Raw genomic sequence first — 72,089 nt, 5'->3', positions numbered from 1 at the left:
AAATATTACAGCCATGTCCCGTGTCTGGTTTATAGTTTGTTTATTGGATTACATTCAAAGTGGCAGAAACAAGAAAACCACCTGCACCACCTGTCGGCAGTAGTGGTGGTCGGATCGATCTAAAATATCGATACCAACGTTGCTATCAATGCTTCCGTGATGAGATCGATACTTAAGTTTCTCTTCTCTACGTTCAGTACACAACTCCCATTAAATCATTGTGCTTGTGCATGTGCAAACACCGCTCCTCTCACTTACTTTGCTCATTCTCACTCTGCCCCCCTCTCCTTTTTTTTTTCAAAGAATTTATCGGAATCGGTAATACTGGCCCTGTATTTACTTGGTATCGGATCGATGCCAAATTTTGCAGTATCGCCCACTCCTAGTCGGCAGCACCGGGAAACGCCGTAACTTCAGTTCAGCCACAGCACTGGGGAACGGCAAACTGTTGCTGCCGATACACAGGTCCACAAGCCCGCTGTGACTGCTGGTGCTGGTGCTTGTTCTCTCTGGGCTCAAGTCTCTTCAACCACTGACGGAGGCGGATGGCGAGTGCTGGCTCGGTCTATTTCTATTCCCCCGGCGAGCAGCTCTCCTGGCTGCGCCGACACTGGGAAGATGCTACGAATATGCGGGTCGTTTTCTAGTTTCTGCCACCTTAGATTTAGTCCAATAAACAATGTAACGGGACATTACATGGACTACATAGGGTAGCTTATACCACACACACACACACACACACACACACACACACACACACACACACACACACACACACACACACACACACACTTACAGCTCACCTCCCCTCAGCTGAGACTCCAGCATCTGTGCAGAGTGACGGACATTTAATTGTGTTCTTTCCATCTCTGTGGAGGAATGCATTAAGCTGCTGAAGTGTGAATGGAGATGTCTTAAAGGGAAAAAATTAAGTGTTCCCGCTGCGCCTGCACACGCTTGTTTGCATAACTCCCACTCCATCATTGTTCCCTCTGCAGTGTACAACATTTATGCTCCACAGTATTGATTCTCTGAGTTTCTGAGAACAGTTTAGTACTCATACTGCTGAGTTGATTCTGAAAATTCACACCAATCTACTCAATCCCTCATTTATTTGAAATTTGTTAATTACAAAATAATTTCTGGTTATAAGTTATAATGATGTGTCTTCCCATCGCAGCAATTATAATATGGTTTTGGGTTATGATGTGGCAGCACCCCCTACTGGTATCCTGCAGACATAAATACACTGTATGGCCAAAATGATGTGGACATACCTGTACTTATTTCATGGTTAAGATCACTTATAAACCATGGGAATAATAATAAATATTAATACAACAGCATACAATAATATTAACAATAGTGTTATCCCAACTGTGTACCAACACAACAAGTGTGAGTTTGGCTCTATCCTGTCTCAACAAAATCAGTTCCATTAAGAAATGGTATTCCCAGTTTTTCTGGGATAGAATAACTTGACTACAGAGTGATGGCCTCATTCCCATCCAAAATCTTTGGGGTAAACTGAAACACAGATTGACAGCCAACATCAGTGTTTGACATCACTAATGCTCTTGTGTTTGAATGGGAGCAAAACCCTGCAGAAGGTTCAACCCTGACACTAGAAGAGTTAGGGCTGTTATAGCAGCAGATTAATGTCCAAGGTTTTGGAATATCTCATTCTTATTCAGCTATCGAATAAACTGAGAGGCCTCATGTACTATTACTAGATTGGATCGAACAATTAATGTGATTCTTCCCCTCTTTTTTCTACATCATCAAAGCTGTCAAATATATTGAATATAAATGGAGAACTGAAGAGGTATTTAAGGAAAAAGGTTGGTGTTGGGTGGTTTATTTGTATGAATCTTGGCTGATTTACAGGCAATAATATAACATTTAGAGTTCATGTTGCATCCATTTCTTACACAGCCAAAACATTTACATCAATTCATGTGTTTAATGGCAGTACACCATCATCAACAATGACAGGTTAATGCATGGCCTCTGCTTAGTTATCATCAAGGCAAAAACCATTTTCAATAAAGATAAGTTACAGTTTCAGAAGCTTTTTTGTTATTTTGTTATCTCGTCCGACGGCACAGGCCTCATATATACATTTCTTACAATGATGTATACTATAAATGAACATTTAGGTTAAAACATGATTAGTTCCATTTTACAGATAAAGGATAAGTAGCCGGCAGAGATGTTCCAATATGGATTCGGTCAACGTATTCCTCACCTGGGCCCTGTTCTTCCAATATTGCTTAATCAATTTAGGCTAACAATCATGTTTATTCTCATCCAGCTAAAGTGGTAATTTTCACAGTTTTAGGATTGATTTGTTAATGCTGGGTGAAGTTATTTCCAGTAACAGTGCGCTCTTATTTTGAAATACAGGCAGAATTAGTGGAGAGTTGGAACCATGTGCAGCGTTCATATGATTGGCTGAGTGCTGATCATGTGATTACAGTTCACAAGGATACAAAGATAATTTAGACTGTGTTCCAAATCATATAATCTTCGTTTGTTTATTTTTAGTATGTACTGCAGTGGCCCTTACAAAGCTCTTACTGTTGCATGCAGTATGCATATAATTGGTACATACTACTTCTTCATAACATTGCATCTTGAACTTTGACCTTCTTGCTCATATATCCTCTGCACAAAGAATTGTGGGTCAGAATAGCCAAGAAGGAAGCAGCTGCCCTGTATATTGATGATACGGCAGCGGATACTTCTGTATCTCTTGCCAGATGGCAGCAGGGTGAACTGGCTGTGGCTGGGGTGGATATTGTCATTTAATATCCGTTGGGCTCTATGTAGACACCTCTTTTCGCCAATATATTTGAGGCTCGGAAGATGGGTAGCCTAACAATAATGTACTGGACAGTTTTAATCACCCGCTGCAGAGCCCTGTGTCCTGGGCCGTGCACATCCCATGTTAGTTTGTAATGTTTCCAGTAAGGATGCTTTCTATTGCTCCTCTGTTAAAGTTAAGAATAACTTGGCAGGGGAATTATGCCCTCTTAATGTGCTGTAACGAGTTATAAGTCTAGAGAGGGCTCTACCCAATTTTATTAAAAACCTAACACCAACAACCCCTGGGGCTTTCACCCAAAGTGAACTTTTCAAAAAGTTTTGAAATACATCTCGTTTAATACGAATAATTAAAAACATATATCTAAGGTTATTGCGTTGCAAGCGGCCTGCAAACTTTGTAAACAAAAACACGAGTAAGAGTGACATTGGGCTATTGGCTAAACCACACACTAAGGGGCGTACGCTTATAACCAGCCGGTTACATTAAGTTTCCTTAAGAAATACAGCCGTTTTTTTAATCCTTTTTCACCAGGATTAAGATTTAATTACCAGGAACTTAAAACGGTTTACTTGCTCCAGCTCAGCTCCATTTATGTAGACAGGGATGTATGTCTTTACCTACTTTTTTCTTAAATAAACAATCAGCTGCTTGGTTTTCCTGACGTTGAGCAGTTTGGTTCTCTGTGTACCACTCTGCAAGATTGTTGATTTCCTTTGAAGTCTCAGCGTTTTTTGTAATCCGGCCGAGGATGTTAGTATCATCCTCAAACTTCACAACACAGTTCTCTTTGTCTTGAGGGCTACAGTACATGGGTGTAAGAGCATGAACAGGGGGGGGGGGGAACTAAGCACACAGCCCTTGGGGGCTCCGGTGTTCAACACTAGAGTGAAGGAGGTGTGACCATCAATCCGTACTGCCTGGGGTCTGATTGTAAAGGAAGTCCAATATCCAGTTGCAGAATGTGGTATTCAAGCCCAGGGTGCCCCATCAGTTTCATGGGGGGAGATTGTGTTCAATGAGCTGAAATAACAGCATTCTGATGTAGGTGCTGTTATTTTACAGATGTGGATCTGTTGTTCTCTGTATGCAAACTGTTGAGGTTCCATGCTTCTTTTTTTTTGCTGGAAAACCAGTTCCTCAAAGCACTTCATCAAATGGGGTGCCACAGGGCAGTAATAATTTATTTTTCATTTATCATTATTTTTTACATCTGTTTGGCTCATTTCGTCCTGACCAAGGGAAAAAAAGATAAATTGTTGCATTTTAGTTCTGGTCCGGTTCGTGTTTTACAAAATAACCAAGAACAATGTGAAATATGAAGTTAACTGTTCATGTTAAGCATCGATAAATATAAATATATATTATTGGCTATATATACGGATACATTATAAGTTTGCTTCCATTAGTAGTTTAGCTTTTGAAATCACTCTAAAATCTGCCCCAGCAGACCACTCCATAAAAAATAGCAGATGCCATCACAGAGTCAAAGAAGGTCTTAAGGAGCCCCCTGCACTCCAAAAGACCTCAGTCTCCTTAGCAGATAAAGCCTGCTCTGTCCCTTCTTGAACAGAGCAGCAGAGTTATCTAGTTTATTGTTCAGATGAACGCCCAGGTACTTGTAAGATTTTACAATCTCAATGTCTGTACCCAGGACGTTCACTGGTGTTGGGGGGGAATGATGGTGCCTCCTGAAGTCTACCACCAGCTCCCTAGTCTTCCCTGCGTTGAGCAGGAGGTGGTTCTTCTGTCACCAGAGGGCAAAGTCCTGTGTCAGTTCTCTGTACTCCTTGTCATCCCCATCAGAGATAAGGCCGACAATAGCAGAGTCGTCAGAGAACTTCTGCAGGTGACACTTTGCTGTGTTATGGGTGAAGTCTGCAGTGTAGAGGGTGAAGAGAAACGGTGCCAGAACCGTTCCTTGGGGTCCCCGTGCTGCATACAATCGTGTCAGAGTGACACTCCCGGGTCTTCACGTACTGATGTTGACATTAAACATATTATTTTCGCCCCACAACTCATGGATATTTGACCTACACAAAACTGAAGCCAGGGTTAAAATTGATCTAATTGAAGTTTCTGTTTTCAACTTAACTTAAAAAATAATGAATTCATTAAAGTTGAACATGAGAGTAGAAAAAGCCCTCCCAGTTTAATTTAAATAAAATAAACAAACTCAGCCCGTGTCTGTCCAAACTGCCAGCCAAGCACTTCACAGCTGATGGAGATGATAGCAGACATATTGTGTATCATAAAGGACGGAAAGCGTAGCCTCTCCAACAAACTAATATTTTCTCAGAGACCTCCTTTCCCAAGAGCAAAACAGAGACAAGGAAAGAAGTGGAAAAAAGAAGAGAAGAAGAGAAGCTCTTTCTCCATAGTAGAAACAGATTGAATGAGATTGCGCTGATCACAGAACATGATTGCTCTTAGTGAGTGCGCTGCTGGCTCACAGTACAGTATAAACAGAGTGATTAGCCTCATTAAGCTGTATTCATAAGAACGCACATATTTATCGTCATAAGATGCACACAACTGGATGGTTTTTAAATAATGTGACCTTGGATGAGCAGCTGAATAAATAGCTCTTTCTTTAGTTTCCACGGTAACCATTCAGGGAAGATCAGAGAAAGCACAAGAGTGATTTTGTATAGCTTTTAGCTGTGCTAATCTAATTATTTTATTCTAATAGAAACTGTCAGGCCAGTGGGAGGCTGCTGCTGCTGCTGGACCTCGAAACCAGACCAGAATGACTAAGTACTTTTTTCAAATATGGAGGAGAGAGATGTCATCGTTCAGATGAGACAGCTTCATTCACTCACAGTGTCACTCTGCTGGTCTCTCCAGCACTGAAGCAGGAGATGAACTGATTGCAAAGGTTTCATTCACAGTATGACTCCAATGACAAACTGCTACAGTGATAAAACACACTTATAACTGCCTTAAATTATGAGAAATCTGGAAATGATTTAACATCAAATTGAGCATCTTCTTTGAAAAAAACAAGGGCTTCATGTTAGGCCCTCTCTTATTAACAAAGACCTGATCTAGGACAGGAATAAACTTCAACTTAGACTCAGTCTAACTGGATCAGGGTAGTCACCTGTTCTTTTGTTGCAGGTCCCAGGTCTGTGCGACAATAGAAACAAAATATGACAAAGTGCAATAGAAACATTATTAGAGAATAAATTATGATGTACAGGAAGGATGTGACATGTGACATCACTGAAACTCTGCTCCACTGAAGTGACTAAAAAATGCAGCAGACTAAAAAACATCAGTTCTTTGTGGAGCGATGAGGAGGACGTAACCCTCCTCACAGTAATATATGGAACAAACTTAAATGTTTTATTTCCATCATGTTTTCCACATGGTTTTTCCATCGTTTGAGCTTTGAGCTCTATTAATAACGTCATCGTTTTTGTGACCTCTTCTTCTGCCATGGCACAATTCAATTATGAAAAAATTGAAAATTAGCGCCACCATTTGATGTACCTATGTACCAACTCCTCAAATTCACATAACCGTAGTCGATGTAAACACAGAATGTTTTGTTGTTGCTGATTTGGTAAACATTGGTGCTACATTTAGATGTTTATCTTTGGCACAGTGTCACTTTTTGTCTACAAGAGCAAACTAAATAAATGCAAAGCAATGATTGTGCAATAATCCACCAATTGCATGATCCCCTGGCGGACATAAAAAAAACCATGAAAAATAATAACAGTGGGAAAAATAATTAAAGCATGTTTTGGCCTGATGATGTACACGTCTCTGATTTCCAATTTCCTGATTTTGGACGATGGGTTTTGTTTTGGATCAATTGCACAATGATGGACCTGTGAGTCTGCTTTTTCATTTAAAGTCCCATTCAAAGTTATGAAAGTGTTACAAATCATCTTTGGGAAAATATGCTGCTGGATTAACAAGTATAGTTAGCTAGCCAGCGTGAAATTAATTTCAGCAGTAAATATATATGGAAATCAGCTCATGTGTTTAGTAGCTTAAAGTGCCAATCACATCTCATTTGTGTCGGTGTTCTGAACCAACCAAAATATGTGTTAATTACCAACTCTAGAGCTAGCATCTACTGGGCGTCCAGATGGCAGATTCAACTCCTTCCTCACAGTCTCTAGACAGTCATCATTTAAGCTACATTACATTAAATTATGCACATAATCAATTTGCTTGGTCCCCCTAAATCCTTGTCCTGGGAGTCCATCATTAATTGCTTTTCCAAGCTCTTAATAGATAACAGACACAGATGGTTCAGAGCAGAGGCAACACAGTCTCACAGTAATGACCCTCTTCAACGCAAACACAGTCACAAAGCCTATGCTCCACCCAAGACCAGTGTAACATTTTCCCTAGTGTTTCCGAAGCTGCTAGTTCTCCCACACCAGCCAAAGCAATTTAAAGGCTGGCAGAGCTGCCTTGGTAGACTGATGGTAGATATACCTGTCAGTCTGCTGGAGGAACAGCCAATTTATCCTAAACCTAAAATAAACTATAACTCTTTTGAAAGCCTTGTTCTTACGCTCTCAAACCCAACATGGAAAATAATAAAGCCAATTGTATTTGTTACTGCGTACCGCCCTCCTGGGTCCGTATCTGAATTTCTATCTGAATTCTCCGAATTTATATCAAGTTTAGTTCTTAAAACAGATAAAGTGATTATTGTAGGTGACTTTAATATTCATGTGGATGTTGATAGTGACAGCCTTAATAATACATTTATCTCATTATTAGATTCAATTGGGTTCGGTCAGAATGTACATGAACCAACTCACTGTTTAAACCACACTCTGGACCTTGTTCTGGGATATGGTGTTGAAATTGAAAGTTTATCAGTGTGTCTACATAATCCTCTTTTGTCAGACCATTTTTTAATAACTTTTGAAATCCTGTTACTGGACAACAAGCCAGTAGGCAAAAATATCCTACGCCCGATGTCTATCTGAAAGTGCTGTGACTAAATTTAAGGAAATGATTCCATCAGCACTTAATTCAATACCAGGACTCAATATCAATATAACGGAGGACTCCAATGCTAACTTTAGTCCCTCCCAAATTAATCATCTTGTTGATAGTGCTGCAGCCTCACTGTGAATAACAGGCTCCCGCATATCTTAAAGATCACATAGTACCTTATAAACCAACTAGAGCATTGCAGGGTTACTTGGGTTACTAGAGCACAATGGGAGCCAGAGCCTTCAGCTATCAAGCTCCTCTCCAGTGGAGCCAGCTTCCAGTTTGTGTTCGGGAGGCAGACACCCTCTCCACATTTAAGAGCAGGCCTTTTTGATAAAGCTTATAGTTAGGGCTGGCTCAGACTTGCCTTGGATCAGCCCCTAGTTATGCTGCTATAGGTTTAGACTGCCGGGGGACACCTCCCTGCTCTCCTCCTTCTCTCCCTCTCCCCTCTATGTGTATACATTTATGTACATTTATGTTACTAACTCAGCATCATCTCCGGAGTTTCTGTGTCTCATGTGGCAGGTTGCCACTGATAAAGTTTACGTCAGGATCAGGAATCGTGGCTGCGCCTGCTGCCCTGGTCCTGCTGGACACAGGGAAGCCTTTTTGACATTATTCTGGAGTCATCCAAACTTTCTCTTTTTTGATCACAACATAATTTCTGTCAAATGGATGTTGTATTTGTACTATGTTGTTTATCCTGTACACACAACATCTATTGGACGTCTATCCGTCCTGGGAGAGGGATCCCTCCTCAGTTGCTCTCCTGAGGTTTCTTCCATTTTTCCCCCTTTAATTGAGGGGGTTTCTTTTAGGAAGTTTTTCCTTGTGCGATGCGAGGGTCTAAGGACAGAGGGTGTAGTATCCTGTACAGTCTGTAAAGCACACTGAGACAAATGTGTAATTTGTGATATTGGGCTATATAAATTTGATTTGATTTGATTCCCAAAACACACCCATGCCATGGTGCTGTAATAGGGGCATGGCTGGGATGCACACTAGGAAGTTTTCCCTAAGCAGCTGATATATGTTACTGGCAGATCAACGTAATTCAAATGGCATTTAAGGAACTTTAAGGAAAAAAATCTAAAACCACAAATTACCATCTTGCGGTTGTGTGCCTGTGCCAACCAATTGCAGTTTACATCCATGTCCGTCAAAAATATAATTACTTCCTCCTTTTATCTGATTAGACATTTGTGTGAAATTGTTATAATAATATAAATTGTTGAGTCATGGCTTGTGAGGTCAGAGTGACCTTCACCTTTGACCACCAACAGTTCATCCTTTAGTCCAAGTGGATGTTTGTGCAAATTTGAAGAAAAAGTATGCTTTTTATTTATTTTTTAAGTGTGCAAATATACAATATTTATAATAGTGTTAGTGTCATGTTAGCCTACTGAAAACACTCACATTTGACACTGCTTTCATGTGATAAAGGCAAAACATTTGATCAAATCTCCATGAAATCAGTCAGTAATTCTTATTAAATTAAGTTAATCATTTGCCTCGTCTGATTTTATGAAATTTCTGCATTCAAAAAGGGGTACAAATTTTTTAAAAGTTGTCCTTAATACTTGAATACATTTTAAAGTAGAAACTTAATTACTTTTGCTCAATTGCACCTCCACAGATTATGTTGCTGGGATCCAATCTAGATTAGTAGTTTTAAAGGGTGGTCTGACCAAAAAGGTTTGAGAATCACTGCTTTAATTTAAGTCTAATTTCTGGATACTTTGTACTCCCCTGTTGATTTATTTCCTGTAATGCAGAGTCACTTTGCATTGAGGATGGTACTGTCAAACTTTTGCCAAGCACAGGAAAATAACACAAATGCTGCAGCTGAGCTCCTGTCAAGACAATAAAGCTAATTAAAAAAATAATAATTAGGAAATAGGCTAATGCCAAAGTGAGTTTCTGCACATGTGCATATGGCTGTATGATGATCAAAGTCTGCACTTCAACCTAATGGTTATTCTTTAATTTAAAATCCAATGTATAAAACATTCTTACATTTTTAAAACATAAAATGTAGAACTATAAATTCTCTTTAATGCGTTCAGGAAATAATTATGTTATTGGTGCTACTTAAATCCTCACTGACTAATGTTATACCACTTTATGTGGACTTGTTTTTGATAGTCTGAGTTTGTGATGTTGAAAGTGTGTTCCGTGCAGAATGAGGTGAAAGTAGAGGAAAGAGTACATCTAGCGTTGGTTTTGTGTCTGCTAAACTTGGAGCTAATTTTTCACTGGTATCAGCAGAGACAGATCTGCAGCGAAAGTCTACAGCTGATAGAGACGTCGGCTATCTGCATTTAATTAGATTAAGATTCACTGCGCTTCTCCTTTTCACCTCTCTTAACCAGCTGTCTGCAGAAGACAGCATATAAATGGCTAGCGGCTGAAAAATGACTGGAACAGTCCCGCTCAGAAAAAGAAGCATAATGCTCTCTGTCTGTTCGCTTGATCTATGAGCTCTCTGCTTCAGCTCTGCCCAGACAGAACAGAGATCTCTGCTGAATACCAGCCATTTCGAAGATCAATACAGCCTTGGACAGTGAATAGGGAAAGTTCATTAAGCATGCAAAGACATGTCACGATGAAGACATCTGAGAACAAATGCCTGTATTGATTTCTGAGGGGGAGAGACGGGGATTTGAGGGCTGCCTTTGGCTTTCTTCAGCAGCTGGAACTTAAACTGTTGAAGTGAGTGTCGTCTGATAAATTAAGACGGCAGCCTACACTGATTGCAATATTCGAACTCAGGGAAATATTTTTCAAAAGATTATTGCTGCATCACTATAGCAAATAAAATATTCTAGATGTCCGTGCATTATTTTGTACATATGTTCACTAAATTCAGCCGGAGATGTCTGTTATCTTTGAGAACTTTTGGATCTCAATCAGAATTTTTAAAAGTTGTGTTGGTTTGAACAATGATTGAATGCACAGTATGCATTTGGACGAAGACACAGGGTCCAAACAATCTAACCGTTTAATCTCTTAAGGGGTGGGGGAATTTACCCGAAAAAACCTACAAACGACATACCCAAAGTAAATTGAAAGCTGCTCTTCAACCATTTGCACCAGCTGCATGATTTTGGTCTCATTCAAAATATAACTCTCTTATTGTTCTTGCACAACATTGAAGAAGTGATTCAAGTGAATGAATGAATTTACTGAATTTGAAGAAAACACACTCCGCCTGAAGTTTGTTGTTGAAAAAGATGCCTGAAAATGGGTATAGCTGGTAGGTATGGACTGGAAAATACAATAGAAACATAGCACCAAGTGTTACCAAGTTCAGGTTAAAATTTCAGATAAAAGGGATAAAAACTTAACTTATTAGACATTCTCTGACATTCTCAGAGTAACACCAGGCATTCACAAGCTGTGCATTTGGAGATATATTTATTGATAAAAAGGCCATAAATAACTATTGGCCTTTACTATAAATAACTATTATATACCCAATATTCCCTGTCAGTAGTAATGACAAAAAGTAAGTGAAGTATAAACAATTTTTCTTTAAATATTTTTGTATTTATTTTGTATTTTGTAATTGATAAATACAATTATGAAAAAATAATAACAATTGTAAAAATAAAACCAAGTTTGTAACATGTCTAACCGGGAGACTGGGCTTCTGCTGGTTCCATTTGTAAGCAAAAGAACAGGGCTGGCACTTCCTTATCAATGCTGTAGATAACGCATGGAAGCTCCAATTGGCTCAAATGAAGTGTCAATCGAAAGGTCAGAGTTTGGCATCCTGCAAGCAAGCATCAAAATAGCTCTAATAACTTGCTACATGCCGTTTTTAGCGAGTATCATCGTGGAAATAATCACAACGATCAGCTGATTTCAAAGATTGCAACAGCTGTTCATGGGCTTTTATCAATGTGATGATGTTCAAGATGGATATATTTTTTACTGGAAACGATCTGTAGGACCTCTGCAATGACACAGGAAGTGTTTATTTTGGATTATTACCGATTACAGAATTATGATGAGACTTCATAGTTGAGTTGGCTCAAAGTTATGGGTTTGATTGTGAGTGTACTTGCTTGTGTGAGATGCCTACTGTACTTGCTGTTGTGATTTTGATCTCAAAACTGTTTTTCTCGCTAAAAAGACGCAACTCTTAGCTTTCGAACGACATGTGGTATTGCGTAACAACTCCATCAGGACTGACTGCAGGGAACACAGGGCAAGATACAGCCTCTCTGAAAATGGATGAAAACGGGCCGCCGGGTTAAAGCTACTAATCACTATTTATTTATGATCAATGGATCAGATAACTAATGTGAAAGTGTGACTTTCATTCATCATGCGGAAAAACACATGCTTCCATTACTTGCTAATGTTGCTCTGTGTCTGCTGGATTTGTCAATAGGAAAACTGTTTCTCAACACATAAACTACTTCTTAAACTGTGATAATATGTCAGATGTGTTGTTTGTGTTTGTTCTGCTGCCCCCAAGTGGCCAAAAATGTTATGCAGCTTTAAGGCTTACACAATAAAAAGTAAACAAGCTCTACCTCTCTCAATGTTGAAGAAATTAGTGTTATGAAAACTACACATGATTATAGAAAAGTCTGGAAGCTTTAGTTTGGATTGTAAATGATCATACCCTGATTGCGGATCCTGTAATTTATTTTTTGGAAGTTCAATTTAAAAACATTTTTTTTAATGACAGGGATATTTTTGGCAGTGCACTGTAGAGCAGTTGTTTTCTGGTCAGGGTCCTGCAAAAGTATTGGAATGTTTTGTTTTGCTATTTTTAATGTAGCAAACATTGTCCACGTGTGCAGAATTTGTTACTTTATGTCCATAGAAAGAAGAAGCTTGTTAAAAATAGAGTGTGCAGTTAGCTCTACTCAGCTCCCTGAAGCTTGTCTTCTTTGAGGTTTACTAGATAAAGTGAGCATATATTGAGTGAAACATGTGAATGCAAGATAAGCTGAAAATAAATCCTGAATGCCCAATGATATGCAACCAGGAATTATGAAACAACTGAAAACTTGTGTTCTGTAAAGCTGCAGGGAGCTGATAGTGCCTTATTATATTTGCCTTTCTTTTGTGGCTGCCATTTTTTGAAAGAAATCATATTTGCAGGAGCAGAGAGCTTTGGAGATAATGCTTTTATGAACTCTAGATACAATTAAAAAAAAACAGCTGCGGCACATAGCTGACGGTCTTCAAAAGCCTGCAAATTCCCAAAATTGAGCATATCACATCAAACAAACAACAATCATTAGCTCTGTCACTGTTAGGTTTCAAATCATTGTTGCAGTTATCATACCGTTGTATAATTCATTAGTCTTCAGTAGCCATTTTCAAATCACAGATAATACCAGCTATCAGGGATGATGTTCCCAACAAAACCAACAGATTGGATCACCATAAAGGCCCTGTGTGACGCGAGATAGAAACTGATGTATAAATTATCTACAATGCATATCAACTGTAAAACAAGCTTTTATAAGTGGCACTTCAGTCCAAGCGGGCGTACAATACAGGCCGTTATTTGTCATCAGAATAGATCAAGCTGAGAGGCATTTGGAAGGCATTTTTTTCATAGGTTATAAGGATAAAGAGGACATGTTTTACATCATCTATTTTGAGAATCCCTACAAATACTGTATCATGCAATCACATTCAAGATTTACTTCATGCGTGGCTGCTGTCATTTCTCTCTCTCTCTCTCTCTCTCCCCAGCAGGATCAGTGTTAACACCTGTATAAGTCCTGGTTTAAAGCAGGATCTCAACCAGCAGCCTCCTCTGAATGAAAAGTAGAGAACTGAGATTAACAGGCTGCTCAGCTCCGCAGTACTGCTACTGCATCAATAAAATGAGATTGAAGAAAGAAAGGTTGCTTTTTTTCTTAGAAATGTACAAAAATATATTTGATCTTTCCTTAGTCAAAATAAAGAATCATTATTTTTTTCTGAAGTTTGGTATAAACTATGCAAAGCAATGAACATTTCCCTTTTTTTGTAAAAAAGAAACTGAAAATATATTTAACATTTTTACATTTATTGTCCATTTGATGGCACAGTAGAGCAAATGAAGCACCATGAAGCTTCAGCCCATTAGTGAACCAATTGGATGGAAAGCTTCAATGCTTCATGAAGCTTCATCTCGCCATCACTAGGATATACAAACTTATCTGGAAAAACACACTTCTTGGAACACTGGTACGTGCACATGATATGACAAGACAAACTGTCACAAGACAAGGGGAGACAGGACAATTTATACAAGAGGTGAGTGGGAACAGGTGAAAACAATCAGGGGCGGGGCATACGCTGACGATGGCGGGAAATCACACAAAGACAGGAAGTAAAGGGATCTGGATTGAGAAACAAGAGGTAGGTACAAAATAAAACAGGAAGTGACAAGACAACATGAAAAACTCAACATCCTGAACATCTAAATCTTTTCTTTTGTGATTAGGAGTGAATTTATATATAATATTGTCACATTTTGGTCAACAAACTGAATATTCCTATTTATGCAAATAATAATAATACAAAAAAAACACAAATCAGATGTATATTCATACATTAATATTATGGCTGTCAAGTAATTAAAAAAAATCTAATTAATTACAAGCTTTGTGATTAATTAATCTAAATGAATCGCATATATCAATATTTGCTGTGAGAAGCATTTTTTTAAATATTTAAATGGATTTTGGAAGATGAGTGGTATTCTCCAGTTTCTCAATATAATTTTCTTTCCCACCATTATACTGGTTTGAACATCTGGACCTTAAGCATACCCGTCAACCCTCCTGTTTTTCCTGGGATTATCCCGTATTTTTCTTTCTTTCCCTGTCCTCCCGTTTAAATATTTTCCCGTAATTATCACGTATTTTTAACCTTTCAAAAATAAAAATAGGTCTAATTTAAAAAAGTGTACAGTGGTAAAGTGGACTCCGGTAAAGCAGGTGGCAGTATTATGTTTAATATTAGCTGAAAAACGTTATCCTCCAATAAACACACAGAAGAAGAAAACAGGAACAATAACACAGAAGGAGAATCTTATAAACATGTCTGTACAGGTAATACATACTTTTATACATTATATGGGTAGGGGCTGGGTGGCTGAGAGCTGTGAAGGTATGGGCGGAGTCCACCAGAAGATGTCCCTTATTTTGAAATTCCAATGTTGACAAGTATGACCTTAAGTTATCAGAGAAACAAGCCAAGGAAACGTTTGTGGTTAGCACCTTGTCCGTTTGTTTTTCTCCTGGTTAAAACCTGAACGATGAACAATGAAGCTATGTCTTTGCACCATGATACAGCTAGTGATGCGAGTGACGTACGACATCAAACATGCAAAGTCAAAGGTAGATAGCTACCTGCTGTTCAAAAAGAGTATTGCCATTGATTTTTCTTCTCACTGATTTTGAATCGTCACATATCAGTGATGGTATGTTTGTACTCACCAAGGTCATTCCCAAATCGGGGAAACTAAATACGTCTGACGGAAAAAGAAAAACAAGCAGTCAGATAATCCCACAGGTTGTAAATAAATACTGACAGAAACTGTTTCAGTTTATCGTTATCGTGAGACCATCAGAGACTTTTACCATTTAACTATTTACTGTAAAGTTTAAAGTTAGATTAAAGTATGTCTTGATATTCAACAGTACACCTTATGATTCAGTCACCTCAACCTCATATTGTTTGTAAAGTAACACCTTTATGAAAGTCTACTTATAAATTAGTGTAGACTAGGGGTTCTCAACAGGGGCGGCTGACTGTTTTTGCTGGCCAAGGTCAGTGTCCTTGAACACAACACGAGCGGAAAATGTCATCTCGTGGTCACGTCATGTCAGAAAACTGAAATATTAAATGAGACTATCATTGACATCAGCAAACACAGCATGGCGAGTGTAAAAAAGACAAAGGTGGATGCGGAATGTCGTACTTTCCAGGAGAGATGGACGAACGATTATTTCTTTGTGGAAGTATAAGGCAAGTGTGCCTAGTTTGTGCGGACGAGCTTGCAGTGATGAAAAAGGCTCTCGAGCGTCATTACAGCATGAAACATGCCAAACTGGACGAGCTGAAAGGACGAGTGCATTTGGATAAAGTTAACGCTCTTTGGCGGAGTTTGGCCCAACAAGCAGCTCTCTCCAGAGCGTAACATAAAAACATGGAAAGATAAAACTGAAAGATACATGGATGAAAAAATTTTGTTTTTTCTGCACAGCATGAAAGAAAGGTGAAATGAATGGGCTGTGTCTTACATTTTTTAGCAGAGCCTAACCCTAACCCTAGCATGATAATAATTAGTATGGCCCTCGAAGGATGTTGTAAAAATTGAAATGGCCCTTGATAGGAAAAAGGTTCCCCACCCATGTTTTATAGGCTCTGCTATGTTTTTAAATCAAAAATTTGAAAAAAAGAGCGAGGCAAATCCTTGTATGTATACATTTATTTGGCAATAAACCAACTAATAAAACCAATAAAGGCAACTTTGTGTGTTTTTAGACTTATTTTTATTTTGCTGAGCGATAAAGTGTTTTTTACTTTTTTGCACGTTGTAGTTCTCTCCTCTCCTTTCCTCCGCTTTGTCTCTGACTGGAGGTGTTTGCAAAACAGAGAAGGAGGAGAGAATGTGAAACGTGCAAAGCAATGCAGTCAGCAATGCAGTCAGCAATGCAGTCAGCAAGGCAGCGCCTCAGACTTGTTCCTTCGTTGGCTGCTCGTTTATGGATGGAACACTTAAGAGTGCAAATTGTTTCGCATTTCTGAGGCTGTTGTGTGCACCAATTAAAGTTTGAATGTCTTACCCTTTTCTGATTGGCTGCAGTCTATGACACAGATTCAAGTTTGAATCTCAAACTTCTTATGGTTGCACATGTTTAACACTCCTGAATAAAATGGCTTTGTTTTCTCCCTGGGTACATGACGTATTAGGGCAATTGAAGGAAAAAACAACTAAAATATTTTTACAATATTTATTATTATTTAGAAATGTTATTATGTAACTTCAATCTCAGAGAATTTGAGTTTTTATAATACCATAATATAGTAGCCTAATAATAAGAAAAATATTATAAGAATTGAAATACAAAATTAATATAATCAATATGTATTATAAATAATAAATACTAAGAAGAAGAATCATAATAATACAAACAGAATAATAATCAGCATTAAAATTCGGGGGAGACAATTAGCCTACATTATATATGATGTGGGGCGGTAAGGGACCTGGATAATGGATAGGGGGGTGCTGGCCCAAAAAAGGTTGAGAACCACTGGTCTAGACATTACTGGCTTGCAACATAGCTATTTTGGCAGGTAGCTAGCTAACTTCTGCCAAAGAAACATAAGCGAACTAAATTGGCTAACTTGATCATTTTCAGCTACATGACCATGGCCAATTTATCTACAAAATATAACTATATTATATATGATAGGCTACCATCGAAAACTACATCAAGCACACCTGAGCTTGCATACTACACATCCAAATACAGTATGCACACACAAATACAAATAAAATGTTTATCTTTAAAGCAATATTTGAATAGATAGGTGTTAAGAAGGATTGTTAATCTAGCAGTAATGTCAGTATAATCTATTGGTAGTGTAATTAAAAAAGGAAGAGTGGAGAAAGCCACTGTTGATTGGGCTTATTTTAAGCAAGATTAATGCTGTTCGGAGTTGTGGTCATGATTGTTTTCAATTATTGTAAGAAAAAACCGTCAGATAAATGAACTGTAATGTAATGTAATGGGAGCAGGGGGAAACAGCTTGCCTTGCTCTCTCAGAAGTTAAATAAGCCTACTAGCTTCCTAAAGCTCACCTATTTCTCATGGGTTGTGTACAATAATTACTTTTGTGATAAACAAGATTAAGAAAGATTAAGATTTAGAGGTGTTGGTAGTTGGAATGTTGTGTTGTTGGGTTGCATTGTTGATTGTGTTTGGTTGAAGTAACTTGTCATGTGTTTTTGTTGAAATGTTTGTTAGACATGTTATGTAAAATTACATTTCTGCCAAGTTTCATTATATGGCTGAAAAGGAAATACATTGAAGAACATTAAGATACGTAATTATGCTTATGGCATCATCTGTCTACTGTCTGTAATTGTAAACCCTCATATCATTGGTTTCACAACATCCTGCCAAAGGACAGCAATTGAATATTAGCCAGCTGGCTAACACTGGCACGTTTACAGAATTGTGTTGTCCTTATAAATAAATGAACTGAAACAGGACTTACACTCTGCTTAATTTATATACCCCTCTGAGTGATTGGCAGTCAATTATGTGCAGCATATTGGATATAACTCTTTCAGCGATTCTCAGCGGTGTGGCTTCAGGGATGGCAATGCATTCAGTCAGTCAGTCCATCACTTTGATCCAGACTGAAATACTTCAACTTCTCTTAGATTGATTGCCATGAAATATGGTTTAAACATACAGTACGTGATGCCAAGAGGATGATGATGAATGTGTGATCCTCTGGCTTTTCCTCTAGGGCAGGGGTGTCAAACTCATTTTCACCCGTGGCCACATCAGCATTATGGTTGGCCTCAAAGGGCCGGTTGTAACTGTAAGACTGTATAAATATAACTAATCCTCAACATATTGTTAAATAACTGTCTCTGCATGTGATTATTATTTATTGAAATGTACAAATATTGTACGTGCAGTAACATAAATGTATAAATATATGTAAGCACATTGCTCTGTGTTATTATTACATAAATCCGTAATAAATCAGTAAACATTTGGCTGCATGAACACATACACCTGTAAACACACTGAATACATTTCTACACATACAAAGTAGTTTATGTAATGAACTCAAAATAACAATATGAGTTGTCTCAGTTCACAACTATACTGGTCAAGTTTTGGGTAAAGCTGATGAGGTGATGCTGCTCGGCCTTGAACACACCAAGTGGATCCGTCGGACACCATATCACACACCATCCTCATCCATTGATCATGTTCTGAAAATAACAACAAAACACAGAACAAAATGCAAGCACAATTATTAAATTGCACACATATTACACTGTGCTGTTTCATGTTTGAAATACATTTTATTATATTTTTAATTCAGGTTTTAAAAAATGCTTACCTATTTGTTTTCTGGCCGGATGTCTGACACCGTTTTACTTTGGTCAGTCCGTCAATGTCTGGCTTTAGGTCTTGTGCTGTAGCAATCCGTAAAACAGCGTGGAGGTTGTCATCGGTGATGCGTGATCTGTGCTTGGTCTTGTTTAGATTCGTTATTGAAAACATCTGTTCGCACAGGTATGTGCTTCCAAACATGGACAGAACACGGGCAGCATGAAGTCGGAGCTGTGGCATCAAAACGGGGGGTAGTTGACGGTAAGATTCCTCGATTGCAGCATCCTGGAACTTTTCTCTCAGGCCACCATTGCTTTGAAGCTCTATTAACTCCATCTGAAGAAGATGGGGTGAACTGTTGACGTCGGTGGTGAAAGGATTGTCAAAGATGGAAAAGCCTGAGTGCTGTGTTCTAAAGTCAGAGAAGCGCCAGTCAAATTCATTAAATTAACCAGGTCACTTTGGTAGCCAAACGAGCGCATGAAAAAGCCCCAGAAACTGAGGCTGAGATGGTCTGACAGACAGGAAAGTGGGCAAGATTGTCTTGTGTGCAGGTGCAGTTTACACTGGAAAGCTGTGATCATGTCGGACATCTGCGTGATGACTTGTTTGCGGCCCTGCAGCCTCTGATTTAGTTGGGCGAGATGCTCCGCTATGTCACACAACATACCAAAATCGCACAGCCAGTTTGGATCTGACAGTTCAGGCAAGGGTTTTCCTTTAATTTGCATGAAAAGAGCAATTTCTTCCCTAAACTCAAAAAATCGTTTGAGGGCCGCGCTCCTACTCAGCCACCTTACTTCTGTATGGTACGGCACCTCTCCTTCAAAAACAGTTGGAACTCCTTCTCCTTCACTAGTCCAACCAAGCCTATTTTTTCCCCACACATAGCAGGTGCGCATCGGTAGTTAGCCCCGCCAACTTTTCCCAGGGTAATTTAGTTTTACGTACGGACTTCTCAACCGTATCAAAGATGTCCCTCCCCGTCGTCGTCCCATGCATTGCAGCTACATCCAAGAGCTCCTCAGTGACAGTGAAGTCTGCCTTCACGCCTCTTATGAAAATGGATAGCTGCGCTGTATCCGTGCTGTCTGTGCTTTCATCAACAGCTAATGAAAAAGCCAGGTAACTGCATGTCTCTTCGGCCAGCTGTGTTGTCAGATTGCCTGCTAGTTCCTTAACTCGGTGTGTCTCAGTGTGTCTGTGTCAGTATGCGTCTGTCAGTGTCTGTGTCAGTCTGTACCTGTGTCATTCTGTGTCTTTGTCAGCCTGTGTCTGTGTGTCTGTGTGTCTGTGTCAGTGTTAGTGTCTTTGTAAGTGTGCGTGTCTGTCAGCCTGTGTCAGTGTGTTTGTGTTTCTGTGTCAGTGTGTGTCTGTCTGTCAGTCTGTGTCAGTGTGTGTTTGTAAGTGTGTGTCTGTGTGTGTCTTTGTCAGTGTCAGCCTGTGTCTGTCTGTGTCTGTCTGTGTCAGTGTCAGTCTGTGACAGTGTCCATCTGTGACAGTGTCCGTCTTTGTATGTGTCCGTCTGTGTCAGTCAGTGTTTGTGTCAGTATCTGTCAGTGTCTTTCTGTGTCAGTGTGTGTCTGTTTCAGTGTGTGAGTCGGTGTGTGTCTGTGTTGGTGTGATTGTCTGTGTCCGTGTTTGTCAGTGTCAGTGTGTGTATGTTTCAGTGTGTGAGTCGGTGTGTGTCTGTGTTGGTGTGATTGTTTGTGTCCGTGTTTGTCAGTGTCTGTATGTGTCAGTGTGTGTCTGTGTCAGTGTGTCTGTGTTAATGAGTCTGTGTCTGTGTGTGTCGGTGTCAGTGTGTGTCTGTGTCAGTGTGTGTGTATGTCTGTGTCAGTCAGTGTGTTTCTGTGTCAGTCAGTGTTTGTCTATTTCAGTTTGTATCTGCGTCAGTGTGTGTCTGTGTCAATCTGTGTCTGTGTCACTGTGTCTGTATCAGTGTGTGTCTATGTCAGTCAGTGTGTTTCTGTTTCAGTGTGTGTGTCTGCGTCAATCTGTGTCAGTATGTGTTTGTGTCAGTGTTTGTCTGTCAGTCTGTGTGTGTCTGTAAGTGTGTGTCCTAAGTGCTAGGCCCAGGGTATTGGAAGTGGACAAGATAGTATCTTCCACAGGCATGTGATTTGGGAGCAAGGTAGAGAGCAAGGAAGGAAGGTAAGAAGTGAGGAAAGCACAGGGAAAAGAGGGAAGGAAGAAATGAAGGGATTGAGGAAAGAAGGAAAGAAATGAAGGAAGAAATGAAGGGATTGAGGAAAGAAGGAAAGAAATGAAGGAAAGAAAGAAAGTGGCAAGGAAGGATGGACCCAATGAATGAAAATATGAAGGAAGAGGGAAGGAAGGACGGGGGAAGGAAGGACGGAAGGAAGGAAAGAACGAGGAAGGAAGAAAAGGAATTGAGGAAAGAAGGAAATAGAGGAAGGAAAAGAGGAGGAAAAACAGGAAGGCAAGGATGGAAAGAAAGGAAGAAGGAAGGGAGGAAAGAAGGGAGGAAGGAAAGTAGAAAAAGAAGGAAGAGAGGATGGAAGGAAGGAAGGAAGGAAGGAAGGACGGATTGAAAGAAAGAAGAACGGAAGTGAGAAAAGAACGAGGAATGGAGGAGGGGAAGAAAGGAAGGAAGGAAAGGAGGAAGAAGTGAAGAAAGATGGGGAGGAAGGAAGAAAGGAAGGAATTGAGGAAAGACTGAAAGGAGGTAAGGAAGGGAGGATGAAGAAGAAGGAAATGATGGAAAGAAAGGAGGAAGGAAAAGGATGAAAAGAAAGGAGGAAGGAATGAAGAAATAAAGAAATGTAGTAAGGAAGGAATGAAAGGTGGAAGGAAGAAAGAGGATTAAACAACAAGGAAATGGAAGAAAGTGAGGAATGAACAAGGAAAGGAGGAGAGGAAGGAAGAAAGGAAGGAATTGACGAAAGAAGGAAAGAAAGGAAGAGAAAGAGGAAGAAGGAAATGATGTTAAGAAAGGAGGAAGGAAGTGAGGAAAGAAGGGAGGAAGGAATGAAAAGATGAAGGAAGGAGGAGAGCAAGGGAGGACTGAAAGGAGGAAGGAGGGAAGATAGGATGAAAGAAAGGAAGGAAAAAAGAAAGGAAGAAAAAAGTGAGGAAAGAACGAGGAAAGGAGGAAAGGAAAGAATAAAAAGATGAAGGAAGGAAGAGAGCAAGGGAGGAACGAAAGGTGGAAGGAAGGAAGAGAGGATAAACAAAGGAATGAAAGAAAGGACGAAGAAAGTGAGTGTCACGGTGTGGAAAAGGTGAGGACTAGTGATGTGTCCTTCCGTGTCGAGGTGTCGAGGCTTCGAAGCGTGTGTCGAATAATCGCGGAAGATTTTTGTGAAGCACGTATTGATGCTTGTGTTGATGACTGTGGCAGTGGGGTGTGGTTAGGGCGCCGGCTGCTGGGGAGAGACAGGAGTGTCCCAGCTGGAGGCCAGACAGCTGAACGGAATCAGGTAATCTGTCACATAATAAAAGCATGGTAATGGCCTGGTTCTGTTCTCTTGCAGTAGGCTGGGTTCCAGAGGAGACGGAGATGCTTCTTCAGTCACGACGCAGCGCAGCCTGGAGAGCAGCGGACAGCAGAGCGACGGACAGGAGAGTGACCTGTCAGCTGTGCCTGTAATATAAAGCCACCTGTTTGAGAATAAAGCTGTGTGTAACACTACACCTCCTCTCTGTCATACTTATCCCTGACTGTGGACACGAGTCTCTCCCTACTTTCCTCAATTCCATCCTTTCTGCCATCCTCCTTTCCTTTCTTCCTTCCTCCCCTCGTTCTTTCCTCACTTCCTTCCCCCTTTCTTTCCTTCCTTCCCCCTTTCTTTCCTTCCTTCATTTCTTTCCTACTTTCCTCAATTCCATCCTTTCTTCCATCCTCCCTTCCTTTCCTCACTTCACATCTCAAAGTGCGCTGCACTTAATCTAATCAACACGCTTCTTTCTACGATGTTGATGAGTGTTTCTTCATCATATGCCATACGTGCTCCAGTAAAAACAAAAATTAAAAGACAAAAAATTAAATTGAAATGTAAAGAAGTTCATGGACATGTACATGCGCCGTCGTTGCAATAGCCCAGTTGCAATTTAAAGGGCCTACGAAATGATAAACATGAAATTCTACTGATGATAGTAAATGCTATTTGTGGTGTAAAATAATGTGTTATTAATGACACTATGCCCACAGTAATTAATAAATCACGATTTATTATGTCGACCACCGATGTTGACATCGCCGCTACCGGAAACAGCCGACGCCGTGTTCTGACGTCACAAGTAGAACACAGTCCACCAGTTGAATACACAGACAGCATTGCAGACGTGGCGATGTCGGACTCTGGCTCGGATATTTCGACAGAATCGAGTGACAGTGAGTCGTCAATAGACTCGTTGCACCTTCAAGAAGAGGATTTTATTGAAGAGGATGCCGGTGTCGTGGATTTAGATCTTGCAGGCGAGAGAATCCTTAATATAATCAGACGGCTTTAGCGCGTACGGGTCAAGACCGTAAATTTGGACTTTTTCTCTGAATCTTGCCTTTGCAGAGGACTCCAGAGAGTAAAAATACTTTGAAGAAGTTGGAGTTGGATTGTTGTAGTTGTTCGCTTTAGACGCCATTTTTCATTCTTTCAATTTCATTCTGACATGTCAGAAATGTACAAAACACAACTTTACTAATAAATCTTTCAAACCAGCTTGAAATTGTATTGCACGTTCATACATGTCTGCGTAAAGAAAAGATCTAATAACATTCATAATAAAAGATGTGGTTGAATTGATTGAGAGTGTAATGATATCAAATTAAACAAATATATGAATTATGTACATGCATGTGGTGATTGTATGTTTAACACGTCATGTGCAGGTCTACTGGTACTACAACTGTAATGTACAGATGACGTACAGTCTGTATACTTACTGCTGTACACAGCTTCCTCCCCAGTGTGGATGTCCAATAGATGGTCGCTGATCATACATGTGTCCTCAGTTCTGTCAGTGGCTTCATTCACCAATGTTTCAACACCTCTGTAATAATATGGTGATAGTTAAAAGTTAAATAGGCTCTTTTACTCAAACTACAGAATAAAATGGGGAAGCCTGTTATAATATATACTTAATTAAGCTAATGAAGTGTAATTAGCTAAAGTTATTAATATTACAAACAATAACACACACATATCGACTAGGCCTAGGGCCTGGGGTAAGCTTGTTACATACAGTAGGCCTAGACCGATTATGGCTTTATGCTTGTAACAATAAATAAATGAAACAAGTAGTACGGCTTACCTTTGCTCTCTCCCTTTTGGCGAATTCATTTCGTCGTCTCTTTGGTGGAGGACTCTGCATCGGCGGACGTGTTTGAATTGGAATGCTGGCTTGTGCTGGCTGGGGTCTTGGCAGTATTGTAGGCACAGCTTCTGGGTTCAGTTTTAAATTCTTTTTGAATCTCATTTCCTTGGCGAGCATAGTTGATTGTTCTAAACACGATCTCTCAAAGTGCTGCCCACAAATCGTCGGTTTCATCAACGCACTTGTTTTGTCCATAAACGGGACATTTAATCATCTTTTGGCTACAAAAAGCTAGATTTGGAGACGATTTTTCCTTGGCGATATATTGTTGTCCATTCTTTATCATAATAATTGACAGCAGTATTTGCTGGACGCTTCAACGCATACAAACACTGGCGGCGGCTGTGTTCTACTTATGATGTCATCGCCCGAACATTACCGAAGTGGATGTTCCCGGCGCAGCAACCCGAGTCTGGACCCAGACGCCGACCTATCCGGACCCAGACCTATAATCAATAAATTATTGAGGGATTTTCACTTTGACGGAGCGCTTCTATTTTAATCAGCGCAGCTTTTCTCGTATTTACGGCACTGGTTTAGCGGTTCAGGAAACTCACAGACCAATTACATGCGAGTTAAGACATCTCACATTATTCACATTACTCACTTTATTATATTTTTCTAAAATTAAGCACTTTATTTTAAGATGCACAATTTTTCAAAAGCTTTTTTATTTATTTTCTAAATTTTATTTTTAAATGCAGCCCGAGAAGAACATTATACATATCTACAGTATTATATATATCTGTATAGTTCAATGTTAAGTGACAATAAATATTGTCTAAATGTTTTAAAATTGTACTTTCTTTATTAGATTTAGGCTACTTCAATATATATCACACTAATTCACAACGCACGTTAGACATTATGATGCTCCGGACCTTTACTCGCAGAAATTTTCTCTAACTGGACCTTTTAGAAATGTAGTTGAATACCCCTGACTTACAGTATTCACTCAATGTTTTTATTTGAACTATTACTCTTATTTACTTAGAGTATTTTTATTTTCTGCTACTTTGTACATAACTATTCCAGAGAGAAATGTAACTATTTTGCAGATTACTTTTCATACAAAACGTGCATCTTTTTTTGTGATCAACTGAGGTGATTTTAAACAAGATTCACTGTTCAGCGATTAAAAAAACAAAATCCTTATTATCAAGTCATTATTGTTCTGGAATTCAAGTTTTATTTTCTTATAGAAAGTGAAAAAGATCTAATAGGAACACATAGCAAATTTCAAAACGGTCTAATATAAGATATTTCATAATTATAGTGCTTATCTTATTTACTCTTGTTTCAAAAAATATTTTGACATTTATATTAAAACAGAATTAAAGATTAAGACTGCACTGCAAAAGTAAGATTCAGTTATGGACTGATTAAACTGACCATCACTCAAGAACTTATTTAAAATCACCTCGACCTATCACAAGAAAAATTCTGCTCATATGTTAATGCATCAATGATAATAATTTTATAATATATACTGTATAGATACGTGGAAGGGGCCATTTTATATAATGAGTGCTTTTACTTGTAATACTTGTAAGTAGATCTACATTTGGCTATTAATTTTCAATTTACTTAAGTAATATTTTGAATGTATTTTTATTTATTTACCGGGGACTGTGCACATTAATCAAGATTTTAGTTTCCACCTCAGTGTAAATATGCCAGAGTTAGCCATTGAGCTCATTTGTATCTTCAGAAAGCACCACAGTACAGGACAACCCAATAAATTACAATAGCCTACTATAGAATACATAAATAAATAAAAAGGTTTAAATTGTTGTAGCGTTACTAAATTATCTGCATACTTCTTCTACCACTGGAATTGGATCTGTGCCCCAGGTTCAACTGTGTCAATTTTATTGAATAATGGAGTAAAAATATTTGTCAGAATGTTACTCCATTTTCCAGTGCATTATTACTTATTTTATTAACATTAGTCGTTTTACAGTAGTAGTCAAGGAAGGTCGCAGTCCCTTCAACAATTTTGGCCAATGTTTGCAGTCCTCCACCACCAGAGGGCAGAGCAGGACAAATCATTTATGGAGGCGAATACCAATTGGAGAGTTGAATACAATGTAACAGATTAAATTATGAGTACTTACCCTGTACAGTACCAGTCAAAGGTTTGGACACACACCTTTGACTGGTACTGTACAGCCAATGGTACTTACACTAGTTTCCCTTTACACCTGTGGACTCTAACAAGCACATTTGGGCCCTTATCATAAACAGATGTGTACCTCCCTCATGTTTTTGGAGACGAGGCACATCATACATTTAAATGTTTTATTTCCCTTAACTTGTTATGTCAGATGTATTCATGTGTAAACAAACATGGAAAGTGTGTCCCTCATTTACAATCAAATGAAAATCACAAAATGTTCACTATTCCACAACACTTACAAACATTCAATCACTGAAATATTAAAGTAATGTGATTCGATTTAGTCGGGATCATGTATGCGTGCACCGTGACAGGTGCCAGAACCGGATGTGGACGGGGTGGATCGTCTCTGTGGCCGGCATGGTATATAAAGGTTTGAACTGACATCAGCTTGGCCTCTGCGAACTAAACATCACGGTTTGAAAGGAGTCGGTCAGTTTCGGGACTTTCGGATGTACAGCGGCTCCCCTGAAAGGATTCAACGCACACGAGTGAAATATACAAGGTGGGTCAGCTGTCAGCTTGTCGGCGTGGCGTTTGTTTTTGACAAAAACCTTTACCTGTGGTGATTAAACTATTTAAAATATGGAGTGAACGTTTCGATTCTGCTATTGTGTACGAGTGTCTTTTCTTGTCGAAGCATATTTTCAGCAAAGTTTGTGAATGTTTTATCCACTGTATGACATGGGGACTTGATTGTAATAGGCTACAAGCTGTACTTGCTCATTATATCATGTTTCATTGTCTAACTTCCCACTCTGCAAATATTTATCCCAACCCTACTCTCAGGAGAAGTATGACTCGTGGAGAGGTGGGCTGTGCATCAAATGCACGCCAGGATATTTAATTCAGGGAAGATCAGAAGTTAAAAAAGAAGCTCCTACTCTTGCATGATGTTTATGTTCGTGTTTTGAGCTAATGCATTGTGATTCTTCTTCAACTGGGTTGAGTTTCTCTCCATTTCTATTGAAACCCTCATCTTGGTACCAGCAGCATTTTATATTTTGCAGCTTCATGGAACAAATTAGCAGGCCTCACCATTTTGCATTTGTTTTATTAATTTTTTTACTAAAATGTGTACTTTACCTACCAGTGTGGAGTTTAACATGGTGCAGCTGTCTCCTTCCCCTACCCTGGATGTCACCCCTCCACCTGAGAGCTCAGAGGAGGGGGAGGAAAGACGAGAGGATCTGGTGATGCCTTATAGCCCGACGGTGGACTCGCCCATTGGTCTGAGTGGTCTGCAGCTCAGCCTGGAGGCCTCCACCGTCTACCATGACTATGACACCTACATAGAAGATGGTCTCATCTGCCTCAAACACAAAGTCCGCAATTTGGAGAAAAAGAAGGTAGGACGGTTACGGGGCTGAGTAAATTACAGTTTTTAAAATGGATAGGTGACAGGCACCTGGATTTTGTGAAGTGTCTTGTGTGCCCACAGCTGAAACTTCAAGACTACAAGAAAAGGCTGAACTGGGGCAAGGAACTTAACAAGGATCAGTTGGTAAAACCTGGTTATGTATTGGCAATAAATAATATTATTTTGTATTTCTGTTTGGGTTTTTTCCCCATTTGACTTTTGTTTTCCAGGCGGCGGTGGCGAAGTATGAGGAGGTGGTTCATAACATTGCATTTGCACAGGAGCTGCACAAAACCCTGGATGTCTTGACTCAGACTGTAAGTCTTTGGCAATCTGACTACTATTCACTTTTGAGTAATTGTTGAGCTTTAATGGTATGTCAAGTATAGTTTGGCGCCTTTGCAATGTTGTGGTCAGTTAAGTAATTTTAAACTCTACTAAAGGCTACATTTTAAAGCCTGATATATGCTTTGCTTAATCTAGCTCTGCAGTGTTGGCTAGCTAGCTAACAGACTAAGCTGTTCAGGACATCACTTCCACTTTGCTGGATTTAAAAAGGTGCTACTAGCTTGGTGGCAGGAGTTAAAATCTCCTAACCAAACCATCTAAGCTAAGCATATCCTCACTATACTGTTTAATATTACTCAATACCGTAATGAACCAGGACTTTACGCATTCACGGGTAAGCCTCTGCTTGTCTTGGCTGTGGAACTTTACCTGGCTCAGCAGCCCAAAAAAACTATCAATTGGAGGCTGTTAAATATACTTTGGCTTTGACATTGTCAGATGTAAAGTTCAACTTGTTGGATGGACAGTTAAACTAGCTAATGGTTGTCATATATATTTTTTTTAATGACAACTTCTACCACACTTAATTGAAGGGCTACTTGTTGGTTTGGATAGTACTTCAACAGCATAATGTTACTTTTAAAAAAATTATTTGGACACCATAATTGAAGTTTGTTTGCTTTTTGAGTTCTACTGGTTTTGAATTGCTCATTGAATCATCGTGCAGTTGCTGAGAGCCCAGAAGAATGCAGTAAAGAAGGAACAGATGGCGACTGTGGAGACAGAAAGGAGGCGTCTGACCACTGTGCTGCAGGTCCAGCACCTCCTCAATGGCATGCAGCAGGAGCACGTCCAGAAGGACCTGCTGGCTGGACACAACCAGGCTCCCCAAATCTCAGCCAATCGGCTGCATTGCCTAAACCAGCTTGCCACCCAGCTTGGTGTCAGGAGGGATAACAGACTGAGGTGAAGTATATATATGTTTATAGATGAGCTGCCAGTGCAAACTCATTTGGTGTGGAAACGAGTAAGGGTTTGACTTGTCACAGTGTCCATAATATCTGCAAAGAGTTGATGGTCATTAAATGACGGCGACATGACAGGCGTGCATGTGGACTTTGATTGTATGGACCCAGTAAGAGTAGAAATGCTGCTCCCTATTTCTTTTGGAGCAAGTGGCTCAGAAGTACACATTGCACTTTTTTAACAATAAAATATGTGCAAATTGTAGTGAATAAGTTGACACACTGTTAAATGGTATAAAGTGCCTCCACAGTACAGTTTGCTGTTGGAGCTCAGAGCTCGGGCTCTCCTTGATGACCACTCCTCTGTCTTCACTGTGTTGTAGCTTAGATGAGCAGATGGAGAAAGCAGCTCTGGCCTACTTGGACTTGCTAGAGGGGAATAACAAGCTGGTGGCTGGTTCTACATGTGAGTCGAACACATAGACCTGCGTTTTTAGTTGGCTAAACTCCATCATTTGTATGTAATTATGCTAATCTAGGTTAATATGATTTGTGTTAATCCTCATGCTGCTAACTACTGTTTTACAAAGATAGATGGCACATTTATTTATCAATCTTGGATAATAATGATAAATTGTATTTATAAAGTGCCTTTCAAAGCTAAAAGCAATCTCAAGGCCCCTCTCCAGTGTACGAACAATGCACTTTAGCCAATTACAAACACGACTTCACACATCTTTACTCACTTTTTAAAATAATTTTCTCCCTGCTTTTTATTATTTTTATAACTACTATATGTGCTCTTATATTTTACATGGAAAAAGTACATGACAACACTCGTGGTTTAAAATCATGCAGCTACATCAAAAGAAGTTCAGAAATTCAGATTGACATTTTTCTAAAAAGCATCTTTGTCAAAAGAATATATTCCTTTACGAATTTACACAATTGGTCATTTTCTGCCAGCAGTCTTTCCTTATTTGCAGCAACAGTGCACATTTTTCTTATTATTTTTTTTTATATTGGGAGGTGGCACATGATTGCAATTGGTCCAGTGATTCAACACGCACGCATTCAGATGCTAATGAGTTTTGTAAACAAGCCAACAGGTAAGCCAAACTCATTTAGAAGATTCATTTAATGCAAACTGCAAAAACAAAGTAAAACAAATTAGTGAAATTTCCCAAACTTCCCGTCCAGACAACAATTTGCAGACCAAATAAAGTAGTTTAGATGGGTAGATAAAAGTTGTTTACAACCTGTCTTACTGCTAATAAAATGGCACAAGAAACATGAGCAATGTTGCTGCTTTCCCATATCGCATTTACTTTAGTAATTGTTATTACAGCTGATGCAACCAATTTTTTTTTTTTTCTTTTTAAGGGTAATCTGAAGTGCAATTTCCTTGATTTATATTTTTTTCAGTTAAACTGTTCAAAGAAGAGCTCACCAGGCTGTTGAACTGCAAGTACTTCAGTTGTCTTCCACCTCCACCCAAAACGTCTCCAGAGGTGTTACTGAAGTCAAAAATCCACAGCAGTAAGATGATCATGCTTACATTTACTGGTACTAGACATCTATGTGTGAAATGGAAATGAGGTTTTGGAATTAAAATCCTTGCCAGTATGAAGTTTAATTAACTACTGAAACTACTCTACGTTTTGCCTAGTCTGAATATGATGAATTGCAGATTTTTATTTCTTTTTTTTTTTTTGCTGCCGTCAGCCACATCAAAATCAAATGACGTTTCTAAGGAGGTAAGACTGATATTTCAATGCTGTACGTTTGACTGTAAGCATGCTCCAGGATTCACTGATCTGTTGGTGATATGGCAGTTTATCAACAGACTGTACCTGACTGATATGGAGACTCCTCCTGTGCAGAACTGTAACAGGGACTTCCAGACCATGAGGGAGCAGGAGCCTCCTGACCGCTGGGATATGGAGTTCTCAGATGGACCCGCCTCACCCCAAGCTGCAGTTCACAAACCTTGGAGAAAAGCTGCCACTTTTATCACCAAAGGCCCAGTCGCCACCAAGAAACAATCTGCAGGCTGCAAACAGGTGAGGTATCATAGGACCCTCTGGGCATTGGACTTTATATCATAACAATGGAATTTAAGTCAGACTTGAGTATTAAGCTCAAACAGTTGTTTGAGTGAATGCCTCTGTGTACTGTAAACTGACAAGTTTGTACAACATGTTGTCCGTCCACATCTAAGGCAAGTGTCTCTGCTCTGTTTAGCATACAAGACGCAGATTTCTTTTTAAGCTTTCAAATATCAATAGTTGTGCAGTGCCCTTGTACAGGATGATGTTGTTGTTCAACAATGGTATCCTAACTATAATTGCGAAAATTACATTTTTTACAGAGAAAAGAGAGGAGAGCCAAAGGAGCGCTACATGCCAAGTTGGTGAGTAAAACATGGTTAGTTTAAAATACAGACATCTCTACTGTTAACAAAATGCGAACTATCCTAACAGGCAGTTCACATGGATATGGATATGGATGTGGAGGTTTTCAACTCCCCATATGCCTTACCAAAAGACCCTTTCCTGAGGAAGCAGCACCTAGAAGACCTCATAACAAAGATCCACGGCTCCTTCAGTTTTATGCAGGTGTTTGACTATTCTACTCTTACATTGACTCATGAGAATAATAATTAATCACCCAGTACAAGATGAAACTGGTTTGAGTATTTAATCAGCTTTGAGAGTGTTTAAGGTTTTAAAATGCTTATCCTGTTCAGGACTCTCTTCTGGATGGTGATCTCTCCCCCACTAATGGCCACCCTAGACTGATCAGACTGCCTTCTGGATCTCCTCTAGGTAACTTGAAACGAGTAGTAAAATTGATTGTTAAAAGTGCCTTTTTCTAATCAACTTCCTTTGGAAATAGTCCTGTGGACCTTGGTGACTGAACTGTAGGAGGGAGAAGGTGATTAGAGACCAAATGGATCCAATGACCGTTCCTTCAAACCATACCTTAACTTTACCACTTTGAATCATGTTTTTATGCTTGGTCCTGATTTGCTGAAGTCTGTTTTACAATGTTCTTATTGCAGCTGTATTGACTCAAATTGAACACTAATTACAACATTTATTAGTCCATTGATATTTATGATGAATAATGAGCAATAAATACATCACTTCCAGGCTGCAGTGCGCGGGCACAGACTGTATAAAATATGGAAGCTGAGCTTCTCTCCCTATCTCTAAGGGAGACTCCAGCCACCTGTCTGAGAACCCATTTTGGCTCTTTGTACCTGCGATCTTGTTCTTTCAGTCATGACCCAGCCTTCATGACCATAGGTGAGGGTAGGAATGAAGATCGAGCGGTAGATCGAGAGCGTTGCCTTCTGGCTCAGCTCTTTCGTCACAACTGTGCGGTAAAGCAAATGCAATACCGCCCCCGCTGCTCCGATTCTCTGGCCAATCTCTCGCTCCATCGTCCCCTCACTTGCAAATAAGACCCCGAGGTACTTGAACACTTCTGGCATTCTGCTAAACTAAATCAAGCCTTCATAATCTGTTACAGAAAACATTGACCTTTTTTTGTTGTGGCTCAAAAACTGAAGTCAATAGAAAAGTTTGGTCTCACGTTAAACCGACTCGTCTGCAACTTAATTCCATACCTGAAAAGTTTTGATCCACTAAAGTTGGGCGAGATACGACGTGAATAAATCTCCATTTTTGTTATCTTCGCTGCCATCTTGACCGTAAGGGAGCCGGGAGGAATACTTGAGTGAGATTAAACTCTTTGTTTGGGAGGTGAGGGGGAGACTCACCTGGCAGAGACCTGCACTTTTCTAGTTTGTTGCCAGCGATTTCAACATATCATATCCGTCGGATCTAAATGCAGTTCTTGAGCATAATTAAGTCTAATGCATAAAGTTTAAGCGCTCTAGACTGTGCAGTTGTCACGTTAGACATAAACGCACATGTGGCCAGAACTCCTCTTGCCTTATTTGCAGTGAAAATGTTATTGCGGCATGCAATCTGCCCATTTTGTGCGGTAGTGAGTCAAATGGTGCGCTTTTTTTTTTTTTTTTTTTTTTTTTTTTTTTTTTACACCAATGTAGTTTGGTGAAAAGCACTGAAAGCAAAATAATTTGTTTAAAAGAAACCTGGGTATGGACTACTAGTGCAATAAAATTCATAAACATTTCTTTACTCTATTTTGTTTTCCTCAACTGACCAGGTCACACAGGCTTGGGAAACCCGGGTGATGTCCTGCCCAAAGCAATGCATGTAAGCTGTCAATTTATTATCTGTGATGAGTAAATTGTGATCAAATTGAAATCGTTTGAACTAGTCATCAATTCATCCTCATCTCCCCCCACTCAGTCCACCCCACTGCCTACCAGGCTTATGGAGCGCAAAGCCAGTCTGACAAATGGGGATCGGTGCCTGGAGACCTGTGACCTGAAGCTTTCTTCAAAAGACCTACCTCATGTAACGCGTGACAAATTGGCTTTAAGATGGAACATATTTTTACCCCTGCCTTTCAGTTACAGTTCTAACTACTTATAGTTAGAACTGTCTTGTCTCTGCAGGAGCCACTGCAGTTGGCTGAAAGAGAGAAGTTTCCTTCACCACCGCTGTACCACAGGGAGTCGTCCATCTCTGTCAGTCTGGAGAAGAGCAATCCTTGTGTAAATAAGCATTCTTGTTTTTTTTTTTTTTTTTTATGTGACCAAGTATTAAGCTGATGGGTTAAAGGTTTCATTAAAAGCATTCTTCTTGGTGTTTCACAGACTCCAAAGTCAAGGAAGCAGTCCCCCTGCAATGGGGTGGCATCTTGCACTTCCACCCTACCTCAGGGACAGATTTTCTCTACACCCCCCACCAGGCGAACTCTGACTTCTGCACAGTTTCAGAACATCCAGTCGGTAAGTCTTACCAAAGTATGTAGTAACATTACTATTAATGTCCAAAGGTAAATCGAGCCAGCAGAGAAGCTTCCTAGCACTTGGTCATATGATCATTGTCTAAATTGTCAAACCATAACTGTCCCTGGGTATTCTCTGAAGCAATGCTGCTGCATGGGCTCTAGTTTTCCGTTAAGGGGAAAGAGTTGTCTGTAGCCTAAACTTTTAACAATCTTTTTACCTTGTCACAAGTTAAAACCTAGTAAAAATGGGCTCTTCTGCTTTAGCTTGCTGGTGTTAGGTTGGATGCTTGTTTCTCAATGGTATTTTGCTAGACTGCAAACTTGCGTCCAGGCATGAATTCACACAAGAACACATTTGCCTCATTACTCCTGTCAGAATCTCATATCCACAAAGTCCAGATGTGATTTTAATGCACTTAATTATTTATATTGGGCCACATTTATGAGTTTTGTTAGCCAGAGAGCAACAATTCTGATTGCATCCTGGGCTATGTGCAATTGGTTACTCTAGTCCAGAGGCTAGTGGTAATGCACCTGAAGCTGTTTGTTAATGGCCCCAAGGAATTATAACTTTTGCTAATACATGAATGACACTCAATCAAATTTCAGTCTGTTTCTAATACTACTTTGTTGCATTTACACTCGTCTATTTTGATATTGGTCATATAATCCGACCAAGACTGTGTCCATTATGTGCAAATGCTTTCAACCATCAAAGGGCCGCAAAGATAGCTTTTTAACTACAGTTACAGCATGACAAATCTCAAACTTTTCATTTTTGCCTGTGCTGTTGAAGTCCATTCCTAGGAGGAAATGCTAAATGGCTACCGACGCAGTCGTCCTTAACCCACCAGAAAATATCAAATGTGACCACGGAAGCATAATCAAATGACACGCCGTCAAGATGAATTCTGATGCCAGATGTGAACTACAGTCTGTTCAATGTTTCCCAGTGTTTACGGCATCCACGATCTTAACTTGTGACTCTAAGGGAGAGCTCGGCTCTGCAGCCTCAGGTCTTGCTTTCCGGGCTGGACTCGCGACGGCTCTACGGCCGTGTTCGACATATCAGGGTGCTGCTTCACTCCACTAACCTGGGTATGGGCGACTGACTTCTGCACGGCATGGAGGATGTTCCTACTGAGTGTGGGTGCTGTGTCTCCTCTTCGTTGGACTTAAATGATTACAGTCCCACACTAGGTTAATTCCCATGCAGAGCCTGCTGTGTTTTGATATTGCTGCGTAATCTTTTTTTTTTTTTAACATTAGAAAATAAAGTTATAAATTGACAAAGTCCCCCCCACTACCGCCATAAGTAGACTCTAATTCTGTGGCAAACACTGCTGTCTTAAATAGATCTAGATGCAATCTGAACAGGGCCCACTTACTGCAAGCTTCTTTGTTGCACATTTTCTTCTCACTGTAGGTCTTCAAGGTGAATACCTTCTTACCTCAGAATGGGGAATTGAACTACAAACCAGATTCTGCAGTTTATGATGATCCCAGGTACAGCACTGCCAGTACCCAAACACCACCTGAGTTTGCTCCCCCAGAAGACGAACCACAACCCGGTATGTTGATCTAATGTTTGTCTAACCAGTATGGGCTTAATGGTTGTCAGCCAATTGTCTGATGCCCATTTTATGCTGCATCATTTCTTCAGCGTACCAGTCGGATTATACTACAGAGGGTGATGGTGGACAGATTTTCCTGTCCCCTGGCCAGTCAGGTGGAAGTATGGGTCGTCCCGGCCAGTCGCACTTCACCAGAGGATCTATAAGAGGTATGGCATATGGCGGCAAGGGACTGGCACAAGTCTTTCACTCTTTTTTTTTTTGGGGTGGGGGTTTCACCACTGCTGCATTTCACTCTTCCTGCTTTTTTCTAGATATCTGAGGGTTCTGTGTATGGTAGTCATGTCACATCCTGGGCTATAAATATTCTGACGCAGATTTAAATCTCCACTGATTTCTACTCTTTAGGTGGATCCTACATCCCCCAGACTCATCTAAGGGACACTGGTCCTCTCCTCTATGCTGCTAGAGTAAGTGAATCACTATGTTCTCTTTTCATAGTGGCCCTATTGATGTTGAGACTAGGGGAATACTATGGCTAGTAAATTAAATGGATTTTCTTTGAACTGGGCTTGGATTATAAATCAAAATTGCCATCGCTGGGAAATTGTATCCTGTTCAGTAGACTAGTGGTTGTCATGTGAACTGCAATACAGACTGTTCCATTTTATCAACTTTCAATGAGACTCACTCACTGTCTAAAGCTTCTTTCAACTTGAGTTAAGAAAAGATGTGACTATTATTGGGCCTGCACAATATGAAGAAAATTGGAGATAACAATTGCAAAACATCCATATGTTAAAGCTAGGGTGGCTAATTTATGTTTGTTGAAATTCTATTTTACAATATGCTCACATTATAATTGTTAATACATGCCTGTCCTAAACAAAAATAAGGTAATGGATGGCTGATTGATTTAATCAACAATAATCCTAAACAAAATCAGAGAAAAAATACACAAAGAGCATATCACTACTAAGGCTCACTGGTGTCCAACTCCTGCTTTTATCCTGTTCATAATTCCATATTTTATAAATGGATAATTCTGGTACAATGCAATATGCCTATTCCCATCTAATGATGACGACCTTGTACTCACTAAATTAATTGGAGAGATCAGGAGTGTGTGTGTGTGTGTGACATGGTGAAGTACCTAAAAGTTGACAGGGACATAAACTGAGACGAGTCCCAAGTTGGCATCATTTTTTCGAAGAGAGAACCAAGGCAAACCGTAATATTATTACCTAACTGTCTGTCGTATACATCCACCACAGTTTATTTACTGCTTCAACTGACCGTAATTGTCTTGCTGCTTTGTCTGTACATTAGTTAAAGTTCCATGTGACATTTTCTCAGGATTCTGGATACCAACACAGCTATAGACGTGGAGGAGGGAGGCTTAACTCGAGTGGTAAGAACATGCATTACATTTCATTTAGCTGATTCCAAGCGATCATTAGGCTACAACTCCGAACAGCAAGAATTTTGCAAGTACACAAGCTTCAACTGGGTGAAAAACATTTAAGTGCAGTACAATGGTTTCAAGTTGCTGTCAAACAGGTGGGTTTTCGGTCTGTGATGGAAGGAGAGAAACTTTCTGCTGACCTGATATCAATGGGAAGCTCCTTTCACCATTTTGGTGAGGGTTATCTGGCAGTGAGGGAGCCAATTGGCCGACACTGCAAAGTGAGCGAGCTGGGGGTGTATGGTTTGACCATGGCCTGGATGTTGGAAGGGCCTGACCCATTCACAACACGGTAGACCACTGGTAACAAGGGGAAGGTTGTGGTGTAGTGTGGGAAAATTTGGGTAGGTTAAAGAACAGTCAGGCTGCTGCATTCTGGATGAGCTGTAGAGGTCAATGGTAAATGTAGTTAATCCAGCCAGCAAGGGGTTGCAGTAGTCAAGGCGTGAGATGACAAGAGCCTGGACCAAAACCTTCGCTGCCTTCTGGGTCCGTATCCTCTTGATATTAAAAGTATCTGTGGGCTGTTGCAGCGACGCTGGCATTAAAGGACAGTTTGTCGTCCAGTGTCGCACCCAGATTCTTTGCAGTCCTGGAAACAACTGGGGTGCTAATGTTGATAGCAGGGCTCGAGACCAACGTCAAAATATTTTTGGGATGGACAGATCTTCCCCGGGACGCCCCCTGAATGACTGTTTGTTTTGCAGCTATAACTAGAGCTGCTGCGCTAAGAAAATGACACGCTGAATGAACCAAGTGCTGACTAACATTACACCGGAGTGCGTGATCTTATGCTGTTACTATCGAGCTACTCCGTGTGAGACTTGCTACTAAAAATATCAAGGTTCTGGTGGTACATCTATCCTCAGTCACAAGCTAAGATCTGAGGTAAGGAGCCATTTAAATAGAGAGCTGCGGTGTGTTTGGTTAGCGACGCTAACATAGCTAAACCCCGGAAGGAAAAGAAGTTCTGTCTAGTCGAGGTTGAGTTTCTCTTGGTTTGAGGACATCCACTAAGAGAGGCCAGCCAGACTAGCAGAGATTTTTGCGTACACCTGAGTTTCAGACCTGGGAAAAGACAGAATCAGTTGAGTGTCATCTGCATAGCTGTGGTAGAAGCCATGAGAGTAAATGACAGAGCCAAGTGAGTTGGCCTATAGAGAAAAGACGAGGGGACGGAGCACTGAGGAACCCCGAGGAACCCCAGTGCTGAGTTGACAGGGGTCCGACAGAGATCCTCTCCAAGTTGCCCTGTAGGTGCGATCTTTGAGGTTGGACATTCTAACTCTCTAAATGGTGATCTATCCCTCAGGGAGGGATTTTGTAGAAACTCCTTATGTTCTTGCCTAAATGACTGGACGGGATAAGTATTAGACTTTAATTGATACTGTTGCTTTAATCAGCACTGCTCATCTGTCGGCCTATTTCTGTTTATGGGATAGGCCTATAAAAAATCTGATATGCTTTGGCGCTATAGAGTATGGAAATATTGACAGCAGTATACGATTGCTGTGTTCACATCTGCTCAAACTACCAAGGGGGGGAAACAAACAGTCCGATTTTAACCGAAATAAACGCAAGTTTGAAAACGTCCTAACTAGGGCTGTCGAATTAAGGTGTTAATTTCGATTAATTAATCACAGAAAAAATATCACAACAAAATTTACGCAGATTAATCGCGCTCTTAGATGCCCCTTGACTTTACAGTCACCGACGCGGCGCGGCCACAGCAGCCTCGTCAACATGATGAAGCGGATTAGAAAACGTTACTTGGCCCAGTGAATGGACAGTTTACACGCCCTGTAGATGGGAGCACCGTTCTGTGCAATTCCTGCAGAAAATAATTTTCGTATCATCACAGTACTTCTAGCCTGACATCATCTCAGAGCAAAGCACTTACTCGGAGCTAGCTAGCAGCAAGGTGAGCGACCAGCCTCGCCAAAGTACTCTCGATCAGGCATTCAGAAGCAGAATTAGTAAATCTACCTTTGACAGATTAACCACCTCAATTGCGAGATGGATTGCAATGGACTGCAGGCCAATTTCGGTGGTAGAGGACGGGGGTTAACAGAGGTTTTACAGATAGCGTAACACAGTGCAAAAGAAGAGAGCAGCCTTGACATCGGAGAATGTAAACAAGCTAGTTTGTCTTAGCGACTGGCTGAGGGAGAAGTGAGAGGTAGTGTGAGGCCGATGGGTCCGTTAAGTTACACTACATGTTGGATTACCTATGTTGCCATAGGAGACTTTAGCTTGGTTTTGTTGTACAAGAGATTGTTTATTGTACAATGAAAGATGTTAGGCTATCTTGTGGCAAACAAGATATTGGTATTGAAATAAAAGACATGTTGACCAGTTAGGTCCCCCGGCCAGCAAATATTGATATATGCGATTAATCTCGATGAATTAATCACAAAGCTTGTAATTAATTAGATTGATTTTTTTTTTTTTTTTTTAAATCGCTTGACAGCCCTAGTCCTAACTAATGCAGTGCACCATTGTTATCTCTTAACATGCTTTTTTTTTCCTTCTTCTCCGCAGCCTGGAGTGACTCTTCCCAGGTGAGCACCCCAGACCGGGAGGGAGCGTTTACAATTGTGGACTCAGGTCATGGGGATTCCCTGTCTGTCTCCACCTTGGAGGTCCCCCTCACTCCCCACGGCCACCATCATGCTCTGCTTCCCATGCAACTGTACCCACTCTCCCAGCCGCTGCGAGTGGCCTTCAATGCCTCTCGCACTGCGAACTTTGCCCCGGGAAACCTGGACCAACCCATCGTGTTTGACGAGCTGCACAGCAACCTAGGAGAGATGTACGACACCCACATTGGCCGCTTCACCTCTCCTGTCAATGGAACCTATGTCTTCATCTTCCACATCCTGAAGCTTGCCATCAATGTGCCCCTCTATATTAACCTCATGCGCAACGAAGAGGTGATGGTTTCTGCATATGCCAATGATGGAGCCCCAGATCATGAGACGGCCAGCAACCACGCCATCTTACAGCTCTTCCAAGGAGACCAGGTGTGGCTCCGTTTGCATCGTGGGGCCATCTATGGCAGCACCTGGAAGTACAGCACCTTCTCTGGCTTCCTGCTGTACCAGGATTGAGCTTTGTTGAACAAACGTCAATTCTTCCATTGTGTGGGCTGTTTACTTTGTTCTAAATGGTGATTAAACTGACATTTCAGTATATTGGTCAGGCTGAATGCCAATGGCCTTTTTTTCTCACCATGAAGCCCATTAAGGTTAGTTTGTAGCCAAATGGTATGAGCTGTGCTCACAGCCATTATCTACATTTGAAATGGGGATTGTGACTTCTTTACATTAACCAAATATACTTGATTCCCCATGAATGTACTAGTATGAGAGCCACAGGGAACGCCACCATAATGAACAACTGAGAACATGTTATCTTGCTGAAAATAAACCTGTAGCATATCACCTATTCAGGTCACTGATTTCAATGAGAACTCTAATGCAATGTTATGAATGTGTGCCTTGGTTTCTGAATGGCTTTGGATGACTGATCAGATGTTAAATGGCTAATTAATTTAATCATTGGCTGATTTATCCAATTAATTCTAATCTACTCTGCTATCCGCACTTTGCTTGTTGCTGGGCTCCTGTGTTCAGTCTTACCTTACTGTATGTGTCATGTGAAGCTGAGGAAGGAAAGCTTGTGTTCTTGGTGGTGGGTATGGTGTTTTAACACTTAAGGCCAAATTGGTCCACTAACTGATTGGTGTGGAGAGATGAAGTGGTCCTTTTGATGTGTCTAAATAAAAGATCAGCAGTGATGTTTTGGTGCTTAAGCTTGTTTTTTTTTGTCATGATTATACAATTGCAGATGGGTGTCTTAGTTGAAAGTAACCAACAGTTGACTTTAAACGTCTACAGCAGTACATTGACTTGGCGGAAACACTTCAGGTGCTGTAGGCCTTTCACCTGTTCATCCTTTGACAGGGCTGCACAGCCAAATAAAATCTAAAATGCCGAAAGCCACTCTATTTCCAAAGTGCAATAGAAACCCAATTTATCAACTCATAGCTCAATGTGATATTATGGGTCTTAGCTTAGTTTCTGCCCAAAACTGCACATTACAGGAACAGCCGTTCGTATGCTCACGGAGAATTGCCAGGCATTTTTAATTAAAACATAACAAAGACCGAACAGGTGTCTGTCAGATAATCTGAACGAAGGTAATATGCTGAAAACAAATCTAAGCTATTAAAGTCCAGGGATTTATTAATTTAATTTATTCAAATTTAAAGGAGGTTACTTTCCCAAACGAAACGCACAAAAGCGGAGGGACGGGTAAATAATGCCTTAATTGATAGGATAGGATTGACTAGGATAATGTTAAGGAGAATAAATAATTGAAAGCAATACAGAATGCCTTGGAGCCTTACTGCATTATATATAAATATTTAGAATTTCCACCGCCTAACTATTGTGTTATTTACATAAAGAAGCCATTTCCGCTATACATTCATCAGAATGCAAGAAATAAGGTGTTTCCAGGGGGAGAACCCCCAGTCCCCCTTAATGTATCCCTACCCAAAATGTGGAAATGAAACCTATAACCTTGTTATGCAGTTGTTTTTAAATGCATACATTTTAATATGTCTTAAACAGGATTGTTTGTTTCTGTATGTTTGCACTTTTATTTGACTTATTTGAAGCTATTGTTCTGAACTTAAAGGATTGTACCTATTTGAAATTAATGTACTTGCAAGATTATTGCTATTCGGAGTTGTATCCTCATGATTGTTTGCACTTATTGTAAGTCGCTTTGGACAAAAGCGTCAGCTAAATGAACTGTAATGTTATGTTGCCAATCACTGCAATTGATCATCTAAATTAGTGTTACTCATTGCGCGGCTCATCTTTAATTGGTGGCTCGCGTGGCAGTGGGCTACATAAAGGGGTGATAGATTTGATTATGGAGTCAATACAGATATTTCATAAAAACAAGCAGTCGAGTCGAACCCTTCGTGCTTAATATGCAAACAGACCCGCTCTGGTTTCAAGAGAAGTCACCTAGAGCCGCATTTCTAAATGACTCATCCAAAATTCAACGAAACTTACGCACCTGGAAGAGACATTAGTAAAACAAATAGAGCACCTTTCTTCTGTTTCTAGGACACCAAAGGCTCATACACAGGACAACTAACACAGCTGAACGATTCACTGAGGCATCTTTTGAGATCGCATGGATTTTGGCTCGGGCAAAAAAACCTTCTCAGACTCAAACATTGTGAAACACTGCTTTTTGGCTTCAGCATAAATATTGTTTGCAGAGTTTGACAACATCATCCCAGTATTAAGATAATCCTGCTTTTATTGAATGTATTGGTTGGCTGCATTGCATATTGTATGTTCTGGGTGGGATGACAGATTAATAAACAGACATGCTTTTTATGACTGGATGTAGCTTTTCATACTTTGCGGTAAAAGTGGCTCTCCTATTGACTTTGTCCTATCAATGTGGCTCTCACGTAAAAAATAGTGAAGACCACTGATCTAAATGGATAATGTTGTTCAAACACTGAAATATTTTATAATACAAAAGTATGCAAACATTTCTGAGGAAAGCAGTTTGAACCCAGACCTACTGGTTGGGAAGCAGCTGTTCTAATCAATGAGTCACAAGATTAGTTTATGGAATTGTTTTGCAACTTTCTAGTAGACATTTAATTACACACAGGTCTAATCTAAACCTGCAGGGACCACCAGAAGCATCTCAGTGGGACTGACAGATCCAACACAACTGCTCTGCCATTAAGTCAAATATTATGATCCAATTTTTTAAAACACTGTCAGAGGTTAATTCAATTATAGCGTTGAGGTCATAGATGTGTTTCCTTTGCCTTTGTGTTGCCTTTTTTAATGTATGAAAATAGAGAGGACAAAACATTACAAAGAAAATTGCAATATAATGTAGTGCAGTACAACACCACCTTATATGTTTATTACCTAAATAATTAACATGTAATTGAATTTACACAATTCTGGCAATGTTAAAAATGGAACAATCTAAACTTTGTGAGGATAGAATTTATGCAGAGCTGTTGTATTGAATTCCATTAGATTGTACAGATGTTTGTAATAAAGAGGCCACTGAGTTTATATTACCATGTGAACGAGGTACCACACTTCATGAGAGGTAAACTAACTGAGACAACAAAGCTGATAAAGATGAGGTTGAAAGCTCAAGAAAAAGCTGGAAAAATGGACTCTTAAGGGAAATTATTTCAATTAAGACAAACAGGACAGCCAGTCGTGTTATTGAAATATGAAATAAAGACAACATTTTGGGGGAAATAAAAACTGCCGGAAATAAAATAAAAAATAATATTTTTATAATGATTTTCTGAGATAATATTTGAGTATTATTATTATTTATTTATTTTAAAGTTATATACAATGTCTTATATATAATGTATATATATATATATATATATATATATCTTTATTTTTAATTTTTTTAAACACTTCGATCTCCATAGTGTTAAAGCTGAAATGGGCAGACAGTCGTCACGTGCTACATTTGCCAGAGCGGTACACATGGCTGGGAAAGAGCAGCATCATTCCTGGCTAGTTTCTCATGTTCTGTTCTCTTTATACATCCATGGTTTCTGGCAACAACAACAACAACGCCTGCACTCAGGGTGGCAGCAACATTCTCAATGTCGACAAAGAAGAAGAGGAAAACCGTAAATTGTCTGTTTACTTTGCTTTACGTCCACCGACAGCTGGTTGCCGGTAAAACGGGGCAGGGCCATCATTCTCCGTCAAGATAACCGGAGTTCTACGAGAATAAAAACGATTCTGTCTTCAGAATAAACGCACCACCCGCTGCTCAAACGACATTTGTCACGAAGTCTTCCGATAGTGAGCCATTTATTTTGAATGTAGCGACCGGGACTTGTGTATGTATCTCGGAGGTTTAACCCTGTTTGGGCCACAGTTGAATGCAGAATCTATAACGCTTGGCTGAATATAAAGCAGTAACGAATGCTAACGCTACATGTATGTGACACTAACAACACAGAAGGAACCGTGGAATTGAACACATGGATCCCAACCGGATAATCCAGGCCCTGAAAGGAACTATCGACCCTAATCTGAGGATAGCGGCAGAGAATGAACTCAATCAGGTGGGTGAGCTAAAGTAGTTGGTTGGTTTGTGTTTGTTTGTTTTTGTCAGAGGGGGTTTTGCATTAGAGACGCATCACGGACCGTTTTGGCCCAGAAATGATGCCGGTGTTTATGGAGGATGGAAGGCCGTATATGTGTGATTTGAGCTCGGTTTTGGCAGTGGACTTCTTCAAACCCGGGGTTTGAGAGTTTATGTCAGGCCTGTGATCAGCAGATTGATAAAAAAAAAAAGTGTTCCACACAGTGACTCAGGCAGCTGCGTCGAAGAACAATAGGAGTCAGATCTGACAGCCATCACGAACCATCAGGAGCTATTGTAGCTATCCAAACTTTATCGTGTCAACACTGGAGTTCACACACAGTTGTGTAGAGTTCTGCTGCTGCAGTTTTATGGTGCTGATGTTGCATTAACTTGATGTAGCCAGTCAATATAAAAAATGTATTGGAAGAGGCTAAATTAAATAATTGAGGAACAAAATGTGACATCAATAATATTATTAATTTAATTTACAGCACTATTTAGGATAATGGACCTGTCTGAAAATGTTAATGCCGAAATGCATGTATCTTTATGCCCCTATCATAGGACCCTAACTTGACATAGCAGTTTGGTACCCTCATCAATTAGCATATTTCCCCCATATGTATTTCATTCAACTGTTCTTTTTCTTTTGCATTTTGTTATTCAGTGGACCGTTTATAGTAGCCACTAAATGGATCAAAAGGTTTTGGACTTTGAGATTTGACCGGATGGAAAACTAGAAAGTCACTTTATAAATGCAAGTCCATTTACCATTCCTGTACAAATGCTGTTTTAATAATTCCCTTATAGTAATAAAGTAGTCCACCTACAGTATTTATGTTGTGTCTTTTCATTTTTATACTCTGCAATAATAGTATACAGTTTATTGCAATACTGACGTTACTGTATTTCTAAATGACACAATACTGTTTTAGGCTATATACTAAAACTATATTTTATATAAGTTGGCACTGTACTGTATTATAGTGTATTTGAATTACACAAAGTCATTTCATTTGGACAGTATTTCGAAAAACATTTGAACCAGTATGACCAGCCAATAGATAACGAAGCTGTCTGTTTGATTACTTTATAGCCATTGAATAAATATATAAATGTCAATTAGGTGTTAATTGGCATTAAAATGGCTTATAACCGGTTATAATCTTCTTATAGTGATCAATTTGAACAGGACAGACATGATCACTATAAGAGGTTTGCACTGTATTTAAAATGAGGTTTTCATTTAGGTTTTTTAATTTGTACACACATGTGTATTATATATTTTATTTTTTAAGGGATGGGTTACATATTTTGTTTTATGTTTTGTCTGAAAGTGCTTCAGGTGGGAAAAGACATATTACAAAACCGTGTCCTCAAGTCTTTTGTGAACTGATTTGACAGATTAATAAAAAAAAAAGGTGTATATGAATACAAATGTATTGTAAAACATCACTCATATTACCTAATATTGTTTGATTTATACATGTTGTAACCTCAACATTTTATTATCTTGTGCACACAATATTTAAATTGTATCGCATGCACTCAAAAGGAAAATGGCAAATGGAATAATGATCTCATAACATTTTTAAGACTGGTAATCTGCCTTTCTCCGGTTGTTTCACGCCTGAGTCTGCTCTGTGTGTTTCAGTCGTACAAGATCATCAACTTTGCCCCGACCCTGCTTCAGATCATTGTGTCGGAGCAGGTGGAGTTTCCTGTTCGGCAGGCAGGTAAGACTCTCAACAGTCCAACAGTCGTTGCTTTGCATCTCTCTGCTGAAGAGTCATAATGTTTAAACATTGTTTGACCATTTCCATCCTGATTCAATTAGTAGTTATAAAGATGATACTTACATATTGTTGTCCAAAGTAATTGCACTAATATTCGTATTGAGAAATATTTACAAAGAAATTGCTCATTGGTCGTGTTCAGAAGGAAAGTTATTTATCAAGCTTGTGTGTGTGTGTGTGTGTGTGTGTGTGTGTGTGTGTGTGTGTGTGTGTGTGTGTGTGTGTGTGTGTGTGTGTGTGTGTGTGTGTGTGGTGTGTGTGTGTGTGTGTGTGTGTGTGTGTGTGTGTGTGTGTGTGTGTGTGGTCTGTTTTTTTTTTTTTGTAATGCATACATCATGACTACAATTGTTTTTGTTCCGTATGTTTTTACATTTATTTTCTATGAAAGTCAACAAAGGAAATAATATCAAGATTACACCTAGGTGTAAATCGGAAAATAGTTTTGTAGAAGTGGTCAAGCTCACTGTTACGACCCCGGCTCGGCGAGGGTAAAGGGAGTAACATACACCAGATGTTTGATGGTAAAATAAGATATATTTATTATATACTGTGGAACAATGAGCAATGAGGTGTCAAGGCCAAACTAACAAAAATGAAACCCCAACCTAAACAACTCTAAAACAAAACTCGGGGTGAAAACTGGATTCATACAACATACAAACAAAGCATAAATAGCACCTAGCGCGCCTAACCAAGCTCTACAAACAGCTTGTTCCACAGGCTGACGATCAAACTCCCCACTAAACTAAACGGACAGTTTGCACGGAACACGGAACACAAAATGGCGTGTACCATATATTACGTTCAATACCCTATATCTGAGCGCGACAATCACAGACCCAAACAGAAATACATGTGGCTGTCAACACCAGCAGCCCCGACTGTAGAGCTGGCTAGGCATTTGTAGCTTCTGGTCTTTCCAGCGTCCCTTGGATTGGTGGACCGGAACAGGTACACGCCAAGCACAACTCGGTCGTCATCAGGGTGGGAGGAGAGGTATCGTTGCAGCCAATCAAGGGCCGGGGATCACACATCCTAATCTGCATACCTAATGGGAGAAACAAGGTGCAGACATCCACATAATAACCCCCGCAGATACCTAAGGCAGATAGCATGGGCCGTGGCCTGTAACACTCGCACTCTTCTTGGAAATACAGAGCTGGAGAAAGTAATGCTGAGACAGATTTAAAGCTTTATTACTTATCAGTCTCTATTGAAAATCATAAAATACAAAAAGTTGCACACTTTATGTACTTTCCTGCTTGACGGTACCTGTAGGAGCCAATTAGTGCTCCTGCTATAAGTAGGAACCAATGTTTGTCGACGGTGGTGTTTCGCCGGAAGGTAAACAGTTTTTTGACCACACACATACCCGGACACACACATACACAAGTTGGCTGAGGTAGCGTTGGCTCCATAGGTTAAGTTATTGTGTGTCTGAATGTGAAGTTTTGTTTGCTGATGGGACAGCTGTTTCAAGAAGAGAAATAAACGGACTGAGTGTTCAATTACAAACGTTTTGTATCGGAATCTTTATTCAGCAGACACGACAACAAGTGCGTCAACTGGATGGATACAGAGCAAAACTGTGTCTGTCAGTGCATGCTTAACTAACTGTGTGTCTGTGTGTCTGTGTGTGTGTGTAGCGGCCATCTACTTGAAGAACATGGTGAGTCAGTACTGGCAAGACAGGGAGCCGTCTCTGGGTGAGGTTCTCTTTCCCTTCAACATTCACGAGAATGACCGGCAGCAGATCAGAGACCACATAGTAGAAGGCATCATCCGCTGTCCAGAGTCAATACGGTACATCGACTGAACACATACCCACACACACACACACACACACCACTTGTCATTCAGGACAAATCTGTTTCAGTCTCTTGTTTACTTTTTGGAATACAGAAGCCTGTTAATGTCTTTCCAAAAGCATCAATAAAACATGTAGCCTCTATATTTTATAGGATTTCCAACTTTCCTATATATTTTATGGAGGCAACAGTTGAATGCTATTCAGACACTGAAAGATAACCTTCCTTACTGTCTGATACGATACATGACTCCATATGTTTTTACACTGTTCGTAGCGCCCAGTTGACCATGTGTCTGCGAGCCATCATCAAGCACGACTTCCCCGGCCGCTGGACAGCCATAGTAGACAAGATCGGCATGTACCTGCAGTCTCAGAACAGCGGCAGCTGGTACGGCAGCCTGCTGGCTCTCTACCAGCTGGTCAAAACATACGAGTGAGTAACCTGTTCATGCTCTGAACATTCCTTCTGGGGAGCCATTAGCCCTCGCATCACAACTACAGGTTTAAAAGGAGGGTGGTCCAATGATATACTTCATAAGACTTAAGAAAAGACGATTACAAGGCTGAAAGAATAACTCTGAACTCTGTTGTTTTTCACATACAGCAAAAATAATCAATATCAGAAAGCAGCATATCTGCAGAAATAACAAATTGTTAACATTAACATTTCTGTTTGTGTACAGATTAAACAAACAAGATGCGTTGTATTAATGTGTGTACGTGTGCTCGTTTCAGGTACAGGAAGGCAGATGAGAGGGAGCCATTGCTGGCAGCCATGCAGATCTTCCTGCCGAGGATTCAGCATCTCATCGGCCATCTACTACCCGACGCCACCATCTTCTCTGTCCTCATCCAGAAACAGATCCTCAAAATCTTCCATGCTCTTGTACAGGTGTGTGTGTCTCCGTGCGTGCATGCGTGTCTCTATACATGGACCAGTGACCGTGCGTTTTTTGATGTAGGCTATAAAAATCAATTTCTCCTTGTAGTTTAATAACTACATCCACAATAATCATTAGATCAGCAACCCCTCCACCAATCACCCCATTTTTTTAGGAATTCACTGTCAGAACTGAATGTGAGTGTCCCTCACGTTAATGATGGTCATTAATTACTTACTACCTAAATGTCAAAATAAGTTTTAAAATCCTTCACTTATGTAGCCTGTGAGAGAACTGAGGATGATCTTCTTCTTGATAGTATTACTAACTGTCTAACAAACAAAAAAGCTAATCCCTTAACATAAACGGCAGGAGGAGGAGGATGATGATGATGATGATGATGAGGATGGTGATGGTGACAGCATTGACCTTATTGTCCTACAGTACTCGCTGCCTCTCCAGCTGATCAACAACACAGTGATGACTCAGTGGATGGAAATCCTCCGAGTCATAATGGACCGAGGCGTCCCCGCTGTAAGACTGACACACACACACACACACACACACACACACACACACACACACACACACACTTAAACTGCGCCACTTGTACTTATAGTTATTCTTACTATATTTGTATGCCTCAGACAGACTACTGTCGTTACCTACGTCCGTCCCATTCTCGTGAACGCAATATGTCAACACCGCCTTGAGGGAACTTCTTCAAATTTGGCACAAACGTCCATTTTGAATCAAAGATTAACTGATTAGAATTTGGTGGTCAAGGTAACTGTGACCTCAGAAAACATGTTTTTGGCCATAACTCAAGAATTTATATGATAATTATGATAATTTCACACAAAATGTCCAATAGGATGAAGTGATGACATTTTGGACAGAAATGAATATAAACTGCAACTTGACTGGTTGGGAGAAGGATACAACCACTAGACGGTAATTCTAGTTCAGCGAACAAATAGCACTGCACTGCTAGGTTTACAGCTATAAAGTTACTGCATAACTGTAACTTCAAATTCACCGAAACACACACACACTCTCTCTCTGTCTGTCTGTCTGTCTGTCTGTCTGTCTGTCTGTCTGTCTGTCTGTCTGTCTGTCTGTCTGTCTGTCTGTCTGTCTGTCTGTCTGTCTGTCTGTGTGTTTTCAAATACAAGGAATTTCCTTTGGTGTACAACGGTGCATACATAAACACAGTAAGATACATTTAAATGTAAAATAAAGAAACATTATAAAATCAAAGAATGTGTACAAGAAACATAGATATACAATAAGAATATGACTATGTTACTTTGAACAAGATATGTGAATTAAACAAACTCCAAAACTGAACATAAAGTATTTGTATGTTAGGAGACATTGGAGGTTGATGAGGACGACCGTCCTGATCTGGCGTGGTGGAAGTGTAAGAAGTGGGCGTTACGCATCATCACCAGACTGTTTGAACGGTGAGTCCAGAGCTGCTCTTGCTCAACCCGAAAGCAGATTTGTAGTTAGCATTCACATGCCATCCATTCACACACTTCTGGTCTGAATTACAGGTACGGAAGCCCTGGCAATGTGACAAAGGAGTATTACGAGTTTGCAGACTTTTTTCTGAAGACGTATGCTATGGGCATACAGCAGGTAAACACGTCTGTCTGAGACTTGAACATTTTGTTTTAGATCAGGTATCAATGTCAGTGTCAATTTAAAAAGATAAAGATAGCTGGTGTGCTAATGGCGGGTTTAAAAAAAAATGTACTAATGGTTAGTTACATACATGAACTATTATGTGTGCATTATCCCCTCTTTCAGTTACACACCATGTTGTGATCAATCAAACTGGGTTTACCAAGTAGTACAATCCTTGTCCCTGCCTTTCCCTGCACACATTTATGGTCTGTTGTCAGCCGACTGCGAGATGTGGGATAAAATTACAGGTCATTTAGCGGCTCTTATCCAGAGCGACTTACAGTGAACTAACTACAGGGACAGTTCCCCTAGAGCAACTTGGGTTAAACCTTGCTTAGGGGTACAATGCCCTGGTATTGAACTCACAACCTTCTGGTGTTCTGTTTCGGAGGCGTACCACCAGACCACTAGGCCATCACCACCCTATGTGTTCATACTTTTATTCACAGCCACACTGTACATCTGTGTATTTGTCAGTGCAAGAAATGCTCCTCAACAGTTCTTGCGGACAGAGGCAAGTTTGCACTGTCAAGGAAACTCTCATTCAAGTAATCACGAACTGTGAATGGATTTCCACATTTAGCAATACATTCCAAAGAATGATTGCTGCCCTCTGTAGCTGGTTTTTGGAGGTACACAGTGTTTTACACTGCTCAGCATATTTGAACACTGCCCTCTTGATGAGTCCGATACTCGGCTGTATCAGACTCATCTTTGAAGTTTTTCCATGCTTAGTTTCAAAATGACGCTTTACGCTTTCCATAAAATGTTAAATGTACATAAATGTAACTGATTGTGTTAAAGGGGCATATGATATCGTCTCATATCGAACACAGGCCCCTGAATCAAATCAAATTTTAAATGTTATCGTAGCCGACTTTGTGATATCAGCAAATATCTTATCGATTCATCGATCAATATGATATACTATTATGGTGAAACTTGTGACCCATGCTAGCACACGTGTCATTTTTTAGATTTTCCTAGTGTATTTGTTGCTCAGGCTCTTGTGCGTGTGCGTGTGCGTGTGCGTGTGCGTGTCCAGGTCCTGCTAAAGGTGCTTGACCAGCACCGACGGAAGCAATACGTTACTCCTCGCGTCCTGCAGCAGTGCCTCAACTACCTCAACCAGGGCCTGTCACACTCACTGACCTGGAAACAGATGAAACCACATATGCAGGTAGGACAGTCATGGAGGAACTTGATGCAGAATGAGTTTGTAGATGGGTATGACATTTGTAGTTATGTTGAATAATTATAATGAAAAGTTTATTTTAGTATCTGCATTTCCTTTTTATTTTTCACGGTAAGCATTTTACCATTAGCTGCCACATGCCCTGTTGTTATTAGATGGTACCACTCATTTTCAAACAATCACAAACAACAGGTCAGCATTAATGGTTCTCTCATAGAACCTTGAGCACGGAAGCCCCCCCCAGGTCTGTGTCAGTTCACCTGTCCTTTTTACCTCATACACTAACTGGTCGGACTGATGCTGCCTGCATGAACGATTACTCTTGTAGTAAATTACAAACCCCAATTCCAATGAAGTTGAGACGTTGTGTAAAACGTAAATAAAAACAGAATACATTGATTTGCAAATCCCTTTCGACCTATATTCAATTGAATACACTACAAAGACAGAGTATTTAATGTTCAAACTGATAAACTTTATGTTGTTTTGCAAATACTCACTCATACTCACAAAAGACTGGGAAAGTTGAGGAATGTTAAAAAAAACACCTGTTTGGAACATTCCACAGGTGAGCAGGTGAGTTGGAAACAGGTGAGTATCATGATTGGGTATAGAAGGAGCACCCCCGAAAGGCTCAGTCGGTCACAAGCAAGGATGGGGCGAGGTTCACCACTTTGTGAACAACTGCGTGAGCAAATAGTCCAACAGTTTAAGAACAACGTTTCTCAATGTACAATAGTCATTTAGGGATTTCATCATCTACAGCCCATAATATCATCAAAAGATTCGGAGACTCCGGAGAAATCTCTGCACGTAAGCGGCAAGACCAAAAACAAACATTGAATGCCCGTGACCTTCGATCCCTCAGGTGGCACTGCATTAAAAACCAACATCATTCTGTAAAGGATATTACCACGTGGGCTCAGGAACACTTCGGAAAACCATTGTCAGTTAACACAGATCTACATCTACAAGTGCAAGTTAAAACTCTACCATGCAAAGCGAAAGCCATAAAGCAACAACACCCAGAAACGCCGCCGTGGTTCTCTCGGCCCGAGCTCATCTGAGATGGACTGGACTCCAACAGAGCCCCACGCCCCCCCTGAAATTCAAGGTTTTTTATTTTTTTTTAATATATATTCACAACTCACTTTTAAACTAAATAAACTAAACACTTATGTTATTTATCTAATTTATGTGCACGTTTCAGTGTTTACTGTCTACTTTGCACATTCACATTCTCTCCCACACACACACACACACCCTTGCACATCTGTGAAGGCACCATTAATGCTGAAAGGTACATACAGGTTTTGAAGCAACATGTGCTGCCATCCAAGTGATGTCTTTTTAAGGGACGTCCCTGCTTATTTCAGCAAGACAATGCCAAGCCACATTCTGCACGTGTTACAACAGCGTAGCTTTGTAGTAAAAGAGTGCGGGTACTAGACTGGCCTGCCTAAATACGACAACGGAGACCCCGGACTGTTGAGCAGCTGAAGTTGTGCATCAAGCAAGAATGGGAAAGAATTCCACCTACAAAGCTTCAACAATTAGTGTCCTCAGTTCCCAAACGCTTATTGGGTGTTGTTAAAAGGAAAGGTGATGTAACACAGTGGTAGACATGCCCCTGTCCCAGCTTGTTTGGAACGTGTTGCAGGCATCAAATTCAAAATGAGTAAAAAAAACATAAAGTTTATCAGTTTGAACATTAAATATCTTGTCCTTTGTAGTGTATTCAATTGAATATAGGTCTTAAAGGATTTGCAAATCATTGTATTCTGTTTTTATTTACATTTTACACAACGTCCCAACTTCATCTTTTTTCTTTTATACAATTATCCCTGTGTCAATAAAACGTTTAAATGGCGGCAGATAAAAGATGGACACTGCATGATACATGGGACCTTGCCTTGCTTTTATTATTGCTGTTGATGGGTTTAATTTTAAGACCTTTTTTGTATCTGGAATGTTGTATTTTCATGGCTGCACCATGGGTGAAAAGTCTCAGACACGTTTCCCACTGTTTGGGACAACAAAGTTATTTAGATCTTGATAAAGAGAGACATGCCAGTCTAACTCTTCAGTCTTATCTTGCTAGAGCTGATTCTTAGTCCGAACCCTATTAGACCAAGATTAATGTGTAGGGTTGTAGTTCCCCCACATCAAGTCAGGGTAGACCTGTCGACTGTTGGGGCGTTTCCATCGTGGCAACTTTCCCAGGGGACTTAAAACCTTTCGATAACTTGACCTGCCCCAGGTGAAAGTTGTGCTTTTTATAGATGTACTTATTACATTTTAATTGTTCTATACTAAGTGCACACTAAATGGGTTAAGTTGGCACAACTTTAAGTACCTTTAAATATTATATTATTATTATTATTATTATTAAATTGCATTCAAAGATGACATATTATGCAAATTCTTTAATTCAGTTTTCTATTAAAACATGTTTACATACTGTACTTTAATCTTCAATATTATTATGTTCAGTATTTTTATTGTTCTGTCTGCATTTACAGTTGTGGTCAAAAGTGTACATACACTTGTAAAGAACATGTATGTCATGGCAGTCTTGAGTTTCCAATAATTTCTAAAACTCTTATTTTTCTGTGATAAGAGTGATTGGAGTACATACTTCTTTGTCACAAAAAAGATTCATGAAGTTTTATTATTTTATGAATTTATTATGGATCTACTGAAAATGTGACTAAATCTGCTGGGTCAAAAATATACATACAGCAACATGAAATATTAATTTTGGTAATGTAGAAAGTTGTGTCAATCAAATGAGCTTTGTGGCATGGCCTCTTAACTTCTTGTGAGTGATTATGATTAACTACAGCTGGTGAGCCCATTTAAATAGTGCTCATTTGATGCAATCATTAGACTCAGCCACAAACAATGGGGAGGTCAAAGGAGCTCAGCACGGCTCTGAAAAAGTGGATAATTAACTTGAAATAGTCAGAAAAGTCACTTGGAGCCATTTCAAAGCAGCTACAGGTCCCAAGATCAACTGTGCAAACAATTGTTTGTAAGTATAAAGTGCATGGCACAGTTGTGTCACCTCCACGATCAGGAAGAAAGCACAAGCGATCACCTGCTGCTGAGAGAAAATTGGTCAGGATAGTCAAGATTCAACTGAGAACCACCAAAAAGCAGATCTGCTATGAAGTAGAAGCTGCTAGAACACAGGTGTGAGTGTCCACAGTCAAGCGTGTTTTACATCGGCATGGACTCAGAGGCTACCATGTAAGAAGGAAGCCCTTGCTCCAGAAGCGGCACCTTAAGGCTCGACTGAAGTTTGCTGCTGATCACATGGACAAAGAAAAGGCCTTCTGGAGGAAGGTTCTGTGGTCAGATGAAACAAAAATTGAGCTTTTTGGCCACAATGACCAGAAATATGTTTGGTGGAGAGAATGCGAGGCCTTTAACCCCAAGAACACCATGCCTACCGTCAAGCATGGTGGCGGTAGTATTATGCTCTGGGCCTGTTTTGCTGCCAATGGAACTGGTGCTTTACAGAAAGTAAATGGAATAATGAAGAATTAAAAATGACCTCCAAATTCTTCAGGAGAAGCTAAAATCATCAGCCAGAAGGTTGGGTCTTGGCTGCAGTTGGGTGTTCCAACAGGACAATGACCCCAAACACACATCAAAAGTGGTAAATGAAGGTTAAATCAAGCTAGAATGAAGGTTTTAGAATGGCCTTCACAAAGTCCTGACTTAAACCCATCGAGAACATGTGGACAGTGCTGAAGAAACAAGTCCATGTCAGAAAGCCAAAAGATTTAGCTGAACTGCACCGATTCTGTCAAGAGAAGAGAAGCTTCTGGATGGCTACCAAAAGTGCCTAATTGAGGTGAAAATGGCCAAGGGACATGTAACCAAATATTAGCGTTTTTGACCCAGCAGATTTGGTCACATTTTCAGTAGACTCATAATAAATTCTTAAAAGAACCAAACTTTATGAATCTTTTTTTGTGACAAAGAAGTATGTGCTTCAATCACTCTAGAAAAATAAGAGTTTTAGAAATTATTGGAAACTCAAGACTGCCATGACATACATGTTTCTTACAAGTGTAAACTTTTGACCACAACTATAGATTTTATTTTACTAGCTGGCGAGGGGCGTACTTTTGCTGGGGGGTGAGCGGGGAGCTCGAATCACCTACATTGGCAAATAGGCAGTTGAAAATGAACTTATGTGCCCAGAAGTATTTTACATACTATTTACATGCACAACTGACCAGCTAGAATTGTGCGATGCACGGTGTCAGTGGGGTGATGCAAATTCCCTCTGCTGGTGTCAGTGCTCTCTTGTTGTTTAGAAATGAATAGCGCTGCTCAGAGGCAGAGCCAATCGACCGACTGGTCCAGCTGACCACCCGGTTTGTCATGTCTGAACCCCTGAATTACTATTAACAATTCATTGATTAACAATGTGATTCATTTAGTGTTAATAAACCAATCCAATAGTACAGAAATGATTAGTAAAAAGACCAGAACCAGGTTACTAGCACACTTATATTGTTTTGTTGATTACTTGACTCTGTCCAGCTGTTTGAGCCCCAGCCACTCCCGACTCTCCCCAGCAGGCGGCGCCGTGACCACACCCCACTGCCACACTGCGTTACAGCACTATCGCCTGTCGTAAATAATAAAATATTGCACTTTATAACATTATTACAGTAAACTAAGTCAATTGTCATATCAATATATGCAAAACTATACAAAAACAGTGGTATTATTTAAAATAATATTTAACACCTATGTAATCTGTCATGCCAACATAAAAATGCTTCTCAAATGTAAATATGTGCTGCTGTGATGCTACACTGTTGATTAGTGTAATAAATGTGAAACCATAAGCATTAGTTTGTTGTGCATTTGCGCTTAACTTAGGTGAGGTTTTAACCTAGTTGGCTGAGGTTGAATTTGGAGAGCACACAAGGTTGGGAGGTCATTTCTGGGAGCCGCCAGATGGATGTGGAGAAAAAGCCACACGGAGAACACCTCAGCACAACACTTAGATGCTAGCTGTTCAAAGTAAACTAAACGTCACTATTGTTACATTTCTTTCCCTGTTTTTGATTATTGTTTTAGGCCACTGTAATTCTCCTCCTGAGCTTATTTGAACCATCATCTCTTACAGACCATATGCCAGGAGGTCATTTTCCCTCTCATGTGTTACAAAGATGAGGATGAGAAGCTCTGGCAGGAAGACCCTTATGAGTACATACGCATGAAGTTCAGTGAGTACTCAATCACTCCGGTGTAATATTAACCCTTCATGAATCTGATGTGACTTCATTACTCAAACCTACATTTGACACTGGAAATCACTTGTCTCGTTCAACCATCAAAATGAGTATGCAAGTGTCCATGTTTGTTCATCCTCAATTCCTTTCTTTGCCGCCTCTCCTCGCGTCTTAGTCTCGCCCACAGGAGATGCGAGCTGAGGAGGGGAGGCAACGAGCATGGAATAAAATGACATCCTTTTCTTAGAGCCAGCGATCAGTTAAATATGATGTGTGGCACAGCTGCATCAGCTGCCCATTGCTTTGTTATACCACTGTATCAGCATAACAGTGTGGACAACTTTTTTATTTTTAATTACATTCACAATGAGACAAGAATTGATGTCATACTTTTTTTTTTAACACACATAATTTATACTATAGTTTATTATATAATTTATAATATAGTGTGTGTGTATGTATGTGTATGTGTATATGTATATGTATGTATGTATGTATGTATGTGTATATGTATATATATACATATACATATACATATACATACATACATATACATATACATATACATATACATACATATATATACATACATATATATATATATATACATATAAATACATATACATACATGGGTGTATCCTCGCTCATAGCTCCTCTCCTCTGGCAAGCCTCCTTGCTCCTCGAGGTGCATTTTAGGAATTGGGATCGATTTCCCGGTCACAAGCCGGAGGATGGAAAAGCGAAGAGACGAGGAGGCACAAAATATCTGCTCCCAAATGTCATTGGTAGCGGGTAGGTCTGGGGAGCATTTTGTAAATGATGTTGTTTTTCGGTTTAATCCTCTTGCAGTTGTTAGTCAGTCATGTACAATACATTATTAGACCACAGGCAAAACTCACAGTATGAACTACACTTTGTAGTTCTGACCTTTCACCTGTATCATTGCCATAGTTCTTAATGGTGGAGGAAGGATGCCCGCCATGTTTTTAAACATGTTGTTCTATCCCATACTTTGTGTGAATGAGTGTGAACTTGTCTTTGTTGTAGACCTCTATGATGACCATGCCCTACCAGCCACTGCTGCCCAGAGTGTCCTGTGTAAAGCTGCCCGCAAGAGGAAGGAGGTGAGGAGGAGCATTTAGCACCAGTCCAGAGGAAATGGACACATTTACTTTACTACAACAATTCCTTTGACTGAGTATATACATTTTATGAGACTATTCTTTTACTCCACTACAATTATCTGATGGCTGTGGTTACTGGTGGGTTTATGACAACGATATGTTGATTAAAAGTTATGTTGTAAAAAGGTGAGCGGTGAATCAACCTGAGTATTTCTGTTATCAGGAAAATAACAGACTGTTTTGTTGTCAAAGATGGCAAAATTCAGGACATGCAACTCAAATATCACAGATGGAGATGCAATCGTTTCCAATTTGATATTCTAGGACAGGCATAGAACTGTAAATTGAGGTTGGTGTAAATGCTCTTTGGCTAGCTATAGTTTAAGCTTATGTTAACGAAGAGCTAGTGTTAAGTAGTTAATATTGCTCACATGAAATGAATAAAACCTCAACACAAGTCAGTATTGTCTATCTGTCAATGATGTATGGCAATGTTAAGCTAATGCCTATAGAAAATAACTGATTTGGGACAAAAATTGAGGATTTGGACTTGACCCTGCAGCTTTAAGTAAACATTATAGGACTTTTAAATAGATATTTCTCCATTACGGCAATGAAACTTTTTCTGGGTACTTTATGCATCCCTGCAATTCAGTTATTTATGTTTTGAAGGGATACAGTGGTGTCTCTCAGTCACAACAGTACAATAAGCTTTGATTTCTGCATCACACCTTTGTACATGTGACCATTGTGCTTTTCTCTCGGCAGGTTCTTCCTCAGATGATGGAGTTCTGCCACCAGATACTGATGGACCCCTCTGCTGACCCCCGCAAGAAGGACGGGGCACTGCACTGCATTGGAGCCCTGGCTGAGCTCCTACTGAAGGTACACACATCATCAGATACACTTTTGTGTGTGACTTAATTAGTTTCTACTGTAGAACAGATCAGACCCCTTTGGGTGCATTGTAATATGCTGTGCTGTGTGTATGCGTCTCATCCTATAGAAGCGGATGTACAGGGAGCAGATGGAGCTGATGCTGCAAAACTATGTCTTCCCTCTGCTCAACTCTCCTATGTGTTACCTGCGAGCTAGGGTAAGTGAAACCCCCGCCCCCCACCCCCCATCCTTCCTTCACAGGGCTAATTGTATTATCACTTTGTTCAGAGTACATCACAGAGAGATCCACATTGCTTTTAACCTGGATAGTATATATACATACAAGAACTGACTGATTTAAGGTTTCTGTGGTGTCGGTTAGTGTAACTGTGCATACTGTAGTTATTTTCTTATACCAGACATTAAATCATTTGATACTTACAGTGGATATAAACATTGTACACCCCAATACCAGAGAAGTCTGACCTGTCATCTGAATATCCCACAGTAAAAAAAAAAAGTGACTAAAATATCTTTTTTTCATGATTGTAAGTGATTAATATATTTTGAAAATGTTACTTCTGAGTGGTGTACTTGAACTTAAATAAAATAATTGACCGTTAAATGCGAATAGAAATATCAAATCAAATCGTGCCGCTGCATTTTGGATCAACTGAAGAGTCTTAAGCGACTTTTTTGGGACAAACTGATTGCAATGAGTTGCAGTAATCCAGCCTTGAAGTAACAAATGCATGGACTAGTTTTTCCGCATCATTTTGAGACAGGATGTGTCTTATTTTTTCAATGTTACGTCGATGAAAGAAGGCAGTCCTTATGTGTTGTGATGCTTAGCCAGATAATATATAGGTAAGTTACACTTGTGACTTTGGTTTGTGCTGTACTGTTTTCAGCAGCTGCTGTTGAATAAATGACATACAATGTTCACAGACCAGCAGAAACATGGTTCTAATGTCCAACCTAATTTCTGTGTTTGAGTCCTAGTAAAGGTGCTCTTGAGTGAAACCAGCAGCTTGGTGAAGCCTGCTATTTTGCTGTTTCTTATTGTTTAAACTCTTTTACTGGCTATCCTCGACAAAGTCCTTTGGGTGGTCCATTCAGTCAGCACTACAGATTGTCATCTACACTGACACACTTGGTGGGGCATCATTGACTGCAGCAGTGGACACTTGTAGTGGTGGTTGGACTGAGATGAAACATGTCTGGGTGTTGTATTAATGTGTGCTTCTTTGCTGTGTTTCGTCAGTCGTGCTGGGTGCTTCACTGCTTCAGCCCACTACGTTTTCATGATGAGCTTGTGCTGAGAAACGCCGTTGAATTGGTCAAACAGGATCTGATTGAGGACAAAGAGATGCCTGTTAAGGTTGAAGCTGCCATCGCTCTGCAGACGCTGGTCAGCAACCAGGAACAAGGTCAGGAGAGGAATATGCTTGTTTTTTTTCTTCTTCTGTATTTCAAAGGTGATACTAACATCAAATAATTGACCACTTCAATCAGCTGATACGGCTGTAAGATTCTGAAGAGAACAACAGGTATGGACTTCAAAAGGATGAGGCTGGATGAATGTGTCAAATGCAAAAAAGTGCATATATGACAAAGAGAGGTGAGAAGACTCGTATCAAGAGTCAGGAAGTGGTTAGCCTAGCTTAGCATAAAAGCTAAAAACAAGGGGAAATCGCAATATACAGTGCAGCAGCGTCACTACAGCCAGTCATGGCAAGAAACGGTCAGGTTTTAAACAAGCCAGTACATGTCGAAATATCGGTGTGTGTGTATATATATATATATATATATATATATATATATATATATATATATATATATATATATATATATATATATATATATATATATATTCTGTTATTAAATTACGCATACTGTGATGATTCCACAGTGTATTATATTCGAATCACAGACTTCACCTTTTAAATAGGCCTATGTATTATCATCATTCAAATTAAAAGTAAAATGACTGGTAATAATAGATCATGACAGAATTTGTACAACCCTGTACATCAAAATGACGAAGCACGATAAAGTCTAACAAAGTCCCATGCTTTGTGTTTGTGTGCGTGTGTGTGTGTGTGTGTGTGTGTGTGTGTGTGTGTGTGTAGCCAAACTGTACATCAGGCCGTACATCAGGCCGGTCATGCAGGAGCTGCTGCATGTGGTAAAAGAGACTGAGAATGATGACCTGACCAACGTCATTCAGAAGATGATCTGCGAGTACAACCAGGAGGTGGCTGCCATTGCTGTAGACATGACACAGAACCTGGTAGGGACACAAAACGCACACTTCTTATCTATGACAAAGCCTTAAAGGTTCTCTATACGGAATTCAGAGCATATCTATGATTGAGGTATTGCCTCAACATGGCTCTCAACATGGCTCTCAACATGGCTCTCAACATGGCTCTCAACATGGCAATGGCTGAGCTGGCACCTGGCAGCTCACAGTGCCAACAGTGCCATCCGCGCTAAGAAAGGCAATATTGCTGACAGAGCTAATGGTGTGCTTGTTTCATGCTTCTTGCGGGCACTGCGCCCATCGGGCTTGCCGCAAGAAGCATGAAACCGGTCTTAACTAAGAGGGAATCGGAGGAGGCCCAGTACGGCTCTCTATTTGGCCCTCTTAAACTTGCAGATGTATTGTGTTTGTATCTCTGTGTGTTGATGTCTCTGTCTGTTACTGCAGAAGACATAATGTGTGTGTGTGTGTGTGTGTGTGTGTGTGTGTGTGTGTGTGTGTGTTTGGCAGGCAGAGATTTTCACCAGGGTCCTACAGAGTGAGGAGTATGAGGAGAACGAGGACAAGACCGTCATGGCCCTGGGCATCCTCAGCACCATAGACACCATTCTAACCGTCATGGAGGACCACAAGGAGGTCCTACACACACACACACGCACACAGCCACCACTTATAATACCTGAACTTACTGTCACAGTATTGTATGTGGAATTTCATACTACATCGTTTATATTTTTCAATCTATCTCTCAGATCACTCAGCAGCTGGAGGGGATCTGTTTGCAGGTGATCGGTCTGGTCTTGCAGAAGCCCATCATAGGTATGGCAGGTGTGTGTGCACGTGCGGTCCAGTGTTTTTACATGAACATACTAACGCATGCACACACATACTCTCAATCAGGTTATAGCTGTTTTCTGCATTTTGGTTATTCATCACAGGTTTAGTTCATTAATTAATATGCTTCTTGACATGCTGCTTGCGTCCCCCCCCCCCTGGCTGCCTGGCATAGTTTAAAGAGAAAAGTTTATTCTTGGTCCATTTCCTCCAAAGTGCCTTTGTGCACTTATAGAAGTCCATGTTCTCCACTGATGATATATATATATATATTTTTTTTATATATATATATATATATATATATAAAAATAATATTTATAGAAATTTAATATAATATATATATATATATATATAGATATATATATATATTATAATAATATATATCTATATATATATATATAGATTTATTATCTATAATATATAAATATATTATTATCTTTATATATTCTATAAATATATATATTTATAGAAATATATATTTTATTTATTTATATATTTATATAAATTTATTTATTTTTATATTATTTCTTTATTTTATATCTATTTATTGCTATATATATCTATCTCTCTCTCTCATATATTTCTTTCTTATTTCTTTCTTTCTTTATTTATTTCTTTCTCTCTCTCTATATATATCTATCTATATCTATATCTATCTCTATATATATATATATATCTATATATATATAAGTTATACAGGCTGTGTTGGGAATGTGCGTACATGCGTGATAGAAATTCAATAACAGTCCTTTCCTGTACTATGCAGAGTTCTACGAGGAGATCTTGTCGCTGGCATTCGGCCTCACCTGTCAGACCATCTCCCCTCAGATGTGGCAGCTTTTGGGCGTCTTGTATGAAGTCTTCCAGCATGACTGCTTCGACTACTTCACAGGTATGTCTCACACATAACACTTTCAGTAGTCCAGAAGATTGCCCTCTCTTGGTTTCTGGAAATATAGTACATTAACAATACATTAAGTCTGCTGCGCTTTGCATACTTATGTCAGTGATCACTTTGTAAACTCATAACTAAAATAGTCGGACTTCTTTACTGTGTTTCTTTCCTTAAATAGTGTCTAGTCACTCTAAAATATTTGTTTTCACTTGTTTTCACTGATTTCATAAAAAACTACCAAAACATCCGTAATACCAAGTCCTATCTACTCTACTGTATACATAATTAACTGTACTTTGGTTGGGTCATTTTGAAAAAAAACATAGTTTTCTAATAATCAAATGACTTTTTTTACATCTACAGAACATGCACCACACGGAGGGCTTTTCTGAAACACTTTCAGAAATATTTCTGCTTTTATAATATTCATGGGGATATTTGTGTTTCGGTAAAACAGTGCCCTTGCCAGCACATCAGTACCTGTTCAGGCAAAGAGTGGTACTGCAGCACGGGAGACGTGAAAGCCTTTCAAATCAAAATGATAATAAATTGAGATGACGTTCTGTGAGAAGTCGATGAGGGAAAATCTGCTAAAACCAGGAAGACACCACAGTAACTGTAGAAAGCGCTGAGTTGGTCGGTAATTAGAGCAGCATTGTTATTTTCTTTGGTTTTTTTAACGGAGTTTTGCTGATACGGACACCAGCTCAGAGCGGGACGGTGCCGCTGGCGAGCGGAGAGATAGAGAGGCTTGGCTTCTGCCAGAAGAGCCACTGACTAAAGATTACTCTGCGCAGCATGCATTGAAGTAAATTACAACATATAATAGATTTGTGTATATTTTGTCGCTTTCCCCTTTTTAACACACACACACACACACACACACACACACGTTTTCCCTCCACTCCTAATAATATTATCTGAAGTATATAACATCTGAGAATTTTCAAAATACTGTAGCTGTGAGACAAAACGACTATAGCACTGGCCACAGTTGAATATGCTAATGCAGAGCCATTTTACGTTACTGTGGAAACAGAAATACACAACTTCTGTTAGCTAGTATTGAATTAGTGCTTTGGTATGGGGTGTATCCCATAATAAGTCACTGAAACTAATTATATGAAAGAGAACTAACTACTAACCAAAAAACAGAATCGTAGTGACTGCAGTGAACCAATGGTGCCGTTTGTTGATGCATCACCCACAAGAAACGGTGGGAATGTTAAAGTCTGTCTTTGTTACAGATATGATGCCTCTTTTGCACAACTATGTTACCGTGGATACAGACATGCTCTTGTCCAACCCTAAGCACTTAGAGGTCATCTACAGCATGTGCAAAAAGGTGAGGCAATAAATGTCTTCATGTGCTGTTTGCAGTTCCATAAAATGTGATTTAAAGGATCCTGTTTTCCCAGTGCTGCTGCTGCTGCTGAGTCTTGACTGGGCAACAATTTTTACTGTTGACCTGCTGTAGGTTCTGAGTATAGATGCAGGTGAGGATGCAGAGTGTCACGCTGCCAAACTGTTGGAGGTCATCATCCTGCAGTGTAGAGGCAGAGGCATCGACCAGGTAAGAAACCGCACCCCCACAGTACAGACCTTCATTTCCATTTAATCAGTCACCAAAGTGACTAACTTTCAGTTTTGAAAACCTCTATGGTACATTCAGCACAGTAAATCCCCTCACAGCCCTGTGAGATGAACTGAATTACCCCTACATTGATACCCGTTTAAACTAGAAGCTTTTAAGACACTATTATTACTAATGAACTGTCGATGTTTAAGTCGCTTTGCAAGTTTGCATTTGTACTGTACTACCACTTATAGTGGCCTTAGATGGCTAAAAGCAATGGATACATGGTTAAAGCATCCACCTGTTTCAACCATATATCCATTACCTTAAGCTAAGTCAACAATGTACACATAACCTTTAGCTATCTATGTATCTAACCCTAACCCTAACCCTAACCCTAATCCTAATAAAAGAAAAACGTCATTACTTTTAGCTAACTGTTTAGACTTATCTCGCTTAGTTTTCACATACTCTCAATCGAAAGTGTTCAGATGCTACAGCTGGCTAAATCTGTGGATGTATTTATTTAATCAAAAATGTAATTTCCATTTCATAATTTCTTTCAATTTGGCTGAGCTACTTCACAATCTTTCCATGTACCGCCTGGCAACTGAAAGGGGTTACCCCTTGGGTACAAGTATCCATGGTTGGGAATCACTGACACACAAACCAGAATGATATTACCTAAGAAATGACAGGTTGTGGAATTTAAAGGTGCATACATTTGAAGCCATTTCATATTTTGAGTATATAGTGTGTAGGGTTTTCTTCAATTGTGTTGATGGGAACATGAGGATACCAATATGTCCTTCAAATGGATCTTCTCAGCTACATAAGAATAAAGCAAGAAGCATGTCCTACTGCCTTATCCTGCAAGCTTTAGAGTATTTGGTAAAACAACAAATACTTTTGCCTGTAACAGTTATGAATAATGGTGAGGGGAACTTATTGTTTTTCATGCTACAATTACTATGTTAAAGGAGTGGTTCAACATTTTGGGAAATGCGCTTACTTGCTCTCTGACAGGGAGAGTAAGATGAGTAAAAGGGATCCTTATGGTTTTGGCCCTGTAGAGTAACAGCAGCGTCATTTCTTACAGTGCATCCCTCTGTTCGTGGAGGCAGTTCTGGAGCGTTTGATGCGGGGCGTGAAATCCAGCGAGCTGAGGACCATGTGCCTGCAGGTAGCCATTGCTGCTCTGTACTACAACCCAGCTCTGCTCATCCACACTCTGGACAATATGCACTTCCAACACAATCCTCAGCCCATCACTGCCCACTTCATCAACCAGTGGATGAACGACACTGAGTTCTTCCTGGGGTGAGTGGGAGGCTTCTGTTGTAGACTGATTTTGGTTTAAATGAAAATTGCAAATATTAAGTCACTTACTGTATACACCTGACAACTTGATTGATGTTTAAATGATGAAAATCAAAACTGATTGTTTTTTTTTTTATATTAGGGGGCCGTTTTGGAGCAGAATAACTTTATAACAAGCTGACAGACACAGCCTTGACATATTGTTGCCTTAAGTGCCCAGTCTGATAGAAAAGTGGCACAAAGAGATGTGTTTGTGCGTCATCATTAAATAGGTGTTGCTTGGTGATAGAGTGTCTACTTGTGCTCTGTCAATAACCAGACTTTGTTAAACACCTGATTTAAAAGGGACATATTTGTACCTTTTTAACTCCTGTCCAGCCTTTCCCCTGCTCTATACTTAACATGCATACATCAGGTGTGGTGTGTGGTGTGTCATCTTGGTAAAATGTGCTCCTGGGGACACTACACTACTGTAGCGGGAGCTACCACAGAAGAGGTCTGTCGGTTTCTGTGGAAAAGATTTGATCACAATAGCGTTGCAAGATGCAGCAACAAATCTTTACTAATTTGTAGTTGAGCTCAAAATGAATGTCGAGTTGAAAAATGAGCGTAGTCCAAGAAAGATCCCTGGCCCCCGCAGTCATATACCGGAGTATCCTTGGGCAAGATACTAAACCTAAAATTGCTCCCGGTGGCATAGCCAACAGTGTGTGAGTGTGTTAATGTTTATCACTCCTGATGATGAGCAGTTTGCACCTTGTATGGTGGTATCAGGATACCTGCAGTTTCCCTCATTCTCTTCCTCTCTCTCATCCCCCTCCCAGGCTCCATGACCGCAAGATGTGTATCATCGGCCTGAGCGTGCTGATGGAGCTGCCTAGTCGGCCAGCAGTGCTGGAGGGAGTCGCCGCCCAGATCGTCCCCTCAATCCTGCTCCTGTTCCTGGGCCTGAAACACCTCTACGCCTCCCGCCTTGTCAACAAACCGGACCTGCTGGCCCAGGCAGGGGCACAGGATGAAGACCAGAACGGTGAGAAGAAATCAGGAAAGCACAGGATGAGGACAATTGGAAAAGCAAGGAAGACAAATTGGGAAGATGGTGACAGAGACAGAGGTTGAGGATCTAATGTATAATGAATACAGACAGAAAGCAGAGAGAAGAAAATAAATTGTCTTAGTGATGATAATGAAATGAGATTCTCCATTTTTGCAAACCTCGGATCTTCCACTACACAAATCTTCATTCAGCCCTGAGCTCAAATTAACTGCACCGCATTTACTTTCTTATCCCCGCAGGCTGTACTTTGCTTCAGTCAAGCATAAAGGAATTAGAGTCCTAAACCTTGTCTACTGCTTGTGGGGCAGACTGATACATTAACTTAGCGCTATGGTGGGAGCTAAGTGTTTCTCCCGCAGCCTGCTATTTAAAATGCATTGATTTCACTGCATGAAATTGGTCAGAAAGGTGTATTCGTAATGGAAAAGCTTGCATCCAGCTAATGCTAAACGTGTTTGGGTTTGAAATATGCTTTTCGTCACCAGGGAAGATACAAAAGGACAATGTTACTGACCAAACCTAAGTAAGAGAACAACATTTCCCTACCTTACCAGGATCAGAGTTGCCCCTGTTGTCAGGTATTTAAACACCTGAAAGTCCAAACCAACTACAATTTGTTGCAATCCCTTTTTATGAGCTGCGTCTCCCTATACTTGACACTTATTGGTTTATGGACTGGCTCTCCCACCCTCTCGTGTCCTCTCTGAAAGTAATTTTAGTTTTCTACAACTGACACTTTATGAAGTCGTCAGATCAAATGTCAGTCAAACATTTGGTCTCATCCTCCCCCACGTACTACTGGTTACTGTTATGTTGACTGCCAAGCGTTGCTTCGGCTTGCAGGAAAGAGACACAAAAAATATACTTGGGTCTTGAGGAGCTGTAGTATTTATTAGGAGACAAACTAAACCTCCACTGTTCCTTCCTCTCTGCTCCGATTGCCAACACCTGTCTGCTCTGAGCGCATCCACAGTCTCTCTCTCTCTCTCTCTCTCTCTCGCTCTCTCGCTCTCTCTCTCTCTCTCTCTCTTGCTCTCTCTCTCTCATCTCTCTCTCTCTCATCTCTCTCTCTCTCTCTCTCTTTCTCTCTTTCTCTCGCTCTTTCTCTCGCTCTTTCTCTCTCTTTCTCTCTCTCTCTCTCTTTCTCTAGCTCTTTCTCTCTCTTTCTCTCTCTTTCTCTCTCTCTCTCTCTCTCTTTCTCTCTCTTTCTCTCTCTTTCTCTCTCATGCGCTTTCTCTCGCTCTCAGTTAAATACCTGTAACTGCAAATAATTCCATTCAATAACTTCTTTGACATGGGACTTCCTAAAGCTATGACTCTTTGTTTCTCTGCAGTGATTTTATGAATAAGTGTTCCCCAGTCTTCCAGGCTCAAGTGTTAGGGGATGATTTCTTGATCAGACTTTCAGGTTATTGTAGTCAAGTCTATAATGGTTGCCATTTGGTCGTCCCACCATAGCTCAGTTATCTAACATGGTCCAGTACATCAAGCTTAGAAAGCTATAGGTTATGTCACCTACATTCATGCTTTTATTTATTTTTACAATAAATCTTTTCACTTGGAGAAATATTATACAATTGTACATATACAAAAAAAGCATGACTTTGATATAAGTGAGGACTTTAAATTGACCTTTCATTTCATTTTTAGAGGTGTGTTCTGGCCGTTTGTTCAAAAGTTTGAAATTGCCGATGAGAATTGGTTTCATGAAGGCTTTGATCCTAACGGCTGCATTGATTTGTGTATGGACAGAGGAGATTCCCAGTGACGAAGATGAGGCGAGCGAGAACCGAAACACCATGCAGCAGCAGTCCAACATGCCAACGGGCCAGGCCGGTGACGACGGCGATGATGATGATGATGAAGACGAAGAGGACTACTGGGATGATGACGGCTTTGAGGGAACGCCCCTGGAGGAGTACAGCACGCCTTTGGATTACGACAACGGAGAGGACGAGTATCGGTTCTTCACCTCCGCCCTGCTCCGTAAGTCAGAATTCAAAACAAAGTCCAGATGTCATGTCAAGTCAATGAAGCACTTAATACTTCTTGTATCTGACATTTTTATTTTGTAATATAGCACTGTAAATCATAAAAGTACATCCTATTTCCAAACTCACATCTTCGCAGATGTCTCATTTCCACAACACACAAACAATAAAACAAGATGGGTCAACTAAAATATAATGTGGCTTTCTTAGAAATAAAGAGGGTGTACTCTGTGTTCTGGATGTACGTTATACAGATCTGGTGCAAGGTGAAAGGGACAGGGCGTAACAGTGTCCCATAAACAACAGCAAGTTAGTTATTGTAGTTTGTTTGCTGATTTGGCAATACAAGGTCAGCAGCAGCAGCAGTGACACACAGCTCATGGAGGCAAATAAGGTCCTTCATAATAAGAGTCATAATGCAGACAAATCTGAACACACAGACGTAATACACATATTTTTATATTCAATTTGATTTATACTTTCTGTGAACACCATTTTCTGTTTCAGTGTCCTTCAGTCACGCATTTTACTTCATTAACAAACATGTTACTTTAAATGCAAAGTGCAGTTCCATTGTGTGTTTGCTGTTGCAGTGCATGTCTTCTGGAATGTTAAGAGTATCAGTAAAGCAGTTCAGGTCACTTTGAGGACCATATTGTCATGAATTGGTGGGCAAGGGACTTAACCCCAAGTTGCTCCAGGGAGACTGTCCATGTAGTTAGTTCACTGTAAGTCCGCTAAATTACCTGTAATAAAAAGTGATTTTTATCCAGATCCTGCTCTGGGGGAGTTTATTCAATTTTGGGGGAGAAAGAGATCCCGATCCCACGCTAGACTGTACATCCACATTGCAAATAGGAACAGCTAATAGCTAACAGACCCCTGGTGTCAATAAATCATTATACCTTTCTCTACCCATATCCAGTCCTTTCAATTTACAATAAAATAAAATAGAAAAAAAGCAGCAAATCCTTACAATTAAGAAGCTGGAACCTGGTAAATCATTTTTAACAATTAATTAATTAACAGAATTGTTAATTTTCTGTCTGTCAATTAAACAGTCCACTAATCTACTAATCTTTATGTGATCGACTGTAGTTACACGAAACACTCTCACACTATAACCTTTCTCTTTGGTGCTGTGTGTGTGTGTGTGTGTGTGTGTGTGTGTTAGGTGTCCAGAATGCTGATGCAGCCTGGTACCAGTGTTTGACGGCTCCGCTCAGCGATGACCAAAAGAAACAGCTGCAGGAGATCTATAGCATCTCGCAGCAGAGGAGGAGCACCGCAGCCAAGGGCCAGTGGTGAGAGGCCACACACACACACACACACACACACACACACACACACACACACACACACACACACACATACATACACACACACACACACACACAGAAAGGTTACCAAGTGTGATACCATCGTGTACATACTAAACCTGTGTTTACCAGCTTATTCTGGCAACATGTGCATAAAAGAAATACTAGGCTGATATATATAAACTGTTGTTCACCATAAAGTAGTTCCAGCACATAACTCTAACAAATAGTAAACGGATGTGTTTACATTTCTGTTTGTGTGCAGATTAATAATAATAATAATAATAATACATTTTATTTGGAGGCGCCTTTCAAGACACCCAAGGACACGGTACAAAATAGCAAGGAAGGGAGAGCAAACAAACAATACCTGAGATATGGTGGAGACACAGGAAGAAAGCAATAAAGAGAAGAGGGGGGGAGGGGAGGAGGATACAGGATGATGGAGAACAGTTTGAACAGGTTAGATACATGTTAATTTGTGAGCTTTAGAGGCTTTGCTGCTCTGAGTTAGTAGGTATGATTATTATCCATTAAATATCAAATTAGAGTATTTTAAAACAACTCTAAAACTAAAACTCTGTGAGATATCACTTTTTCCCCCATTTAAGTTTATTTGAATTGTCTTCTCTTTTTGGGTTGTAAAGCAGACGTATAGAATAACCAGAAGCAACATAATGACTTTAAAAGCATACTGTATTGTTGAGTTAAACAGAACCTTTTTGTGTTTTCAGAACATTGTGGAGACAGATTGACTGCAGAATCAGAAGAGGGGGGGTGAAGAAGAGAGGAGCTGGTCTGACCTGACCTGAAATGGATTTCAGTCTAATCTGAATTATCTCAGTCCAGATCAGACCATATCAGACTTGCTATCAGAACTGGATGAAGTAGCAGGGGCTGGGTCAGCATTATATCGGTGTTGGACCTGGTGCACTGTAAAGAGCCCCTACTGGAATATTCCCATCACCAGGACAGGACTGCTGGCGTGTGTGCGTGTGTTTGTGGACTCCAGAGAAAGGTGTGTGTGTGTGTGTGGTGTGCGTGTGTGCGTGTGTGCGTGTGCGTGTGTGCGTGTGTGAGAGAAATAAAAATGCATAACAATGTGTGTTAGTACGTACTGTAAGCCCTTGCTTTTGTCTCTTTATATTTGAACACTTTTTAATCATCTCATGACGCAAGGGCCTACGAGGAACAAGAGAAGCCTGATTTCTGACGGGGTGCCTTGTATACAGAATACGGATGGACGAGAAGGTCGAGATCAAAGACTTGTGGCCTCCAGCTATGACGTCACACATGAAATGTTAAGTGGGAGAGGGATCTCAGGTGAAGCAGTTTTTTGTCTTTCTGTTTGTCCCTGGGTTTTGCTTATGTAAGGGTTATTACAAAAGTATTTAAGAAAATCATAAAAGGTTATGTAAGGTTTACTCCTTCCTACCTTTTTACTAAACAACTTATTTGGTTTTTTTGCTGTGTTAATACTTTTTGGCAAATGTTCCTAAATGTACCCGCCGCACATCAGCATATTCTTTATATGTTAGCATTTAGCTCCAAGGACCAGTCTAGTCCAAGAACAGTCTCAGAGCCACTAATGTGTCTTGTTTAAGCAGCATTAAAAACAAAGTACAGCTGATGATGGTGGTCATTGGGTTTGCAGGTCTTTGGTCATAAACCAAACCAAAAAAAATCAAAAATGTACCTGATGGTGGAGCTAGATGAAAAGTCAAAGGATCGCCACAGTTATAACAATTCATCCTGTTCTACTTTCAGTTTTTGTTACAAGGACATTAAAAAGAATAATGAAACCATCTGCGTTTTTAGAATGGTTCCCTGCAAGCCTCGCTTTCACTGTGTTCAGGATTCAATCCAGTCTGCCGGCGAATCGCATTCTCACACATTAATAACCTTAGACATACACACGACATCACTGACTACCAGAGAGCTTTAAGCTAAGAGGCAACTCAACAAAATGGCTTACAGTAGCTATCCCCAGGTAGCAAAACAACTGGAGTATTGTTCATTGTGGAAACTACCT

At 40.0% G+C, this 72,089-nt stretch overlaps 2 protein-coding genes across 6 annotated transcripts; both read left to right on the top strand.

Moving 5' to 3' along the window:
* Window positions 1-26,749: 26,749 nt before the first annotated feature.
* caprin2 (caprin family member 2) lies at window positions 26,750-40,790 on the top strand. 3 transcript variants are annotated; one of them, XM_029461499.1, is made up of 21 exons: window positions 26,750-26,936; window positions 27,525-27,780; window positions 27,873-27,935; window positions 28,022-28,108; window positions 28,807-29,045; window positions 29,428-29,510; window positions 30,470-30,583; window positions 30,770-30,801; window positions 30,928-31,107; window positions 31,416-31,457; window positions 31,528-31,662; window positions 31,794-31,872; window positions 33,245-33,294; window positions 33,391-33,498; window positions 33,600-33,698; window positions 33,801-33,935; window positions 35,364-35,508; window positions 35,601-35,720; window positions 35,920-35,981; window positions 36,868-36,922; window positions 39,518-40,790. In XM_029461499.1, the coding sequence occupies exons 1-21, from the start codon at window positions 26,884-26,886 to the stop codon at window positions 40,084-40,086; spliced, it is 2,706 nt and encodes a 901-aa protein (XP_029317359.1). In that variant the 5' UTR covers window positions 26,750-26,883; the 3' UTR covers window positions 40,087-40,790. The 3 variants fall into 3 exon arrangements, with proteins under 3 accessions (XP_029317359.1, XP_029317358.1, XP_029317360.1); XM_029461498.1 differs by having other exon boundaries at window positions 30,880-31,107; XM_029461500.1 differs by having other exon boundaries at window positions 26,797-26,936; window positions 27,547-27,780; window positions 30,880-31,107.
* A 2,963-nt stretch (window positions 40,791-43,753) lies between these two features.
* On the top strand, window positions 43,754-71,862 carry ipo8 (importin 8). Of its 3 annotated transcripts, none has more exons than XM_029462335.1 (26): window positions 43,754-43,910; window positions 44,033-44,138; window positions 45,816-45,897; window positions 47,604-47,760; window positions 48,042-48,200; window positions 48,503-48,659; window positions 49,093-49,182; window positions 50,020-50,114; window positions 50,208-50,292; window positions 51,386-51,520; window positions 56,691-56,790; window positions 57,844-57,920; window positions 58,689-58,805; window positions 58,927-59,016; window positions 60,064-60,229; window positions 60,932-61,092; window positions 61,576-61,701; window positions 61,818-61,893; window positions 62,666-62,791; window positions 64,042-64,139; window positions 64,272-64,367; window positions 65,470-65,690; window positions 66,515-66,720; window positions 68,500-68,733; window positions 69,913-70,042; window positions 70,792-71,862. In XM_029462335.1, coding segments are annotated over exons 2-26 (3,069 nt in total). In that variant the 5' UTR covers window positions 43,754-43,910; window positions 44,033-44,054; the 3' UTR covers window positions 70,793-71,862. The 3 variants fall into 3 exon arrangements, with proteins under 3 accessions (XP_029318195.1, XP_029318197.1, XP_029318196.1); XM_029462336.1 differs by having other exon boundaries at window positions 43,854-43,872; XM_029462337.1 differs by having other exon boundaries at window positions 43,754-44,138; window positions 61,818-61,884.
* The last annotated feature ends 227 nt before the right edge of the window (window positions 71,863-72,089 follow it).

This window comes from Cottoperca gobio, chromosome 23 (assembly GCF_900634415.1).
Source record: "Cottoperca gobio chromosome 23, fCotGob3.1, whole genome shotgun sequence".
Lineage (NCBI taxonomy): Eukaryota > Metazoa > Chordata > Actinopteri > Perciformes > Bovichtidae > Cottoperca > Cottoperca gobio.
Note: the sequence above shows the minus strand (reverse complement) of the source record. Positions and strands in the feature narration are given on the sequence as shown.

Bases quoted from the DNA above. Each gene is read 5' to 3' on its own strand.
- caprin2 (XM_029461498.1), top strand. From the start codon at position 26,884: ATGTACAGCGGCTCCCCTGAAAGGATTCAACGCACACGAGTGAAATAT. The intron at 31,458-31,527 runs GTGAGTAAAACA...CTATCCTAACAG, and splicing joins GAGCGCTACATGCCAAGTTG to GCAGTTCACATGGATATGGA. The intron at 36,923-39,517 runs GTAAGAACATGC...TCTTCTCCGCAG, and splicing joins AGGGAGGCTTAACTCGAGTG to CCTGGAGTGACTCTTCCCAG.
- ipo8 (XM_029462335.1), top strand. From the start codon at position 44,055: ATGGATCCCAACCGGATAATCCAGGCCCTGAAAGGAACTATCGACCCT. The intron at 45,898-47,603 runs GTAAGACTCTCA...GTGTGTGTGTAG, and splicing joins GTTTCCTGTTCGGCAGGCAG to CGGCCATCTACTTGAAGAAC. The intron at 60,230-60,931 runs GTCAGGAGAGGA...GTGTGTGTGTAG, and splicing joins GGTCAGCAACCAGGAACAAG to CCAAACTGTACATCAGGCCG.